This window comes from Hyalella azteca, unplaced genomic scaffold (genome assembly GCF_000764305.2).
Source record: "Hyalella azteca isolate HAZT.00-mixed unplaced genomic scaffold, Hazt_2.0.2 contig12222, whole genome shotgun sequence".
Classification (NCBI taxonomy): Eukaryota; Metazoa; Arthropoda; class Malacostraca; order Amphipoda; family Hyalellidae; genus Hyalella; species Hyalella azteca.
In genome coordinates this window covers 1,079-64,122 of record NW_025942185.1, presented here as the reverse complement: position 1 = coordinate 64,122, position 63,044 = coordinate 1,079, and the positions used below count along the sequence as shown (strand labels likewise).

Genomic DNA, 63,044 nt, shown 5'->3' with positions numbered 1-63,044 from the left:
TTATGGCTTGACGTCGAGCATAATCACCACTACCAACACCACCTCCCCCACCACCACCACCACCAACACCACCACCACCACTACCACCAACACCACCACCTCCCCCACCAACACCACCAACAACACCACCACCGCCACCAACAACACCCCCACCAACAACACCACCACCGCCAACACCACCAACACCACCACCACTACCACCAACACCACTACCTAATCGAGTACCCAGGCGATTATACTGAAAGGCTGCGACAGTGAGGCGTGTTGTTTTCACCACCACAACCGTCTTGCGTACCACAACCATCGTGTGCGGTTAAGGTTGTTGGGACAGAATGCCTATACAACTCATTGCCTGCTGCACCGCTTGCTTGCAGCACCACAAGCCTGTTGCACCACACGCCTGCTGCACCACACGCCTGCTGCACCACAAGCCTGCTGCACCACAAGCCTGCTGCACCACACGCCTGCTGCACCCCTCGCCTGTTGCACCACTTGCCTGCTGCACCACTTGCCTGCTGCACCACAAGCCTGCTGCACCACACGCCTGCTGCACCACACGCCTGCTGCACCCCTCGCCTGTTGCACCACTCGCTCGCGGCACCATCATTTTAAATGTATGAATGCGCGCGTTATATTGTCTGTACCGAAAGAATATCAGTCCAAAGAAGGGATGTACGTACTGCACAAGGGAATTCTTTTGTACACTTACTTGCAGTGCAGGATCCGTTAATTATTGTTGCAAATATTTTTGCTTCTATTCTGATATAAAAATGGTGATTAACATTCATGTTGCACGCGTACAAAGTATTGGGAATAAGTGTTTGCTGATACATGATATGTGCGATCTTTATGATACTTTGATCGAGTCAGAGTTGCAGGCTAACTGCTTGATTACGTTAGGTTAATCTGTTTGATTTCAATAGAAAAATTGTGTGCAAGCGCGGCATTTGTGCGTAATATATTGAATTTATAATAGAAAAATGCATATGGTCGTCAGAGCGAACGCAAAAATGCATGACATTTCAGGTGCAAAAATATTAGATCAGTGAATCTGTCTTGGAATAATTTCTTTAAATTGGTTTGGCTTGGTTAAATTTAAGTCCAACAAAGGCTGCTTCTCAAAATTTCCTGACGTTTTCCTTTTATTTTCTCTATAATGATAATATAATATAATGAAATAATGAAAATATTCCTTTTATTTTCTCTATAATGTTTTTACACGAGTGTGCTCGGTGGCCTAATTTTTAATGCACATTTCTACCTGAGTTTCAACCTTCCCCTTCCATCTGCTTTCCCCTTCCACTCGCCATAATTGCCTCATCATTCTCTATCGAGAAATTTGTGCCAATAACTTGACCTGAAGTTTTCCAGTTTGTTTGTTATCAAGCCAAAGAAATCTTCTGAAGCTTCTATTAGAAGTTAGGTGGAAAACAAGCTAAACTTTCATCAGCCCCGGAATTGCTGCGCGAGCTCAGGAATTCTGACCTTCGTGAACTCAAAGGCCCTTAAAGTGTTTTTTTTTTACATTTAACTTAAGAACAACTAGCGATTTTAAGAACACAAGTGTACTAAACAAACTGTTTGGTTCTTTCCCTAAACTAATAGTTTAGTTTCTAACTGATAAGAAAATTCATGATCATGCGAAATCATGTAATTTCCAGCACTCAACTTGCGACGCCAAGCTCTTAAACTTCACAAGTGAGCCTATATTATATATGCCGGAGCAATAATGGGAATAAATTATGAACATATATCCTAAAGTTCAAATATAGACCATATTAAGAAGCGTCCATCAACTTGGAAGCACCGCGTTTTGTTGTCTCAAGTCTTAATTGGCTTCGAAATTTTCCCTACAAATTTAAAGTTGTCAAGCATAGAATTGAATAGTACTGTGTAGCGGGTGCCACCTATAAATCAATTATACAAGATTGTTTTTTTTTCATCGAGTAGTAGTACAAGTTTATATAACCATTGAAATGTTTCACTGTTGTTTCACTTCTGTTCCAATGGTTTCGGTTTTGTCCGCAACATCGCAGTATTGCAACGCAAACCCAATTGACGACGAGGCGAAACTAACATCATTGATTTGGTGCTACCGTGCCTTCCTCGCAGCGACATGAGCGATACCGGCTGAGCAATGGACTCATAAGACCGGGGAAGTTTGTACGTAGAGCCTTGGGGTTCTGGGGTTCTAGGGAGCTGGGTACTGGGAAACCATTCTGCGAGTATGCTTGCAACAAAGGAAATTCCATTTCCAAACCATTCTGCGACGAAGGAAATTCCAGTTCCATGGCTATGTAGAGTCCCATGAAAAAAAATTAAAGAAAAATCATTAAATCAAAAACCGGTGGTAAGTAGTTTGGCAGCCACCAAAGTTCAATCGAAAACGAAATACTTCATGGGCATCGAAAATACGTTTCTATTTTTTTTCTTCCTTGGCTTCTGTATAACAAGAGGCAGTTGTTTTATTTCTTATGTAGGGTGCATTTTTAGGCTGTTTCTATCGAGAGTCTTTCACGGCCACTCTCACGGAGAAGGTGAGTCTTCTACAGGGCGCTCATTAGGAGTGGACACGCGATGCACGCGAGAAGACTTCAGCAACACGCGCCCATCAGCAACAAGATAATATCTTATCTGTATTAATGAGTTGCCTAAGTTATGACAGTTAGTGCACGCTTTGTTCTCATTATGTTGCGTGCATTCTATTTCTGAACGAGAGTTATCACTGGAATATTTATAATTCTATTGCGTGCGTAATATGGGCTCAACACAAGCGAACCTGCAACGCTTTACTGGGCATTTCATTAGCCCAAACTGCAACGCTTTATGAAACTGCAACGCTTTACTGGGCATTTCATTAGCTCAAAACTGCAACGCTTTATGAAACTGCAACGCTTTACTGGGCATTTCATTAGCTCAAACTGCAACGCTTTATGAAACTGCAACGCTTTACTGGGCATTTCATTAGCCCAAAACAATGTGCGTTTTAATCCATTACAGCCTGGCCGCTCACCTCGCTCGAGCCACATAAACAGGCAGGCTACAGGCGCTCAAGGTCGCTCTTTTAGTATCACATTCACAAGCCAATGAAAGCCGCCGCGAGCCTTTAAATATATATGCCTTATGTCATTAATGCCTAATGATTCCAATAGCCGAGCTGCGCTGATCCCTATAAGAACCATGAGGATACAAACTCACGTTCGGATAACTGCTACAAAACTTTAAATACTTTAAAATAAGAATTTTCAGAGACAAATCTGTCGCATTTGATCATATTCATTTATCAAATTCATTCCTTGGAATAAGGAAACTAAAAATTAAGGATGAAAGCTAAGTTATATTGGCTAGATTCTTGCTTATAATTCAAGCCCTTTAATGGCTGACTGAAAATGAAGTCTATAGAAGTTAATAGATATTCCGGTAAAAATCCACTATTATTGAAGAAAACTTTTAAGTGTCATCGAATTTCACGAGCTGAAGATGTTTTGAACAGAAATAAGTCTGCATTAATATAATAGAAGAGTCTCGTTGAAGACACGAGTGGGTTCATTTTGTCTCAATAAATGTGATAATACCGTTGTGCTTCAGCCTGGTGCTGGTACTGCAGCGTCGTGATGATCGATCTATATTCGCTATTGATTGTCGCCGCTGTAGTCACCATGCCATTGAAGGCAAGGGACAAAATATGGCAAAATGCACCATAAATTTCCAGGACCTAAAACTTCAATTTACCAGTTATGCGGTTTTGATGAAGTCATTCAGTGGCAGCATGACATTTTGGAACCAAACGAAGTAATAATCGGCAACGTGCGCCATGCTGTCTTGCATTGAACGCTGACTGCGTCGCAGCGTGACGAGCGCTGAGCTTAATTTGTAGCTGCAGCGTTGATGCACGAACGCTGCACTGCCTGTCTCTTATACACATCTAGATGTGTATAAGAGACAGCACGAGATGAGACCAACGACAGCATTGCTGTCTGAACTGTCAGCACGAGATGAGACCAATGACAGCATTGCTATTTTAAGTGAATGACAACCATTATTTCAAGTGCTATACTAAATTATTCGTTGATTTATAATGGACTAACTTTGCCAGGGATTGAAAGATAACTGATGAGTCTCAAGAAACAACAACAACATTAATCATAGCTCTTGTTTTGAGCCTATGCTTGTCAGTCACGTAAACGTGACGCTGAAATCTGTGTCTTATGCTCTACGGTCGGCAATAAAGGGGATTTTAATTCAGGAGCCATCAAAAAATCAGTCATAATTACAATGTTTTATAGTTTGTACGATGCCAGAACTCATCCTATAATCTATAAACGTTCAGGCGTTGCAAGTCTACCTCTAGCGGCAACATACACGAAACGCTTCATATTTCATGCCACATGTAATTCGACGCTAATTAAGCCTAATCTCATAGTTGATTGTGCGTCAAGTGGATGCAGAGTATACGGTTATTGTTCACTGTATGATGTGTAACTTGCTACTGTCCACTGTCTGATGTGTAGCTTGTTCCTATTCACTGTCTGAACAGCTTGCTACTGTTCACTGTATGGAGGGTAGTTTGTTACTGTCCATTGTATGTCCTGTTACTGTGGCTTACGTATGTGAAGAGTGACAGAAAGTGAAATTTGCTACTTATAGTACTCATTAGGCGAAAAAGTGTGAGGAATAAGGATACATTAAACCATCTATTGCCAAGTTGCCATATCCGTGCTTAAGCTGAGTGTTTTCGTCCAAGTTTTGTTTGTGAATCAAAGTTACCTTTGCAGTCGTAATAATGTGCAGTGCATTTCGTGTCCGGGAAAGTGCTATAACTAGCACAGGCTTACTCACTCGTCTCGATCAAGACCTCTACTTTTCTACATTTTATTTCCTACTTCCTTAACAGTGCTTGGTTGTTCGAAGTTACTGAGGACGAAGATGTGATTTAGATCTCTGCATTGATAAAGAGTAATGCATGTGTATACTCACAACAATACAGCTACACGAGAATTGTGCATAATGGAATTGTATTAAATGTAAATTTCGTATATCTCAATATAGTCTTTCAATATAATAAGGAACATGAAAAACTTACCAGAATTATATAGAGAATTAAATTCATGTAATTATGCGTTAATTTGTTTGAAGAGTTGTTTACAATATCTTAGTCCATCCCCTGACTACTGTTTGTAGGCAAGGTTCCCAGCTATACACGTGGAGCGTTCCCAGCTGTGCACGTGGAGCGTTCTCAGCTGTGCACGTGGAGCGTTCCCAGCTGTGCACGTGGAGCGTTCTCAGCTGTGCACTTGGAGCGTTCCCAGCTGTACACGTGGAGCGTTCCCAGCTGTGCACGTGGAGCGTTCCCAGCTGTGCACGTGGAGCGTTCCCAGCTGTGCACGTGGAGCATTCCCAGCTGTGTACGTGGAGCGTTCCCAGCTGTGCACGTGGAGCGTTCCCAGCTGTGCACGTGGAGCGTTCCCAGCTGTGCACGTGGAGCTACGTGAGACGTTCCCAGCTGTGCACGTGGAGCGTTCCCAGCTGCGTACTTGAGACGTTCTTCGCTCTCAATGAATGCATTCAAACTAGCAAAGGTCACACGCTGTGTGCTTCAGAAGTGCGACATGTTCATGTTCACACAAGCGAACCTTTTATCTGATCGTTTGAAAAATATTCATTGATACTTGTTAATCTTTCGTACATGTGACATTTAGCGTCCTTATGGACGTATGCGTTCACTGACAGTAGTAATGCATACAATATTCTACATATCCTTATTCAACGAATATAGCTGTGGCGTAAAAGTTTAATATTTTTTAACGAATTAAAATTTCTCAGTTTGAAGTAAAATTAAAATAAAGGCTTTAAGTCGCTTCGGTAGAGTTCTTTGTCAGCATGAAGAGGCCGCCTGAATGCTTCGTCCATATCATTTTTAACATAGATAATAAATTTATACTTCTCGTTCAGCTTACTATAAGTTCCTTAACTAAGTATCTCCTAAAAATATTACGAAGTAAGTATTTTCTTATCGTCTTATAAGCATTTATATCGATCATAGCCTGAGAGTTCTCTGCCATCCACCGCCGTTTGCTGAATTACTTATTCAATAATTTGTCGTGACATTTACTGATGCCTTCTTGCTTGCACCAATAATAGAACATACGTATTTTCCTTTCGTTATATTTCGTGTACGAAGATAGACGCAGTTGTCATTTCTAGAGTTCAGAATTCACTGTTTCTTATTTGTCAGAGGCGCTGAACCAAATCAAACTCATCGATTCATTTTGTGCTTCCGAAGCACGTGTACAAACTTAATTACAGTCGTACTCAAGTTTTGTGCTGCATTCGGATTCATTTCTGGTGCTTTGCACAGGGTTTATCTCTGTATTTTATATTACCTGTACAGTACTGAATTTATTGTATAAACTGTCCGTGTATATACAACTAAGCTGCGTGTTGTCCTTTTAATACATTATTCGAAGTTACTTTAAAGTTAATTCACCTAAAAATATTTTGAAATAGGAGAGGTACGGTTTGTTCTCTTGTCTTGTAAGCTATGACACTTAATGATCTTCCCGCTCGCTTCAAGGAACCTGGGTAGAAACGCCGCTAAAATGCAACTGAAGTTTACTGCGGCAAAAATTGCTTGATCATCTATAGTGCGAGTAGGTAATAACTAAGAGTAACCTCATAGCTTGCGGTAATTGAAACGAATGAATTATTAAAAACAAACCTGTAGCATGTATTACTATTACGGTAAATTAATAGAAATAAATTTTGTGTAACTCATCTGGACAATACGTCATTTTTAACGAATCTGTATAGAGAATGCAAAAGAGGCATCATTTATAACAAATCTCTGTAAGGAAATTAAAACGTATGTTAGTCGAAACAAATTATGTGTAAGTAAATTAAACATCGCATCATTTTTAACAAGTCATTGTATGGAATTTCCAAATGCAACATTCTTAACAAATCTCTTGAAAGAATCCAAACAATTCATAACTAGAAAAAATCTTGCTAAGGAGTGTAGACAACGGCTCATTCGGAAACAAATTTAAGCTCAGTAGGAAATGAAACAATGCCTCAAAAGAGGATGCTGACCAGGAAGCCAATGTATACAATTATCATCAAGTGAACTATACTCGGCCGCTATTTAGAGCTGCATTGTCCATGGTCTGCCTTTAGCAATCATCACCGTAAATATCATAAAAGCAAATTGAATGTCAAGAAATTCCGCCCTATTTTCTTGTAAATTGTGAATTTTCTCTCTACTAACTTGACTTTTTGGATTTTCAATAATTTCGTGCTTTTGAAACCATATCAATTCAAAATCGGAAAAATGTTACGCAACTATCAGGATTGATAATGAAATATAAAAAAGGACTGAAATTTGACTTGAAAGACTAATGCCAGAAGACGCTTCCACTTCTCTTAATAAGTCAACGAGCGTGATTATCTTTAAGCTGATCCCATAGGGAAATGTAGCAAAATTCATTCAGACATCATTATTTTTAAATAACTGCAGGAAATATTTAGAATATTTTTATTTCTGTCTCGCATTTTAGTTTGTGTATAAAATTCCTAAATATTGGCAAATAATTAATCGACGCTGTTCATGAAAATTTGACATGATAGGTCTTAACCAGCTTAGTCTAACTACGGCAAGGAAGGAGGGAACGATGAAAATATTTTAAATTATTTATTTGAATAAGGACGATCATTTCTACATAAAAAGCTAAAGTTAATACAAAGAATTTTTGAGTAGAGGTCAACCCTGGTATCGTCTCTCAGGAAGCTTAGTAATGAGTTAGAGAGCTACAGCGTAGGAGTAGGAAACATGTGAGTAAGAAACCGATTCAGACTTTTTCGCATATCTTAATTTCTTGATATGATCGTTACTGCATGAAGTAATATAAATGATCAATTACGAACAATATGATATAATATAAATTGCATATATTTTGTTCAATTTAATTAAATATAAATAGGACAATGCTTAAAAGTACAATAGAATTTCAAGGTTGGTCCCGTTCGAAGTCAATTTATAGCACCGGGTGCACTCGCTCACTTGCATCAAATATTTTACAATGAAGAAACTACTTATTGCATTTGGTCCCTTTATTCCTGTAAGATGAAGACAACATCTATAATTATTAGGGAAGTCTTAGTTGTGCGCGTATACTTTTGTTGCATACACTCAAAGTCATTTATGATGCTTAAAATGCTCATCTCATAATTGATTGTAGTAAAATGTTGCGCCCTTGTAATGAATCAAGAGGTTGTCATGATGAAAGATTCTGTAGATTTTTTCCCCACATGAAAAATAAAAATATTCACTGGCGACCCGATTCGTCTTGGTTTGCCGAACAAAAACTTGTAACATTTTGTTTGCCCAAAAAATTGCAAAAATTTCTCATAAAACTTTGATTTCCATGTGAATTAATAGGTTTTTCTTCTTCTACCAATGGCACTGATAGAAAAGATGGAAATCAATACATATGGTAAGGTTTTTATCGCTCAATAGAGGATATCTAACCCTCAGGTTTATAGCCACATTCAATGCAGGGCTCTAATGGTAGCCATGGTGACGGAGCTATATTGAACTGGTCGGCCTCAGCGATCAAGTCAGATTCACGCTATGAGAATGTTTAATTTACTATGTAATAATAATATAATAAAATTGATATGATTCGCAAAAACCTGCCGCGTAACCTCAGTTTATTTACACGAGAGTATTTTAAATATTTTTAGAGGTTTTTAGTAGATTCACAGGTCGATCTGTAACTCTGTTGATAAATTGTTTACCTTTTCCTTGGGAATCTTTACTCGAGAAAGTTGAGTCAAGCTCCTGTTAATTCGCAAAACAATGTAAATAAGAGAAAAACTTTCAATGTTGCTGCCTTTTTAGCAAGAATTAAAACATGAATCCAACGCAGGAAACTTTGAGACAGCACCGCTAGATAAAGTTCTTAGTGGAGAAAATATAACCTATAACAAGGAATGAATAACAGGTAAATTTATTCACTTATTCTAAAATTTACAAAGTTTCAACAGCAATCAACTAGAATTAAATGAATAATCGCGTCCCCGCGTTCATGAACTGGTTACTTTAATTCGAGTTAGTTCTCTGGTGGTTCAACTGGCTGTTGTTGCTGTTGCTGTTGCTCCTGTTGCTGTGCTTGACTGGCCCGCTTGTCGCTGTAGTAGCTGACGGAGGCCCGGGCGAGGGCCTTGATGCTCGGGTCGCTGTGCTTCGTCAGCTCCAGCATGCGGTTGGTTGCGAGCTGACGCTCCAAGGGCGCTACTGAAAAGCCCGCTTCCGAACACCGCTGCGATGGGGAAATTACTTCATCATTATTTAATTAAGCCTAAAAATGTTTACTTCTTATGAGTTATTTTAACAAGCACGTTTTTATTTGAATCGTATATTTAACGTAACTTCTAAAGTAGGAAATACTGACCTAATATAAATAATTAATACATCTAAATAAATCTTTTAATAAAGTCTTTTATAATACATAATAATTTACTAAAAACTACCTGAAAGGTTCACTAAAAATTAAAATAATAACTTTTGGCCACTAAACAGCGGCAATTGAAACCTAAATGTACACAATAATTTACTAAAAATTGCCTGAAAGGTTCATTAAAAATTGAAATAGCAACTTTTGGTCACTAAATAATGTCGAATTAAACCTGGATGGCCGTGAGCAGAGCCTCCAGTCCGTTCATGATGAGGACAGGATCGTCCTGCTGCAGCAGGAGGCTCAGCGCCACCACGTACGGCTTGTCCACGGCCACGGCAGGCAGGCGCTCGAGGACCGTGTCACGCGCCACTGCCACCGCTGCCACGCCCGCCACGCGCGTCACGGTCGGGTCGCCCTGTACGATGGGTGTCTAGTTAAAAATGATTAAAATAACTCCGGATGACGCATCATGAAAATTATTTAAATAATTCCGGAAGACGCATCATCCACGTGAAAATAGAATTATTTTTTAATGTAAACGCGGTTTTGTCGAATATTTCCTAAAAGTTCAAATCTCATGGAAAATTTTGAGGGAAAATGGCTAAATATTGGTGCTGAATGTTAGGAATTGCGCCTTCTGGTACATAATTACGATGTTGGAATAGTTACTCAGTTAGTCCACCCGTTTTTCACATTATGCCTTCTACCGTCTTATATCCATTTATATTAACTTCTACCATTCTATCCTAATATTTGAGAAACCTGACACTGAACGCAGTTCCATAGTATAACAGTCATATTTTCCATGCATAAACTAAACTATTCGATGAAAAACAGCAATACACTGAACGCAGTTCCATAGTATAACAGCCATATTTACCATTTATTTACTAAATTTTTCGATGAAATGAAACAATTTACCCTCTGCATCATGAGCGCCAGGCCCGTGGGGAGGTCGGCGTCGAGGGCAGCGTTGAGGAGCTCCTCGTCCCCGGAGTTGACGATGATGCCCAGTGCCTTGACCGCGTCCTTCCTGATCGCCGTCACGGAGCTCGTCGACAGCCGCACCACCGAGATCACGACGTTGCTGCGCAGCGCAACTGTCTTCTGTGCCACCAAGATGGCGGTGAATTGTATCAAAAGATGTAGTATTTACATATCAAATTGAGCAACGGTGTCATGTGCTTTCAAAAATACAAAAGCTTTAACATAACTTTAGTGAACACAATAATACCGCGTTAAAGACTGCTTATTTCCAAAAATTATACTTTACCAAACATAAAAGAATAGTCAAATAAACATCAATGTTTGTCATTTCGCTTTGCATCAATAAATAATAATTAGGTATTGCAACACACATTGTTGAACTCTCAAGGGAGCTAGGTAAAAGCATTAAGAGTATTTTAAAATTGCTATCTTTGTCCGTGTTGCCCGATTGCTTGATTGCTAGCATGAATGTATGATTGCATACTCTGTGATTTGGGTCTTTAAGGAGATTGGTGATGACGAGTAGGGCAGGCTTGATGAGGTTTGGGTCGCCGGACCGCAAGTTTTCTTCAATGCGCGGCACGAAACCAGAGTCCACAACCCAGTTGACGTGGTCTTCACCGGCGTCCGTCATGAAAGCTAAGGTCCAAAGGGCGTCTGCAACGAGAATTAAATAAAAAAAAGAAGTAAATAAAAAAATTTTGTAATTCTGTGTAAAAGTAAATATAAAAATTGTATAAAATTACCTTTTTAGTGGTAACAAAACTAATATGCCTCTACAGTATTATGATTAAAGGGGGTCGTATAAAATACTTTCTATGCAGCAAGAACGAAACAATATATTAATCAAAAAATTAATTTTTTTATTAGAAGAAAATATTTCGTCTCTAACAGCTACAATAATTTCAATTAAAAGGACTCAAATGAGAATACAAGGCACAAGAAACAACTTATTACTATGTTCGGTCTTTAATTAACGGTCTTCCTTTTTTGAACCTTCTAACTATATTCCCACAAACGCTGCCTTTTCGGTGTTTATTTGCGTTTAACATAAAATATACTCCATTATTACATATGTTTCATATGCTAAGGATGTTCAGTTCCTTGGAAAGTTTATGGCCCTCAGTTAGAGAACTGGGGCCATACTTTCAAAACTCGGTAAGTGAACGTAAGTACTTACGCTCTACTTTCTTGTCTATGATTGATGGATTTTGCTTGAAAGCCCCTCAATGATTGGCTGATGAACTTACGATCTCTTAACTTTTTTTGAAAGTATAAGCCCAGAGCAGTTGTCTTACCCTGCATGTCTTTCTTGTTGTCCCCGAAGAAGAAACCTGTGATGGCCTTCCTACACATCGCCAGCTCGCCGTCCTCTAACTTCCATGGCTTGTGTCTAAATATGTTCGTGAATGTCCAGCATAGATTCTCCAGACTCTTCTCCTGTGAGCGCCGGTTTAAAAATATGTTATAAAACTCAAATCATTCACTGTTTTTGTTATATATCCACCTTGTGGGATGTATTAACTCGAATATTTAATCAATCAGTTCAAATATTTGCGCGTAAATGAAAGCGACGCATTTTAGAATTTTTCATCTAATAAAATTTAAAATTTACTTGAAAAAAATATTGATACTTATCATTCAAATTGCATGACATTCGTGCATAATAGAATAATAATGATTATTCTATAATCATTATTATATGTTTTGTTATAATCATTATATGTTTATGTTTTTTCATAAATAATTTGGACATACAGCAAGAGACACGCAAATCTTACCTTTGAGTCTCTGAGGAAAAGATCGTACAGCCTGGGGATAGCCTGTTCCTCCACCACCTTATCCCTGAGCTCACGACTGTCACCCAGGATGTTGCCCACCACCCACACCGCCTGCTCCCGCACCTTCGAACTGCTGCTCGACAGTAGCCGCAGGAAAACAGGTACGAAATCTGCATCTGTGTGTGCAAACAATGGGAAGGATAGAGGCCACATTAACAATTTTTAACGTATCAGGTCAAAATGACCTCACACAGTGTTTGAAGGTGGCGTACGACTGCAGAGCTTCTAGTGTTAACAAAGTATTTGTATATCGTTGTCATATAAGAGTAGACTTCAGAATAGGATAACAATATTTATTCTTGAGCTCTCGAATCTTCAAACTATTGGATTCGTCATGACGTTTCAATAATTTTGGGGTCAAATTTTTAATTGTAATTTTAGAATACCACCGATTTGTCGATCTGCTGTACTGATATCGATTAAAATCTCATAATATAAATCTTCTTATAAATAGTTAATAAATTTCGTAGTATTCAAACGTCGATAATATATTAAAATGTCTCTCCTCCTTTTCCATGAACCGAAAGCAGCGATTAATTTCGTTCTGCGAGCGAGAAATTTAAAAACAAACAGGGGAATATTTAATAAAATCCACTCTCTGGTTTTCAATCGAACCTGCATATGATAGTTAAATGACAAAAGTATCGTCTTCTTCTCTTATGAACATCGATGCTTACCCACAACGGCCTTGGTTTGTTCTGAGGTGCCACTGGCGATGTTGGTGAGTGCCCACAGCGCCTCGAACTGAAGTTGTGGACTGAAAAGAAAATTAAGTATCATATGAAAAAATGTCATGATCTTAATGAGTCAACTAAGCCTCCGACTGTGAAAAAATATTTCACATTTTTCTTTACCAGAAATGTCTTGCTGCCTATTGTCGGGACAAACTATCTTGGAGGAAAATACCGGTAACATTTACCTCATCAAACTCAGGTATAAATTCATCAACGCCGTCATAAAACGGAATTATATTTATGAGTATTTTATGAAAGATATTTTACTTGTGTTGTTTCTCAAGGCAAGCTTTGAGGGGCGGCAAGACGCCCGCCTTGAGGAACTCGTCAATGGGCGTGCCATCGTTCCTGGAGAGGAGCTTCCTAGTGCGCTTCACGGCGGCGAACTGCTCCTCCTCGCTGCCGCTTCTGATCACCGCCACCATCTGCTCGTACGGCGCCAGCGTCTGCCAAGAAGTCTGGAAAATTATTATCAGTTACTTATTGATAGTGAAATGTTAAAAGCGAAAAAAATGTTAAAAAAAGCGAAGAATTCTTTGTCAAAAATGTTAAAATATGTAATTGTAGGGGGAAAAAAGCGAAGAAGCCTTCATCGTAAATTTAATTGTGAATTTTATTCTAACTTGCCGAAATTTTAGTACTTTTTTTTTCTTTTAAATTGAGAGTAGGGCAAAGAAAGAACCTCTGGATGTTTGTATTAGCTTATTTTTGTACTAACAGCAATGGTTGCACTACGGCAGCATAATCAGAGAGTAATAATTGATCATCATTCTACCAAAAACGATATTTATACCGGAATATTCTACGCTTTAATTGTAATCTGATGCCAATAACAATTTATCTCCAAAAGCTTATTAAATGCATGCTGTGAGGATAAATGCCCACAATGTGTAACAATGCTCACTCCAACTTAATGGTTAAATCTCATATGGAATCTGAAACTTGTACATGATCCCTTCTGAGAAGCAAATGAATCCATTATTAGGAATTTTACTTTCATGTTTTGACATCGAGCAAAAATTATAGTTGTCAGTTTTTTTGTCTCGACCCCTTAAAAAAGACGGCCTCGTCGTAAGACTTTGATGAAGTGACTTAATGCAAGAATCAGTTACGAGCAACAAATTAAATTACAAAAAATAACAACTAATTAATGTCTAACTCACCTCCTGCTGTGGAGCTGCCTCAGCCGCTTCGCTTTGCATTCCCTGTGGCCAAAAAATCGTTAAATATTAACTAAAATCATGAATGATATTGATGAACAATGTTAACGTTGCATGATTCCACACCTTAGTTATTTCGTAAACCACGTCGGCGAAAATAATTCAATTGTCATGCTACTGAGGCTGCTCGAAATTGACGTGTGAGAAATTTTTCGCAGATATTGTAGATCGTATGCATATATTTCATAATTTAAAGTCCACAAAAATTATTCAGCAAAAAGAACAACTTTCTTGTAATTTGACATGCTATGTCCATTCACATTACCTTATCTTCGACGTCGGGGTTCTCTTCTTCGTGTTGGCTAACCTGCGGATATGATCATTCTTATAAGCTTCGCGTATTTTTAAAATAATAATTAACTTTTACCATGAATGAATGAATTTATTTTTGCTCGGTGAATGAAGTCGATGAATTAATTAATTATAATACCAGCTTCAAGTTTGCGCGGATGGTTAAAAACAGTCAACTGTGTAAAAGCAACGAGCATGACCTTCAGCATTACCATTGCAACCATGTTCAAAGATTTTTTCATAAAAAGCATACGATTTTTTAACTCAATCGACGACTTCAAAAGGACTTTGATGAACAAAATTTTTCAAATAATAATTTATATTATACAATAATATTTATTTTTCGGAGTGATCTTTAAGATCGATTAAGGCGGGACCGTAAGATATTTCTTGAGTTGACAAATTGTCCTTCGTTGCATTTAACTATACACGCTCACCGGCTCAGCCTCCGCGTTGTGCTCCTCTTCGGGCTCTTCTTCCGAGAGCTCACCGTCGGGATTAATAATGAGTATGTCGTAATCCTGTAATAATATAACTCATTAACTCATAAGACTCGTCAAGATTGATGAAAATAAAGTCATCTTGTAATAATAGTAGTTAGCAAATCATATCGCAACGAAATGCACGCCTCGACACCAATATTCACATGTGAGTTGAAGTGAAAATCCTCATCTTTCACAACGACATTTCAAAAATGTAATCTGTATTCAATTTGTATTGAAATATTCCTAAATACTTAGTAAGCTCAGGAAGTAAAGCTCGGAATCCACAAGGACTGCTCGCATTAGACAATTCCATTCTCTCGGTAACAGTGGTTGGTTTAATTCTGCGAAAACTACAGCATTTTCGTGTATTTAACAATGTAGACACGAGTCCAAAGATTCAACATACCTGATTTTCCTCTTCATTATTGTCAATGGCGTTCTGTTCTGTTGTTTCTTCCTCCTTTTCTGAGCTGGCTTCAGCTTTATCTCCTTCCGGGCCAGCCTCTTCATTATTTGTTTCACCTTGCCCTTCATTTGTCTCTGTTATTTCAACGGGTTCGTCTGAAGGAGCTTCAAGAGCTGCTGCCTCAGCCTCCTCACTCTCAGCTTTGTCTGCTGTCGGAGAATCATCACCGTCAGCCGAAGCATCCCTCTCGACCATAGATTCTTCTGATAAGTTTCCTTCAGCTTGAGTATCATCCAAAAGTGCAATAGTTTCAGGAGCTTCTGCAGATGCTTCGTTTGAGTTTTCCTCAGCTGCTCCTGTATTGCCAGCTTCAGAGTTTTCGATTTCAGCATCACCGGCCTCATATTCTTTTAAAGATGGGGTACCTTCAGTTGCCGCTTCAGCTTCAGTTCCCGCTTCAGCATCAGTGGCCTCTTCAGCTCCAGTTGCAGCTTCTGCTTCAGTTTCCGCTTCAGCTACCGTTTCTGTTTCGGTTTCTGCTTCCGCTTCAGCTGCCGTTTCTGCTTCAGTTTCCGCTTCAGCTTCATTTTCCGTTGCAGCTTCAGCTTCAGTTTCTGTTTCCACTTCAGCTTCAGCTACTGGTGCCGTTTCAGCTTCAGTTGCCGCTTCAGCTTCAGTTTCCGGCTCAGCTTCAGCTGACGTTCCAGCTTCAGTTTCAACTTCAGCTTCAGTTGCCTCTTCAGCTTCGACTTTACCTTCAGCTTCAGTTGCTGCTTCAGCTTCAGTTGCTGCTTCAGCTTCAGTTTCAACTTCAGCTTCAATTGTCTCTTCAGCTTCAGTTGCTGCTTCAGCTTCAGTTACAGCTTCAGCTTCAGGTCCTTCATCATCGGCTGGAGCCACATCTGAACTATCATCTAACATTGCTGTTGCTTCAACTTCTGTTGAAGAAACTACGTCAGTTTCTGTCGCAGGTGCATCATTTTCTGCTGCTCCTTCTACAGCAACATCATCTCCTACTCCTCCAGCAACTTCTGCTTCTTCTGATTCGGCGGCATTCTCTTCTTCTGCTGTTGCATCTTTGTCTGTTACAAGTCTATCATCTTCTGCCTCAGTATCATTATCATTTGGTGCTGCAGCTTCATCATCTTCTGCTCCTGCTGCATTATTATTTGCTGCTGCGGCTTCATCATCTTCTGCCTCAGCTGCAATATCATTGGCTGCTGCAGCTTCATCATCTTCGGCAGTTGCAGTATCATTTTCTTCTGCAACTGCATTTTCTACTTCGCCTGCTGTACTTGCAGCTTCCGCTTCTGGCGTAATGACCTTCAATCCGTCATCGACTTCTGTAGCAGATCCTGGAAGCTTATTACTGGCTGAGGGTGAACCCGGTTGAGTTCCAGCAGCGTTTACAGACTCATTGTCGACTTCAGTGCCGTGTTGTGTCAAGCTACCTAAATTAATTAAATCTGTTCCTTCACTTTCTTCTACGGCGAGTAAACTTTCAGCTTCTGGGACTTCTCCGTTTTCGTTGAGTGCTGCAGCATTTATTGCGTGGAGCGACGCGCTGTTTAAAGATGCTTCCAAAAAATTTGCAGCAGCTTGTTCGCTCATGCCCTGAAAATAGTGTACTACAAGTCAGTTTATATAGTCTAAAACCTTGAACAACTTTCACAATAAATGCTTCCACTTTTACGTCTGGCACAATAAGCACGGAATAACGCACTCTAGTTCCTGTGTAGACCTTTGCCTATTGAGATTCTAGGATCTATTAACGACTGACGAGTAGTGATGAAATTTTCTAAGTCGGAATGATTAAAGGATCGATATATTGATGAGACCTATTCTTAAAGCCATCGAGTCCTCATCTCTGATTCTGAACGTTTTCCAGCTAGCGTTATCGACCAGTTCGGCAGTTTTTTGAGCAGTTTTAATGTCTTCTATGCCCCGAGTGATGTTGTTGTCTGTGCCATCATTTTATTTCTTTTATGAACCTTACGAATCATTTGATACGCACTGCGTATATCATGTATTCACTTATTTTTAGCGATACCTAAAATTCATAAACATTCATGTCTATTCTTAGCAGCGTTCATTGTCAAGTTCAGCGATTGGTGAACTCACTTAACAGTATTTCGAGTGTGTGTGGAAGATTTTATTTGTTCTAGAATATTTCCATGAGGCTATTTTTTAAAATATATTAAAATATTCCAACAAATTGCTCTCAGGCCAGAGACTGACGCCAAAGCCGACAGCTGAGGCTCTTGTCCAGTGTATACCTTGCGTCCAGTGCTGCGTCCTGAAAGGCTCCTACCGACACCCACGGCCTCTGGAGCGCCATTGATGGATCTGATGGATGCCGACCGTCTCACTCTAGGGTGACAAATTAGAAGACACTGTGAGTTAAAGTAAAGTGTGAGTTAAATTTATTAACATTGTCAGATAACGATTAAGTGATTGCATTTCAGGAAACCTTGGAACGTTCAGTGTGAATAACCAATCCCATGAAGAAATAATGGACAGCTGTAAGCAGACAGACTACTGACAGTGCACAGGCAGCTCTAAAAATTTGAAGAAAAAAATTTATCGAGCTGTTTGTAGCAAGAGATTATTTTAGAGTTTTATTTGTTGAAAACATACGCCGAGTTAACGATAGCGACGTCAGGCAGCGGCTCCGTGGTTGCTATGGAGGTCGAGGGCGGCGACTTTTTGCTGCCATCGCTGTGTGATGAAGACGAGGGTAGAGAGGGCAGCCAGCCTGCTGGACAACCCATAGAAAAGTTGAACACTGGATGCAGATTTGTTCAATATTTGCACTTAAACTATATTGTTGCGGATTGAATTTTTAGACACTTCAATAAGAAGAGGTTTGTAGCAACTTTAATCTCAAATAAAAAAGCGAACTACTGCACAAAAAGAAGTAGCATAATTAGCAGTAGCAAAGGCTTAACGATCTACCGTTGCAAATATTGCCTGAAATATAGATATACCAATTTCACCATAACCTATTCTAAATTAGTGGGCGGTATTAGTAGAAGTAAAAGTAAAAACATTGCACATACAAATATGTTCAGAAAACAAATACCAAGCAGTAAATCTTTACGAGTTATTTATATTGTTGATGCCATATATGCAGGATAGTTCACCTCTCTGGTGCGGGTGCGGAGAGCTGATGTCGCTGCCGGGCTGTGACCGCGACCGAGGGACTCGCAGCGTCTGAGCGAGGCGAGCGACGCGTTCCCTCTTCTCGCGTACGTCATCGCGCTGTTCATGTTAACGTGCATTATTTATACTTGTAATGGTAATTTAATAAATATAATACCATGTCATTTGAAGCTGATTAACGTGCATTATTTATACTTGTAATGGTAATGCAAAATATATAAAACCATATCATTTGAAGCTGAGTAACGTACATCATTTATACTTGTAATGGTGAAGCAACAAAATATATTATCTTATTATTTAAAGCTGAGTAACGTTCATCATTTATGCATGTAATGGTGAAGCAACAAAATATATTATCTTATTATTTAAAGCTGAGTAACGTACATCATTTATACTTGTAATGGTGAAGCAACAAAATATATTATCTCATTATTTAAAGCTGAGTAACGTACATCATTTAAACTTGTAATGGTAAAAGAACAAAATATAATACCTTATCATTTGAAGCTGATTAATGTGCATCATTTATACTTGTAATGGTAATGTAATAAAAATACAATACAACAAAATACAATTCCTTAAAAATAAAAATAGCAACAAAATATAATTCCTTAACGTTTAAAACTGATTAGCGTACATCATTTATGATTGTAATGGTAATGCAACATATATAATTCCTTATCATTTTAAGCTGATTAACGTGCATCATTTGTGATTGTAATGGCAGAACGGTACAATATAATACTTAATAACAAAAAGTTGACTTAAAGACGCGGATATTTATAAGTAAAGCATGGTTTTGTTACAATATTCAATTATGTTACAATATTGTGCTAAAAAAATACGATCTATTTAATTGAAACTATTTCGGAAGTTCTGAACATAAAAATAGGAAGAAAAAAGAAGAGACCTGTGACAGCAAAGCTAAGGTTGGTTCAATATCTTTCGACATATTAAAGAAGCAAACAAGCCACCATATCCCAGTAGTAGGTAAGCCCCCAGATTAAAGAAGTGAGCAAGCCCCATATTAGAGAAGCAAGCATGCTCTTATTAAAGGAGTTAGCAAACGCTCATTATAAAGTAGTAAGCGACGTAGTAAGTAGTAAGTAAATGTCTAACGAAGTCGCCCCCATTAAAAAAGTGAACAAGGCCCGAATTTCAAAGAAGTGAACAAGCCATCATTTTGAATAATTAAGTAATCCAGCATCAAGAACTATCACGTACGGTGACAGGGCGAGCAAGAGGTGAGGTAGAGTACGGGGATGACGGCCGACGGAGGCGTTTGTTAGATGGCGGCTGGTGAGGGTATGAGGGCACCTCCCCGGCCCGGCTGGGGCGCTTGGGGATCCTCCTGAGCACTCCCCCTGGGCCGCGGTCCGTGCGTGGAGTTGGGGCTAGGGACGTCATCGGGGGGATTGCGACCATCTCATGGCCTGTGCCGAGGATTGCAGGGTTGGAGACCTTGGGGTTATTGTTTACCTAGTTTTATTATTAATTTTTTGTATGAATGGGGGTTTACTTCGAAACTATTGCCTCTAATGTCTATTTGAGTTGAGACGCGTCATTTTCTCGATTGGGACTAAAATTCCCAAATATAATATTTCATATTTGATAATTAATTAATTTTAAAAATCTTGCTCTGAATCTTGAGAGTTCAAATGAGTTGATGCACTTCGATTAATATTCTGTGGATCTGAAAAAAATATTCAACAACAGGCGATAAGTAATTGAGAAGAAGAGTCGGTAAATACAGTACGTACTTTACGTAGAGGTCATCACTTCCGGCAACACCATCAGTCGGAATAGACCAACAGCTGCATTTATTCATCCTTAACTCGTCGTCAATCATCACTCTTTTCGTATTTACAAAACATTTCAAGTACACTGTATGTAGGTAGAATATATTTCCAGACGTCTCAAGAAAATCACCCAGCAGATATTAAATTGCAGGAATAACAGCCGAAGAACAATCGTTTAATGAAATATCATGCACAACTGTCAACGTCGCTGTCGGGTGATGTCGCCGCCATGCAGCGCATGGCACAGGTCAGGTAGCCATGACCACGGACCCTTCGTGTCACGCCACGCAGCAAACAAGACCAGCTCTAGTGGCTGTGAACAACTTACACGTAATAACGTAATTTCTTAATTTCTGTATGATCAGACATCGTAATGAAAAATTCATTAAAAATCTTAAAAAAATAAGTCAGGACAAAATTTCCGAACTATTTTTAAGGTTTGTGTTGTAGCAGGAATAGTTTATTTGCATTTTAGCGGGTAAAATAAATCAAGTATTTTAAATAAGTTTTAATTTTTGGTATCACTCTTTTGCAATAGCCGCAAATTTACTACAAATATAGAAGCAAACAAAATTTCACGAAAATTCTCCATATTTATAGGTACAGAAAATTTTTCGGAGTCCAGCTCAATCGTCAGTTTGGAAATTCTGCAATGCAGATACAATCCGTAGATTGAGAAAAAGAATCTATAATTCAAGAAGAAAACTCTTATTAATTATTTTTTTTCTTCTTCTGTAAGAAGAAGAATCTGTAATTAAATCTGTAATGCATTATGGCGGCGTGTCCAATCCGTAGATAGTACAGTCGAAATCACATCACCAGGAAATAAATGTCTAACGAAGTCGTGGTCGTCTTCCTGAGAAAATCACATTAATGTCACAAACAGCGGTAACTATCCTCGCCGCATTTTGATCGCATACAAGTATTGATGTATTTTTATTGACCTCAGAGTATGTGTATTTTGAAGATTTTAATTAAATTAAATAATTATATCCAGTTGTTAAAAAAATTTAGATAGTCACAACTAGTTTTAAAATATACAAGCTACTTGTGAACCTATAGCTGTCCATCACAACTGAACGACACATATTCACACCATTTCTATTTAACTTAAGTGCTTTACGGACTAAAGTATTTTGCTGAGTAAAACATTTTCGTGGCCACATTGCGCGTGCTCCGCAGATGCTGTACGTGCTCGGCAGGCGTCGCTGGAGCTCACGTTTCGAGGTCAGAGATCGATGGATTTGCATCATTGAATGAGGCCGCGTAGAATTTGCTGTTGCGCGATGCGCAACTGTAACATTCGTAATTCATTAAAAGCCAAATTTTAATAATCTTTATTGCATAGCAGTACCGTGTGCAGGGCGACAATATCTGCGTATAATACGTTACGGCAACAACTGTATTTCGTTAAGGTTGCGTGTTTGAAACGTTATTTTAATATCTGTATAACGTCACAATAAAATCTGTAATGCATTATGGCAGCGTGTCCAATCCGTCACAACAATATATCTATAATACGTTACGGCAGAATTTGCAATAGGCACAATCGTTAAGGCACAAACACAATCTGTAATACGTTACGGCACAATCTGCATTACATTCATATTTTCTCATTTGCCATAGAGCATCGTAACTATAGCTATCACAAGGCTCTATATATATACGGGTAATACGGCAGCGTACGTGATACATTACACTGTTATCTGTTACATCAGAGGCTACCTACAAACATGCCGCTGTAAAAGCTGTGTCCGCACTAAGCCTACCAACTTGAGCTCTAAATTTAGCTAATGCAATTAATAATTATAATTAGACGATTTTAGCATAATTTCTTTTTACTCCAAAATAATTTTCAACAAATGATCTCTTCAAATATCAGTTTCATTGCCCTGCTGTACGTTGTACAATTTCATAAGTGTTGCAGGCAGCTGCTCGAGAACGTGGCTACATTAGTGCAAGCGATTATTGTGAGACGCTCTACGGTGCGGAATTTTCCAGATATTAAAGAATTTTCCTATCTGATGTGTGAAACATGAAGTTATCGGCTAATGGATCTAAGGCATTTAAATAATTCATGAGTATTTTTTGCCAGATATTCTGAAAGTGTCAGAGAATTTTGCACATTATTAATATTGCACTCTTTTGATCTAATTCACTGTAGTTCAAAGCAATGTTGAGAGAAACCGACTTTTCGATCCACAATGTTCTGATTATTTAGTAATTTAGATTATTTTTAGATTTATTTATTTAGATTTAATAATTTTGATTTGAAAATTTCGATTTAAACACTTAGATTTAAAAAATTAGATTATTTTTTTTCGGAAAGAAAGGGACAAATTCATTAATTTCAAGGCTTAAGCAATTGCCTTTCTCTTTTTATGCATATTAGAGAAAACCTATGTTTTCCTCGGTGCCAATTTAGAGCTTATCTTGTGTGTCATGATGCAGACTAGCACTCGATCAGTTCTTTCGTGCGAAATACTTTTTGTTCGTTCGTGTTCTAGCCCACTGGCCGATCTTGCATGAAATGTAAGCATTCAGGCTTATTGTTTAGAAGCTCATCAATCGGAAGGAAGAATGGAGCATATTTTATTCTAATTGTAATTGCAAATAATTTAAAAAATAAATAACAAATCAAAATTTCAACGACAGATAATCGGGATAGCAGAACAAAACACCTGAAGAAAATGAGAAAATCGTGTAAGTATACCTATACTGTTAAAGGAACGTTGAGAAAATTATCCTTCCACTTCTATTAATATCGTTATACTGAGAATTATGTCTTTTAAATTATGTTAAAACAAATGAAAGTCGTGTGTTCAAGGGCGTAATCTTAACAATATACTCTGCCGTTTGATGAACGACAAAAACCTGTAAGTAAACTAAATCATTTTGCAGAGTCCGTAGACTTTTACAATACAATTTCAAAAATTTCCAAGGGAAACTGAATCGTAACCAAACCACTTCTGCACGAAACTCATACTACTCAAACATACATACATACATACATACAAATCTCATTGAAACTTAGAATATCACGTCAACTAATGACGATAATTAACATAATTACCTTTTGGTCAACACATACTTATATCCGATGATGTTATAAAAGACACAAAACTGTAATGCTGCATTTGCCTTGAGTACATTACCGGCTGATGGTTCATGTGAACGCCGCGGTCGATATGTTCCTATCGGGTCGTCCGTTCTGGTTTGCTTCAGTAGCTTTGCAAAGGTGGAGTTGAAAAAATCTTTATTCCGATTCACATTGAAAAACACGTTCAATAAGAGAGTAGGTTACAAGAGCAGCATGACGGGACGCTACAAGCTTCCCAGCTCTGCACGGGTGTATGTAACCCTTACGTACTGACTGCCGGTCATTCCGAAGCAGACAAATGATAACTCTTAGCCAGGGAGAAATCCGCTTACATGAAAGATCGTAAATCTGACGATACCGAGAAAATTTGGCATGACTGAATTATTTACATCACAAATCAAACAGTAAAAAAGAAATATTTATAAATCCTAGTGACGACTATAAATCCTAGTATATTTCGTCTGTCCCTAGCGTGAGACAGACGAAATATAATACGCAAAATGACAATATAATACGCAAAATACTATAATTCTACCCTACAATTACGTGTGCTCCGTACTTTACCTCAGCGCGGGCGGCTTGACATCAAGTCATCAGGCGATTGATTGCCATTAAGTTTTGCGTAACTCATTCTTGCAATAGTAAACAGCATTGAGGTGAACGAAGAAGCAAGAGCTCATGTCTAAGCTCAGTGGTGCGTCGATAGATTACAGTCAAAGTAACCTTGTAAAAAAGTTCCAAGTGACCAAGAAAAATAACATTTTTTTCTTATTTTTAGCGCCTTTCATGAATTTTTTTAGTATTTCGTACAAAAAGTGTATATATTCGAGACTGCAATGAAGATATTTCTTCATTGCAGTGCAGTGAAGAAGAAGTGCATAGCAGTGCGCACAGTGAGCACATGTCCGCGTGTCCAACGCGCATCGACCCTCAACAACACAAGGTCAGGCACTCAGGGTCACTTATTAGCTCCTCGCACAACTGTGTGACTGCTAACTGTGTTGTGTAAACTTAGAAACGTACAATTAATATCTCCTCCGGGTAAAAATAAAATTTAGGGTTTGAAAAGAACAATTATTGTAACTACGAAGTTTTCGTGGTATTTATAAGTAATTTTATAAATATTTGTCGAAGATTGTGAGTTTTTATACTGTTTTATAAGTGACGCGGGAAATTTTTTGGGTCTGATTGGGCGTTTACCGACAATCCTTCTCTCATCGTACTGATCGCAAATTGACTTTTATGTATAGAAGTTCTGTGCTGAATGTGTTTACACTCCCCACATGTTCGTCGACACTCACGACATGTTCGTCGACACTCACGACATGTTCCTCGACACTCACGACATGTTCGTCGACACTCACGACATGTTCGTCGACACTCACGACATGTTCGTCGACACTCACGACATGTTCGTCGACACTCACGACATGTTCCTCGACACTCACGACATGTTCGTCGACACTCACGACATGTTCGTCGACACTCCCCACATGTTCCTCTACACTCCCCACATGTTCCTCTACACTCCCCACATGTTCCTCTACACTCCCCACATGTTCCTCTACACTCCCCACATGTTCCTCGACACGCATCACATGTTCCTCGACATTCATCTCATGTTCCTCGACATTCATCTCATGTTCGTTGACACGCACCACACAGACGTCCGTGAAAAGTAGCTATACGTTCTAGTATTAACAGTAATCAATTATCAAGATCCTATAATTCCAAGAAATATTGCATCATTTTCTAAAGAAAGGTTGCCATTAATTTCAAAGTAATTGAGAATTAAGGCTGCCCCATAGTGAAAATAAACACTCCAAAATGTTTAATCTATTCAACATACTACATAATATGATGATAAAAAAATGTGCTAAGTTGTAATTACAAATTTATTAATTTAAATGTTTAATTCGGTACGGCTCTCAACAATCCAGTTATTTACAAGAAGCGTGCATTACTACATCTTAACCTTCAAACATTTATTCTCGGTTCTTGTTATGTGATTAATATGACAAACATAACTGGGGAAATTTAATCCAATAGAGTTTATTGTAAGACGCCCTATTTTTCAATAATATCATATTATTTACAGCCTCTAATAAGCCTGAAGTGCTGCTTGGCATAAATCGACTAAGGTTACATTAAACATAACATTTTATTATTAATTAGTGCATATATTATTCGCAAAGTTATAATTTCATACCCGTGCTCAACTTACTAAATTGAACGTTAAAGTAAAATTTACGATGAAATTTCATTAATTTCTTTTCATTTCGGGATTTATTTGGCAGGTGTTCAAGGTGTCGCTAAAATTAAATTTGTATAGTTTCTTAATAGTTTCAAAACTGTCATCAAGCTAATTCATTGGATTATTACATGTTAAATGACTAAGGTTTTTTCAAATTTTTTCGCCAGTACTTCTTTGCACACTTAATTACTTTGGAAACACATGTGACTGTCCGCATTTTTATTAGTAATGCGCATCTATTCCTGAACTTTATAGCCTGAAATTTCCTAAATATTGAACGTGATAATTACACTGGAATTCATCAGTACATTTGTGAATGTGTTAATAATTTGTCAGTGAATGTGCATTTGTAAATGCGCTAATTAATAATAGTCCGTGAATTTGTGAATATCAAGTTTGGTTTGTTTCGCTTTCCAGAGTCGACGATGAATCGAATCATTCGTTCACAGAATTTTATTTTAATTCGATGTATAAATTCAGTCAAAACTCTGATAAAGTTTCTGTTCATAGAACGCAGTTTGTCACGCAAGAAACGCGGCACTTACAGAGTTATGTACACCTTAAATGTAAGGGAATTGGAGATATTTATGAATATTTAATCGAACTACAACAGAATAAGATTAACGGAATCTTTTTCTTATCGATTGCGCCTCAAATATAGATAAAATATTGAATTTTAGTTTAAACAATATTTGTTTACAAAGCTACAAAGTGATAGCAGGTAAGGCCGGTTTTGCCCTTGATCGATGATCCTTGCAATTTTATAATCCCGTTATCCCAAGTCTCATTAATATAGAAATAATTAATGCTATTAAGGAAGGCCCTTTCAAACCTAAATTTTGCCTAAAACACTGAATTTACATTTGTTTCACGTTTCAAAATATGGAAAATAAGTAAATTATGGAAAAATAAGTGGATTTTTAATTATGGAAATAAGTAAATTAAATTAATTACAGTTCAGCACATTGCGTGTACATAGAAAATACGTGGGTATTTTAAGCATTTTTTTTAAATTGCGAACTCGCATAAATGATGAAGTTTTTTAATAATAATTCAGAACCCTATAAGCTTATTACAAATCATGACATCAATAGAAATAAGGGCAACTAAAGGAATAACTAAATGTGAGAGTTTCGTATTTTTTTCGATATTTATCACGTGATACGAACATTGTACTGGAATCTCATTGCGTTCAGAAATGATTTATTGGATTATGATAGCGGTACAATCACAATACAATCTCTGCGATCATTTGTTACACAGTCTCTGTCCCCTCGCAGTTATCTTTAACCAGGAGAACAAAATCTAATATAAGGTAGCTTTTTTTGCAATGAATGTGAATACTTCAAAACCAAGGCGCTTTTGAGTCGAGTTCAGCCTTGTTTAGCCTGCGAACACGACACGAGCACAGCGATATCGACGGCACACTACATCACCAGCACCGCTGTACCTGCTGGCTGGTGTAGCTGCTGGTGCAGCGAGTGACGTAGGTGATGGTGCTGCAAATGATGGAGTAGATGGCGCCGGTAGTGGAGCAGGTGGTTGCGTAGGTGGTGACCCAGGTGGTGGTGCTGACGGTGGTGCAGGTGGTGGTGTAGGTGGTGGCGCAGGTGGTGGTGCAGGTGGTGGCCCAGGTGGTGGTGCAGGTGGTGGTGCAGATGCTGCTGCAGTTGGTGGTGCAGGTGGTGGCCCAGGTGGTGGTGCAGGTGGTGGTGCAGATGCTGCTGCAGTTGGTGGTGCAGGTGGTGGCCCAGGTGGTGGTGCAGGTGGTGGTGTAGGTTGTGGTGTAGGTGGTAGTGCAAGCGGTGGTGCAGGTGGTGGTGCAGGTGGTGGTGCAGACGGTGGTGCAGGTGGTGGCCCAGGTGGTGGCCCAGGTGGTGGTGCAGACGGTGGTGCAGGTGGTGGTGCAGGTGGTGGTGTATGTGGTAGTGCAGGTGGTGGTGTGACGGTGGTGCAGGTGGTAGTGCAGGTGGTGGTGCAGATGATGAAGCAGAGTGTGCGTATTGATGATAGTGTTGCAAGCGATAGAGCAGGTAGGCAGGGTCCAGTCCGTGTACGTAGAAGGTCTTTATGTGTATGCTATAGTAGATGTTAGAGAAGATGTAAGAGATTGGGTGAGAGGTGAAAAAAGTTCTTTGTGAGTTATCAAGAAATAGAATAGATTAGAAGTGTCGGCGTTGAAGAAATAGGCCCATGGCCTATTATTACTTTCAAATTACTTATTCAAAAAATTACTTCATAAGGGGAAGCTAGGACTATTTGGATAGCAAGGAATATGTCTATGTTCCGCATCCCCCACACTGACAAAAAGGAATAAGATACAACTGATAATAATGGGAGAGAAGGGTATGAGTTGATACATGATGGAGGTGGTGCATGTGTTAATTAGCCACGCTGCTCTGTCAGTGTTGCTGTAAATTGACCAATAATAATAATAAATGAATAATAATTGTAATAATAAATAAATAATAAGTAATAAATTGTTGTAAATAATCCAGTAATGGATGATATCTTGTGACAATCATATATACATAATCGTCCATCATTACATCTCACGCTATCTGTTCATCTCTGTTAAAATTCTTTATTTTACCTTCAAATTACAAATAACGAACAATAATAATAAATTCAACAGCGTGGACAAGCTTTATTAAGCTCATTCCCTATAACCTGACAACCTACAGAAGTTGCCCTTTATCACTAGCCCAATGTATTTTTAAAACTAATCGTTGGTGCATTTGGTCATTTCAGACACTATATATATATATGCCCGTGTAGAAACGCCGAGGCTATTTTCTAATTTTTGATTATTTGGTCATTTTAGACACTATATGCCCATGTGGAAATGCCGAGGCTATTTTTCGATTTTCTGCACTTGTGAGCCAGTAAAAACGTCGCCCAACGTGGGGCTCGAACCCACGACCCCGAGATTAAGAGTCTCGTGCTCTACCGACTGAGCTAGCCGGGCTTAGTGTGAGCAATTTGCTATTCATAACACTATTATAAGCTATATATATTATCTAATTTGCCCCTGGTAATTTCAAACAGCTAAAGATATACAGTATATTGATCTATGAAAATGTCGAGATGCATGTTCCTCATAGATTTTTCATCCTCTTGGATACTCGCATTGATCTCCCTGATTCATCCAAGAATTATGAGTTTATTCTTCAAAAAGTGTGAACAAATAGAAATATTGCCACTTAAGATAATGTTATTCGTGGTATTTATAAATGATTGATATATAGATAAATGCTTGATTATGCGACAGTAGTTCATTTTCTGTATCGTGCTTTTCACTTCCATCTAGGATTTTCGATTGTAATAAATTTCATTTCATAAAATTTTAGAAGTTTGAAAATGATAAGTGTTTTCTAAGAAAGGTATATGGGAACAATTTACTGTCAAAAGTGTGATACCGAAAGAGATATTTGTTCTTATTATTCATGATGAGTATGTAAAAATATCATTGCCTTACCCATCGTATAGGCCTCTGTATGGGAATTTTTAATTTTTTTTTCAAGTATAAGTTCTATTCTTTATTATCCGAAAAATGTGCATTCTGAAACACTAAAAACTTAAATATTATGCACAGAGAATCATTATTATTAATCACATGACCGCGGCATTATCATTTTTCAATTCTGTTTCAACGGATTCACTTTAGAACAATGATATTTGAAAAATAGTACTAATTCCGTTTAATTAACAGGTCAGAAATAACAATTGAACATTGAACACTGAACATACAAGTTACAGGTTTTGCGTTACAAAAATTATTTCTACCACAGTGTGGCGTAACTGCAAGCTGTCAGCCGTAATTTGTTGAAATGATAAGAAAACAACATAAATGATAAGAAAACAACATAAATAACATAAATGATAAGAAAACAACATAAACAACAACATTACCTAGCTTCAAATGTATAGTAGAAGCTCAATACTCGTTACATTTTTTCTCTGAGCTTGAGAACGGAAAACATCGCCGACCAGCCCGCCGAGATTGTCACATGAAACTGCTGAACTTAATTGAATACTAATTTAAATTTCACTTGGTTTGTCATTTATAACAATCGTAATATTTCCTGCACGATTTTTTAATTGAAAAGTACATCATCATGTTGAATTCGTGAGTTTACTCAGACCAATTCTTACGTGATCTTCTCTAAAGATATCTACGTAATGGGATCATTTCAGTGTTTCTTATTTGAATGAATATTTAAAGGTTAAAAAAAAAGATATCAAATTTACGATGTCTTCAAAAAATCCAGACGTGACAAAATCAGTTATTTTTTGAGGATTTTAAATAATGTGAGATTTTGATTCTGAAACTAATTTAAATGAGTTCTAGCACGTGATTGAATGAATTTGTAATCAGGAAAAAAACAGTGGCATTGTTTCTCTTTTATAACAGAATAAAAAAATTTAGATTCGACTCGCCAATATTTTATAAAATTAACTAGGTACCTTCAGTAATTATATCATTAACCTGCTTAAATCACAAGTAAACCAAGAATTTAAAATCACTGAAAACCTAAGGCACATTCACTGTTTTAAATGATAACGGTTCCAATAATTATATGGCGAATTTACTTTCTTTGCTTTTAAACTCTAGGTGAACTTAATCAAGCACTTACAATGGTGTATAATTTCGAACCTTCGAAATGCATTTTTTCTTGGCTATCAGATTCTTTTTTTTTCTTGGCTATCGGATTTATCCATCGCACTTCATTAACTATCTTTTTCATCGCAATTGAGACAATCTGCAAGCATGGAACTCGCCCTTTGTATTGAATTCAATCTCAAAATTATTTAAATTGGCTTCTTCCTGTCTCTACTTCGTTTTTTTCACAACTAAATCAATTGCAAGCTACTAGCCGTCATCCCCCGCGGGAACAAAAACCGATTTATGGAAGAAAAATTATTTCAAGTTAATCAATTTATTTACACGTCATAACAAAGTATGTAGGAAGATGGGTATGACAAAATCGTAACAAAAATAAAGTTGATCCCGTCGCGAGTAAAAAAATTAAACAGGTGGAGGAAGTAATGACTTTTATTCGCTCTTCCAGTCCCAGTCGAAGAGCTCATCAAACTCAGTAGCAATGATGCGTCCATCGTTCTTCTCACTTGAAGTAAAAGCGTCAATTTGGTCGCTTATTTTCGAGCGTGCTGCCGAGAACGGCGGAAACTTATACAGGTCATCAATTGAGTTACCGGTGGAACGCTTGGAACTATAGGAGCTCGACTGGCCGATCGAGTTGGAGGACGGGAATGAATATCCATCGTCAAGAGGCAGAGGGTCACCAATAGGTGGTTTGTACGAGTTACTAGCCTGGCCAGAGAATAAACTACTAACATCACTGTGTGGAGAGTTGAATATTTCGCTAAACGTATCGTCGAAAGGGTTTGTTTGTAGGCTTGCAGAAGAGTCTCCATACGATCCTGCTGAATTGGGCGAGGCCGGTGGTGCTCCATATGATCCTGATGGAGAAGATGTAGGTCCTCCTGGATTTGAGGGTATTCCATATGAACCAGAAGGAGTAGAGGCAGGTCCTATTGAATTTTTATAAGATTCAGAGGGCGCGGTTGCGGATTGCGGTGGAGCACCATAAGAACCTGATGGTTTTGAAGGTCGAGTAGGAGCTTGGTACGATGCAGATGGAGATGATGATGGCTTGGAAGGGGATTGGTACAACCCTGATGGAGCAGGGGCAGGTCGAGCAGGTGTTTGGTATGATCCTGAAGGGCCGGGGGCTGGTCCAGAGGGCGCTTGATACGACCCTGAAGGAGCGGGGGCTGGTCGAGAGGGTGCTTGATACGACCCTGAAGGAGCGGGGGCTGTTCCAGATGGTGCTTGATACGACCCTGAAGGAGCGGGGGCTGGTCGAGAGGGTGCTTGATACGACCCTGGAGGAGCGGGGGCTGGTCGAGAGGGTGCTTGATACGACCCCGAAGGAGCGGGGGCTGGTCGAAAGGGTGCTTGATACGACCCTGAAGGAGCGGGGGCTGTTCCAGATGGTGCTTGATACGACCCTGAAGGAGCGGGAGCTGGTCGAGAGGGTGTTTGATACGAGCCTGAAGATGCAGGAGCAGGTCGAGAGGTCTGGTCGTTTTCGTAAGATTGAAATCCCGTTGAAGAAAAATCTTCAAAAATCGAGTTAAAATCCGGAAAAGACGGTTGATCGAAGGATGAAAACGAAAAACCTCCTCCTGCTTTAGTATTACTACTTTTCTCACTGCTGCCTGGATTGTATGGAGATCCCGAGTTGGTGATGGAGTTGTCTTTGGGCGGCCCATAGTCCTGGCCTGGAGCAGATGGAGCACTGTATGATGGGCTGGGACTAGGAGCAGACGGAGAGTCGTAAGTTAATGTAAGACTGGGAGCAGGATTGGAAGGTGTACCGTAAGATGGGCTTGGAGCAGCAGGAGGCGATCCATAATATGAACTTGTAGCAGCGGGAGGTGATCCATAAGATGGACTTGGAGCAGCAGGAGGTGACTCATAAGACGGGCTTGGAGTAGCAGGAGGCGACCCATAAGACGGACTTGGAGCAGCAGGAGGTGACCCATAAGACGGACTTGGAGAAGAAGGCGGTGACCCATAAGACGGACTTGGAGCAGCAGGAGGTGATCCATAAGACGGGCTTGGAGCAACAGGAGGCGACCCATAAGACGGGCTGGGAGCAGCAGGCGGTGACCCATAAGATGGACTTGGAGCAGTAGGCGGTGACCCATAAGACGGGCTTGGAGCAGCAGGAGGTGACACATAAGACGGGCTTGGAGCAACAGGCGGTGACCCATAAGATGGACTTGGAGCAGCAGGAGGTGACCCATAAGACGGGCTTGGAGCAGCAGGAGGCGACCCATAAGACGGGCTTGGAGCAGCAGGAGGTGACCCATAAGACGGGCTTGGAGCAGCAGGAGGCGATCCATAAGACGGGCTCGGAGCTTTAGGCGGTGCTCCATACGAAGGCTTTGGAGGCGCTCCATAAGATGGTTTTGGAGTAGCCGGTGGCGCTCCATATGAAGGCTTTGGAGGCGCTCCATAGGATGGTTTCGGAGCTTTAGGCGGTGCTCCGTACGAAGGCTTAGGTGGTGCTCCATAAGATGGTTTTGGAGCTTTAGGTGGTGCTCCATATGAAGGCTTTGGTGGTGCTCCATAAGATGGTTTCGGAGCTTTAGGCGGTGCTCCATATGAAGGCTTCGGAGGCGCTCCATAAGCTCCCTGAGGGCGTCGCTGAGGGCGGCTTGGCAACTTCTGGCGCGGTCTCGAGGTGCGCGTGAACGGCCACAGCGCCTCCTGCAGAGTCTGCTGCGCCAGCAGCGCCAGCACCAGAACCAGCGCTGCTGCCCTCTGCAATAGTGCCATGTATTAGTAGGAGCAAGTGTAGTGGAGTGTCATGTATTAGTAAGAGCAAGTGTAGTGGAGTGTCTTGTATTAGTAGGAGCAAGTGTAGTGGAGTGTCATGTATTAGTAGGAGCAAGTGTAGTGGAGTGTCATGTATTGTTAGAGGCAAGTACATGTAATTATTCGTCACGTATATGCAATGTTGCGAAATGTATTATTAGAATTCTATAGAATTATTAACGCCTACCGATGAGGATAGTTGGGAATATTGTGTTTCTGTGTTTCATTGCTGTGAACAATGGAGTCTCTAAATGGTAAAATGATCTAATTACCTGAAAACTGTTTACGTATATACTGAATGGAAGAAATGATGATGAAATAATGGACAGCCCATTGAGTTTTAATCCCTAAGCGTACAGCTGTACATATCTGTCGCATTTCATATGGACTATTTTTGTTTATATGTGAAGCTCATTCATCAAATTGAACAAATGTATTGCTTATAATTTCAGGCTGAGCTATGCAAAGTTAGAGGTTTTTCACAAATCAGGTTATTTTGAATGAATAAATTTCGGCAACGTGGCATTTAAATGGACACACAATTATTTCATAAGCACACCTTTCAATAAATTTATTTTTTATTTTTTGGGGTTTCTTGGCATCTATCAGAAGAAGTACCAAAGTCGAAATGATTCAAATCTTTTTTTATTGATAAGGTATAATTTAGAAATATGGCAGCACCGTTTATTGTAAACAAGTCTGCACACGACGCCGACTAAATATTACATTACTGATGAAGTTAAGGCGCTACTTTCGAACGCTGTTAGCCCGTTAGAACTCATCATTCCTTGGTTCACCTACATGGTTTCCCAAGTGGGCGGACGTCAATATGTTTTTAAGAGACTGCGCGGTTGAATTTAAAAAAAAAAAACTTGTTTAGCTTAAACCTCCCAAACATGCATGCATGGTTGAATTAATACATGTAATAATTCATTATACATGTATTAATTCATTCATTATACGTGTATGAATCAATACATATATTAATTCAACCATGCCTGAATGAACCTATACATGAGATCCTTGTAATAGGAAAGTTTGTGCTTCAAAATATTTTCTTTGTTGATGCAACTCTACTCTCAAAGAAAGTTTCTGTATGACATACTACTGTAAGTTTATTGATCAAGACCGAATTCAATGAAGCTTCCTAACTAATGAAGTATTACCTACTACAGAAATAAGATTATAAGAGCGATTGATTATACCATAGTTTTTTTTTAGTTTTCACATAACTAATGATATATTTTAGGTTCACCTTGTTAGATTCGTTTGTCGTATGATCCCGAAATAGCAAATGAAATTCAAGCAAATTTTGTTAGCCGTTCCCCGAATTAATGAAACGTGGCTATGCTGAACACCTGAACCTTATGAACAGTTTTTTACCTAATTTATTGATCTCGGAGAAATAAATGAATTTAGTATCACTTGTTCTGACGCCCAGGATTGTGCCCACAGTAAAATTTGAAACAGGTATCCAACGGGAATAAAAAAAATTTTACAGTAAATAATCTTAGTTTTGCATAATGAATGTTGAATGGATATATTTATCAAATATTTGTATCAGAGCGGGAACAGTAATGGGTGCAGAATACTAACTGTTCATTTAATATATTGGATCAATGTGCAGCCCTCAAATGGGATCTAATCTGAAGTTCTTTGAAATACTGAAGTGTAATTCTCGTTACCTAAATAAAATAACTTTATTTTAAGAAAAATATAATATTTGTTTGTTATGAATGAAAATTTACTGCTCCTCAATTATGGCTAAGGTATGAACAGTTTATTAATTCGAATAAAATCGTTATATTATTATTTAGCGCCGCCCATATAAATCGCTTCTTAATTTATTTCAAAACTAAATTTCGCAACAAATTTGGCGCGATTCATTTGCACTGGTGCTTCCCTTTGATAACCGGATATCTACAGAAAGAAATAATTGGATGCAATTGTCTGAGTACAAAAAGGTGTTGGAGTTTCAAGTAACTAGGTCAGTTATTTTCCAATACTGAGACTTATAATTACTAGGTGAGGCTCGTCATAGGCGTTGCGTGCCTGCGGTTGCCGCTACGCGAGCTTCCGCTGGCAGAAGATTCTCGGACACAATTGGCAAACATCGTCACGTGGAGACGTTCTAACGCCACGCTAATTGTTGAGAAGATATAGTCGTGCAACAGCTCTTGCAAATGAGCTCATGCACAATGACTTGCTGATCAGCGTATGAATATTCACGAGTCGTCATGATTGCCATAGAAACTTGCAGTCACGGCACTCTGATCGACCAGCACGCAAGTATCTTCGTCGTCTAGAGAAATGGTGATTGCAGAGCCTCGGCAATAAATCACATGATTAAGACTGTATGGCCTCTTATCAACAATGCTGATGAGCTCAAAACTGCCTGAGGAATAATGCTTCTCAGACGAGGTTCAAAATCATACAATGCTGGTGAAGTACTTCAATTCTGTTACACGTTATATACGACATCTCAAGGAGACAGAAAATTCGTTTCCTAGTGTTTCATGTTGAGGCCTAGTCAGCCCATAAGATTAATATCCATAACGTAGCCGTAGCCATAACGTAACGTACGTAGCCATAACTTTCCCAGCGAGTAAAAGCAAGGAGGGTCTATCTGAGGTAATGTCAGTGATGCAACAAAACATGTCCTTCATTCATGGCGATCATAGCGGAAGGAGTTTCTTTGAATGTGCTATTTACTGTCCATTTACTCTCGTTCACGTCATTTATCAACTCTTAGTTCATCTCCTATCAAAGCTAAGGTAATTACCACCATTGCAGTGTCGCTAAATTGTATCAGCTGTTGGAACTGAAGGTGCAAATAAATGTCGTCTGCACGTTGCATTCTTCGCACGGTCAATATTGCCCGAAAGTGTTATCAGTATAGGTATAAATTGTATAGGTAATTTTAAAAAAAATTAATTGTCGTTATAAATTAAATTTTAGCAGATATATATAAACTAAAATTGTTAAGTAATTTTAATGTCTTTAAAAATATGAAATAAATCACTGATATTATAATGATTAAAATTACTGATATATAAAAACTTCATCGATTATAATAACAATTGTCGTAAATCTCCAGTGACAAGTTTTATACCACGGACCATCGATGGAGTCATCCGATTTATGCATATTTTGTCGTATTCGTCTCACTTGACTGCTCCGCAGCTGCAAATTATTCAAATAATGACTGAATTGACAATTTTACTTCCAACTTCGTCCTCAATATTTTCTTACAGATTGCCGATTTCTGTTCAAAAAATGTGCCTGATTAAGAACAAATTTAATAACAAATGGCGCTTGATATTTTGTCCTATTCCTCTCCCTTGACCGCACCGCAGCTACAAATTATTTGAATAATGACTGAATTGACAATTTTACTTCCAACTTCATCATCAGTATTTTCATGGTAAGCGTCGACCATATAAGCTTCGGCAACGCGGACCACATGTGGAGGAAAGCGCTGTCATCTGTTCACTCACAGCCGTTTGCTCGACTTTCCTGGCAAAAACTCAACTCGCTCTCTTTTAAATAACGTGGGGATTAATGAGCGTCACCACGATTATACGAGGCATATGTCGCACGCAAAGATAACAGGAAACGAACTTTCTCGAGCATAGCTCATAGATGAAAGTAAACAGCAGATATTGCACAACCGTGACCATTAGGCCTGTCATGTTTCTTGCGCAATAAAAATGTTATTTATTCACTATTTAGAATTATCAATGTGAAAGGAATTGTATTATAATAAATGAACTGATATGCTCTCACGTGGCCTGGATTAGCACATACGTGGTTTTCTGGCAACAAAAAGTTCGAAAAATAATTAGGATCAAATGCCTTCCCTTGCACAAAAAAAAAAAAATATAACTCAGCACTCACTGCAGTGAGTGACAGAGAGCGCATTTTCTCCTCGACGAAAACGTGAAGTCATGGACGGACAGACAGACAGACGGACGGACTGACGGACGGACATGGCGAGCACAATAGTGCATTTTTTCCATAAATGAGAAAATGCGGTAAAAAGCTAAAATATGTTGCACTGCTGAATGAGCCTCAAAAACAATAATTTAGATTGCGCATTATAGTTAATGGAAGAATGGATGCATTAAAAACTGAAGTTGTACATTAGAAGTGAGAACGAAAGTTTTGCCTAATCCCCAATTAAACTGCAATCTCTTTCACTTACAAATGCGAAGAAGCTCAACAGAAGAAGCTCAACATTTCAGTCACGCTATATATACTGTGCAAGGCCTGTGATTATTTCCCGCCATCAGTGATCTGGGACCATACTTTCAAAAAAAGTTAAGAGATCGTAAGTTCATGAGCCAATCATTGACGGCCTTTCAAGCAAAATCCACCAATCATAGACAAGAAAATAGAGCGTAAGTACTTACGTTCACTTAGCGAGTTTTGAAAGTATGGCCCCTGAGCTTTGACTTATCAATTGAACGCATCGCGCTCGAGTGATGCCAGGTCATAATGTGCGTCAGGACGTGTCGAGAGCAGGAATGACATCGCCATCTTATAATCATCTCATGTTTGTAAGAGATTATCTGCATCATAGAAAAAATATAACTCAGTACTCACTGCAGTAAGTGACAGAGAGCGCATTTTCTCGTCCACGAAAACTTGAGGTCGCGGACGGACGGACAGACGGACATGGCGAGCACAATAGTGCATTTTTTCCATAAATGAGAAAATGCGCTAAAAAGCGGATGATTGCTCGAATATATTCTCCGAGTTAATGTCAATTCAAACGAATTTTACGTTCATTTATTGAACGAATTTTCAATAAAAGATAACTCGTGTAATACCATCTCTAAGATGAAAATTTAAGAGTTTTGAAAAGAAAAAGGGGAAAAGGTATTTGAATTTTATATTGTCAGATTATTTTTACGACTGAAGTAATAAAGATAAAAATTATACATGCCAAGTTATACGTTTTCCGAAAATGAAAGCCTATATCTTGACTCGTCACTTGAATATTTTCCCATTGCCGTAAAACTATTAAGAGTCAAACCCACAACGTTCGTTCGATGCAGCACGGTTAAGTTAAGTGAACATTTTTGTCTAACGAGCTTCTGGTTAAAGTCTCATTAAATTTACGCTAATGAGTGAGGCACAGAGCGAGTAATTTTACGGCCGAACAATCGGTTTGTAAGAGCACCCGTATTAGTAAAATCGAAATTAGAAATTTTTGGAGCTAAGGATTTTTTTATGCTTAAGTGTTCTTTCTTTGACTTTGGAATGATTGTCCTTCAAAAACCTCTTGAATATGCATTTCCTGATCACTATCGAAGCTACCTATTGACTATTGTCACCGGTGACTCAATGAATAGTATTCTTTGAAATTATTGACATTTACACAATTACGAAAAAATAACCTATTTCGCTCATGCAGGGGTTTCGTTGGCCCTTTGATGCACTTGAATTTTCATCTAATTTACAAAAGACCAAAAACTCTTGTTCACCACCATGCCCGTGTTTAGGAACGTCATCTATTGAAGTATGTAACTTGTAAGAGATTGTCACCGCGCTACACGTATTAGAAATGAAAATCTGACGCGACTGTAGTTGAATACGTAAAATTAGGGACATTTTAAATTACTGTAACTGGTGAGTGATGATATTACTACAGTGGTAATAAAATCATTACTCAGACAAATCCGGTTACTCTTATGGTAAAAAACAGAAAACGAATATTATGTACTAACCAGATTTTAATCCTATGGCAGCGAACTGAGAACACCTTCTGATGAGATTACTCCTATGACTATAAATATGATAATCTTCCTAATGACATTCATCCTATGGTAATTGACAGATCACGTCATTTGAAGAGATTACCATGGCGATAAAGAGAAGACGCTTATTGATGAAATCGCTCTTTGGTAATCAACGGAAAACTCCCATTGATGAAATTACTCCTAGAATTACAGCAAGGGCGTTACAATTTGTACATCCGAACCCAATTTGCCTGACCATGAATCAGATGACATAACAGTTAGTGCAACTGCGCATGCACGCATGAAGATCTCCACATGCAACGCTGGATTGCAACCTCTGGAGGAAGACGAGCGTGTGTATCAGCCTCAGGCCAGTGCGTGCATATGGAGTGGCCTTACTTGTGCAGCGTAGACATGCATCACGAGACTCGCACTGTACGGTACCTCCATAGTAATACTTAACTCATTAACTTATATCCCTCACTACAGTCAGGCATGACACTAACCATCACTTTAAAAGGTCATCCATATAATGATTTATTGGGGACTGTATGCATCAGACCAGCGCGTGCATATGGAGAGGCCTTACTTGTGCAGCGTAGACATGCATCACGAGACTCGCACTGTACGGACCTCTACGGTAACATTTAACTCGTTAACTTATCCCTCACTACAGTTAGGCATGACACTAACCGTCACTTTAAAAGGTCATCCATATAATGATTTATTGGGGACTGTAATGGTAGCACGATTATTTCATTAGTTCCGGAATGAATGATATTTTTTCGAAGAAAGAACGTGCCAGATAAATAATTGTTTGCAAATAATTCTACGTTGCGGGTAATAAAAAATATATTTATAGTTTGGTAAAATTGTGTCATCGGAAAATTTAACAGTTTTAGGGGAAATTATAAACATTTTTCTATTATAAATGTTTATCATGATCATATAAATGTTTTATGCCATTTATTCATAATAAATGTTTTAAATTAAACTTTGAATACATTCAGGGTAGATATCCCAAGTGAGCAAGCCTCGAAAATGACTGTTGACGATAATTGACAACTTAAGTTAATAATATAATGACATTATTAACTTAATAATATAATGATGAATAAATTTAAGGATAATCGGAACGTATTTGGGTTTATTGAAAACTTTTCACCAAATTAATTTACTCTTAAAAATGAGTACTATACGTCTTGATGAACGTGTCCTTGATGACAACTGAGTCTATAGCCTCTATTTCACTTCACAATCACTTGCGCATCACCTGAGACAAAATATTTATTCTGCGGAACTTTACTGAAATAGAACAAATCCAAATAGAAAATTGACGATGTCATTAGATATAACATCAATAACAAGGAAATTTCCTCAAAATTTGTCCATAAATTAGAGAGATATTATGGAGCTGCGGTTACTTATTATTTAGAAATAATTCTTAATTTTAACGCCGGCTATGTTCTCACCTTTTGATCAGGCCACTTCATACTGGCGCGGCAGACGACCGTTGAATTACCGGTTTCTTCTGCTACTAGACTTCAAATTTTTGAAAATATTGAATATGATTTAAACTGCCATGTTATAAACTAAACGCTTCCTGTACAGCTTAAGGTCTGCTTTCAAACTTTGAGGACAATAACGGAACTTTAATTTACCAGTCGGACTAAGAAGTCAAGTTACTTATCTTCGCGTATTTTGAATTGCTAGATTTACGATTTGTCAAATGTCGGGAATCCTGTTTGAGACATTAATGAGTTACAATTGCTTGAAATATATTCAAAACGTAATGAAAATTTAGGGGCAATATAGATTACCGTTAGCTTAAATAAATTCCTGCATGATCGAATTAGAACTCATGAGTTGCCTTTACTTCATATTCGTTGAAATTTATATCGAAAGCATGTGATAAAAATTCAATTTGATTGATATTTTTGATGTCAGAAAAGTTAAACCAGCTGGTTCTTATTTTTCTGGAATCACTAACTGAACCAATTTAAGCATACAAATTTCTTCTCGCGTATTTTTGCCTTCGAAGCATGAAACAGGGGATTGCACTGGCGCAAATTTCTTATTTTACTGCGAGTAAGAAACCTCCTCGGTAGCCTGTACTGTACTCTGACCACCTGGACAGACAGCGTACGTCTGAGTGACGTTCCTGCCAGGCGTCGCGCTTCTTATAGGCTCACGACGCAAGCGACTGCCGCAAGCACATGCCGTGTCCGTGAGCTGTATAAGCAGTGATAATATGCTTCGTGACAGCTCTGACGACTAGTCCTTGATAAAAAGTGCATTTTTTTTGCAATAATAATTTCAATATCACTTGAGAATGTGAGCAGAGACTCTTCATTTATGTTTGCATGAGCGCTATTACATGTCAGGCCTTTCGTGATTGTAATGTTAACAATTGTTGAGTTTATCGCAATTTCCGGATAGTATCATATACTTTCGGACGTCAATGCCGGGCTGTAATTTTTTTTTATTTCATCGGCACCTTATTTTTCTGACAACTGCGCAGTGTGCACTGTGCAGCCTCCAAAAGAAAGTAACTTTTGTATGTACTCGGTCATAAATATGGAGCACTCCTTATTGTAAAAGTTATTGACCTCTGATTTATATTGATTAACATTAATAACATAACATAACATATTGATCTCGGCGCTGAAGTGTAGGCCTGATGTGTCCTGTCGCCGATTCTATTCCTTTTCGCGCCTTGTTCACAGAATACCTAATATCGTTTCATTTGACCGGACCTCTTCATGACTGACGATTCATTATTTCTTCAGGAAAAGTCAAATTTATTGCAAGGTGAGGTTAGGTAATATTCATTACATTTTTTGATTGTTTGCAGTTTGAAGGATGAAGCTTTACCTACAACGGATGCCTGGATTTGATTGGGGTTTAAAGCTCAAGGCCCAACTAGCATTATTCATAAAAAAAATAAAACGTATTCGGGCAGGATGACCTAGTGGTTACCGTTCAGAGTTACAAGACTGGAGCAAAGAGTTGCGGTTCGATCCCAGCTAACTGCTACAGTTCTGGTCAAATAAGCGACGATGCCTTATGGTTAAGCACAGCAAAATTGAGGCAGTGAGTTGAGTGTTTGAGACTGCAACAAGCTGTAAATATTCTGCGATGTTAAGAATCGGCGACCGGGCTAACGCCTAATCAACGCTTACACAGCTATACTAGAGTAATCTCTTCAAAGCGAAAATTAATGATCTACAGTAATGATCTGAGCACAATCATTAGGAAATCTTCGTTATTGAAAGCGAAGCCTCAGGTTTGAGTGAGTCAGAAAGTCGAACAGTTCCAGTTGATAGACTTTTGAGGGAGTGAGAGTGATCGCAACTAGCATGTTTAAGTGAGATGTAACTCATTAAGTTTCCTAGAAACTCGCCTTGAATAGACTTGAGCTTGAATGTTTATCAAAAAAGTATTCGTTTTGTGTCCTCTGAACCTTAGTTCTGTTAAAGGTTTTCATGGCAGAGATATTGTAAATTTTGTAACTCTCATTATACTTTTTTTATTGGATTAAACTCTCATAATATGATTGCTCCATTAAATGTAATTTTTATTACGAAGTTTAATTTTTGCAAATTTGCGCGGTATACTATAAGATGAGATAAAATATTTACATGTGTTTTTTATTCTGGAATGATTTTTGTACTAATGGAGTTTCATTCTGATAATTCGATTGCAATGTAAAATCCAGTGTTTGATTCCAGAGAAGTACTCATTGAGTCATTGAATACACGAATCATAAATACAAATTTATTTTGAAAATTAAGTAATTATTCACGTGTCTGCATAAGTATATTTGTTCTTCAATCATTGAAAAGAGATTTAGTTTGAAGCTGTTTCTTACTAATAGTAAAGCGTATGCAGGCTAGTGGCCGATTCGCGCTACTAGGATGGAGGTATAAGTTGACGCTTCTTGATTATATGTATTGAAACCATGCATGAATACAGTATAGTTACAAGTTATACATATACATGAAATAAACAATTCAAATGGTCATATTAATCGGAATCAGATTATAAATAAGGAAAGTATATAAAAGCCTAATCGTGGCAGTACTTACTCTAATGAGAGGTTTCTGAGCAACCATGCATAAACACAGAAGGTCGGTACGAAGTAAACAAAATGCTGCGTTCCCGATTGAGACATTCACGTTTCTAGCGATAAATCTAATTTTTACATTTGGTTTTAACAGGAATTATTGCACAATTATTAATTACATGTAGACGCTACAATAGTTTAGTTGGCAATGTTCATAGTTCTTATATAATAGCGGTTTCAGCGTTTTATTAGGCCGTAGGCCTGTCGCCGATTCTGAACATCGCAGAACATTCACAGCATTTTGCAGGCTTGAACTCGCAACTCACTGCTACAATTCTGCTGTGCTTAACAAGTTAACCGCCCGGCCTCCTCGCCGATTCTGACCAGAAACTGGCGCACAGAGCTGGGATCGAACCCGCGCCTCTCTGCGCCAATCTTGGTACTCTGAACTTTAACCACTAGGCCACCCTAGTGGTTATAGAAAATATTTCAATATATTCATCCGCATGACATTGCCTTGACACCGTTATTTGCTGTTAGCAGCTCGATTTTGACTACTGAATTTGTTCTCTTATACTCATTGAAATCACGATCCATGGATACGAATTTACTTTGCAAATTTAAATAATTATTCATGTGGTGTATATGTTTCATTGTAACAATTTTTTTTTCTTTTCGAACGGAATTTGTATTTGATGATGATCCGCGTATGCACGAAGTGAGGTCGACGAGTTCACATCTTCTATATCTTAATGCGGATGAAGCACTAGAGGTGCATGTCCGCATGTAGTCGTAGTTCGTATAGCTGACGCCGCCTGGGTTGAACTGACCTCTCGTCTCAGTACCTACAAGGCTACACGACTTGTAGTTCCGGTGACCGGTAAGGGCCGAGAATTTATAAGCTTTGAAATCAATGATTATTTTATTTACACAACTGGGCAAGGTGGCCCAGTGGTGAGTGGTGGGCAAGGTGGCCCAGTGGAGCAGTGGTTACAGTTCAGAGTACCAGGATTGGTGCAGAGAGGCACGGGTTCGATCCCAGCTCTGTGCGCCAGTTTCTGGTCAGAATCGGCAAGGAGGCCGGGCAGTTAAGCACAGCAGAATTGAAGCAGTGAGTTGCGAGTTCGAGACCGCAAAATGCTGTGAATGTTCTGCGATGTTAAGAATCGGCGACAGGCCTACGGGCTACGGCCTAATAACGCTGAAACCGCTAATCCGCTATTATTATTATTATTTACTAATAGATTTATTGACATGATATTACTTACTCTTGGATTGGTTTCATTTTGAAAAGTAAAATTTTGAATGAAAAATATGCAGTTGATAACTTCATTAACTTGATAGCCTAGTGCTTAATCCAGATTAGGTATATTTTTGAGCATATTATCACAGATAGTCTGTAATAATGGCCTAATAGCATAATTTTTTAAGCATGGTGTGTTCAGGGCTGGAAAAGTCCTATTTTTTTCTGAAATATTGAGGCTCTAATATCGTATAGCAGTATAGCCCTACCTAATTACAGTAGGTATGAAATCTCGCAGCTCTAATTTCATGTATTCATGTTTGATTGAAAAAAATGCTGTTTGTACTCCGCAAACATGTCATTTCATAAAATTTTCAGCTTCCGCAATCTGCACTAATAAATCACTATTTCAACAATCCTGCCAAAATATCCTGCACAACAAAACAACAAGTCAACATAAAATATTTCCTCATAGATAATTGTGTAGTTGTGGCCATGTCAGAGCAGTCAGACTGCAATGCAGTCTGACTAATGACCATAAATACCTTTCAGGTGTTCAGTTGCTACCCATGGTCAGGAAGGTGCAGCGTGTACGCCGGAGGTTCGTTTTCGGATGTACGCCAGTACGCCAGGAAAGAAAGTTGCCAATATGCTTGCTAAAAACGGAAGTGTAACCCTCACCAATGCTGCATGATCGACACAGGCACATGTACTTTACGATTGATGCCTGGCGATCGTCACAAACACACTGGCAAGCCAGATGCGGACGTACGGTACGTCAGGACAAGCCAGATCACCCAGATGCAAACGTACACCAAGGCAAGCCAGATGCGGACGTACGGTACATCAGGACAAGCCAGATCGCCCAGATGCAGACGTACGTCGAGGTCGAGACAAGCCAGATGCGGACGTACGGTACGTCAGGACAAGCCAGATCGCCCAGATGCAGACGTACGTCGAGGTCGAGACAAGCCAGATGCGGACGTACGCCGGGCGTGTGCGCCAATAACGTTATTTTAGCTCTTTGTACGCCGCGTTGTACGCCAGTAGAAGGGCTTGGAGTCTCGTTTACGCCGGATTAATCCGCGGAAAACGGCACCATCCTGGGTATGGGTTGCTACTCAAGTGAAGGCAAATGTTCGTGTAATAGTGTTGACTGTTTTAAGGGTAAAATTAGAGATTAGGGTAACACATGCACGGGACTTTTTACACATGTAAAAAGTTAGTTGACGCCGGCTTGCAAATGGCTTTTAATGACTGAGATATGGAATTCAAGGCTGGAAGAAATTAAATATTGGGTGGCAAATCCAAAAATTCATTTGTGACTTGCCAAGCAGGGCTGGAAAAGTCCTATTTTTGTCTGAAATATCACGGCTCTAATTGACTAATATTGTATAATTTCGGTGGGTATGAAATCTCGCGGCTCAAATGTCATAAATTTTTGTTTGATTGAAAAATCAGGGTTTGCACTTTGCAAACATGTCATTTGATAAAATTTTCAACTTCTGCAATCCGCATTGCTTTACCATTCCCGCCAAAATATCCTGCAGAAAAAACATAAACATCGTAATGTAAACAAATCAACTAAAAGTTTTTTTAAAGATTTCGCAAAGTTGTGGTTATGTCAAGGCGGTCAGACTGCATTAACGCGTGCTCAACTTACAGTAAAGACAAATTTTATTGTTGTCGTTTGACTGTTCTAGGGTAAAATTAGAGATTTGGGGTAACACATGCATGGACTTTGTAAATAAATTTGCACCTCATAAATGGCTTTTCATGGCCGGGATATGGAATTCACGGCTCGAAAAAATGGAATCACGGCTGGCAAATCCATAGAACCATGGCTCATAAAATTCAGTCGAGGCTTGCCAAGTAGATATATTCCATGCCTGTCGCCAAGTAGATATATTCCATGCCTGGGTGCATTGGTGCCATAATTTGGGATTGGAATTTTCATGCTTGTTTCTGAAATTTTGTGGCTCCAATGTGACAAATTTTTAATACAATTGGAATCTTGTGGCCCAATCATGCACTTTCGTTGACAATTAGAAAGGTGATAATTATCCTGGCAGAAATCTCGCGGTTCTAGAAATGGCGGGAAAGCTCTAGTCTTTGTACACATATATTATTTGATTTAAATATTTAAACTAGAATTTATTTTTATTTTTAGTCAATATTTGAAACTGGATCAAAGGCTGGATCGATCTTGAATTTATGAACTGGTATTCCTAGCATGTCATCTTGTTTATGATCATGTGTATTTTTGTCTCAGTCAAGAGTCGCTTCTGCCCAATTTTCCAGTTTTGACTTCATTCCTCCCAACAAGCTGTCTGACATGACTAAAACTAAAAAATCAATCAGACCACTGATGGAAATGTTTTGGATAGATATTTGGCTGGAGGTGGGTGGCAGAAATGAAGTTATGCCACTACGCATAGTTGCAAAATTTTTCTTAGGAACCAGCTCATTTAAAAGCCCCTAATCTAGTTCGAAGTTTTATTTAATACCTACATATTGCTGGCATGCATGATACTTACTGGTCTACTCCAAGTCTGGGATTTTCCTACTTATAACTGAAAAAACATGGCCTGATCATGCACTTTTGTTAGCAATTTGTAGGAGATTTATAATTCATTTTATTGGAATCTTGCAGCTGGGAAAGCTTTAGGCACTACACAGAAGCTAAATATATTCTGTGCCTGGTCTACTTATAGGACTCATAAATGAAGAACTTTGCTTTGCCACCATGCAGTTATGAGACTTTTAATGAAAGCAGTTGTGATAAAGTTTTTTTGTTGTTTTTGACAAAGTTTTTTTGGAGCCAAGCCTTTTGAAAATACATGGCTTAGGAGCCACGAGATTTCCAATTCAATATAGAAGGTTCTAATCTATTAACAATGCCATGATTTTTAGTCACATTAACTTTCTTTATTCAAAAATATTTGCACTGAGTAGAAAGTTTGGCATGCTAGCTAATGTGTAGTAAGTACATATTTACTCCACTGTTATTATATGCTAATAAATTTGCTTATGTTTTTTCCCAACTTTCCTATGGTTATTTGTAACAAATTTAATTGAATTATTTGGTATACAGTTGCTGAAGATTCTGATCAATTTTTTCTTAACTATGTTATGTGCACATTGCTAATTAGAGCCTCTTGCCTGCTGTACAGGCATGAGGTCTAAACAATGCAGACAAAAACTCTGATGAACTTGAAAACAATGAATGAAGAATCTATTGAGTAGTACCATTTTTTGAATTTCTAAAGTTTTTGAAATGTAAGTGGAACCTCTAACTCTTCAACCTTTACCCTATCTTGCTAGAAACTACTAAGCTTTGTGAAACCTCCAGCAATTTCAATGAAAACACTGCTTGTAAAAATTTATGCTTTTTAGCGCATTTTCTCATTTATGGAAAAAATGCACTATTGTACTCGCCATGTCCGTCCGTCTGTCTGTCTGTCCGTGACCTCAAGTTTTCGTCGATGAGAAAATGTGCTCTCTGTCAGTCACTGCAGTGAGTACTGAGTTATATTTTTTCAGGTCTAAGTCCTTTATGAACTTCTTTTATACCTATTTATATATGAAGACAACTTCTGAGGGTACTCAGTTACAGTTTATCTCAGATTTTCCTTATATAATTCCTCAATTCTTCATAATTGGAACAAGGAAAAGTTTGAGTGAGTTACATTTTTTTGTGAATTCTAGTCACAACTGATGTTAAAAAAAAAAGTTGACAATTCAATGCACCAATAGTTTCTATCATTGCATTTCTCCATACCTCCTGGCTTTTTTTTATTGAAATTCCAATTTTTTTTTATTCTCACAATTAAATTTTATTATGTACCACCATTCATGAGCTCTTAGCTTGTGTTGACAGTTTCTTGTGTTGCAGGTGTTTGCATGCCATCATGCCTACCAGTGACAAAACATCAAGGGAAGTAGAACAAGGAGGCAACAATAACCCTGCGGAGTCAACGAGCAGAGGTTGCGTGAGCGTCGTCGTGGTCGGTGATGTCGGCCACTCCCCCCGCATGGCTTATCATGCGCTATCCTTTGCTCAAGAAAATTATGATGTAAATTTAGTGGGGTACATGGGCTCTCGACCTCAAGAAGAGTTGCTGAGCCATCCCAAAATTTCAATTGTTCCTTTGAGGAAAGTTCCTTCCTGCCTCAACAGTTTGCCAAATCTGATTAGGTTTGTTTTTCGTGTTTTATGGCAAGCTTTCTCGTTGTGGTTCACACTTTTATTATCAAAGCGTCCGCAATATCTGATGCTACAAAACCCTCCTTGTGTGCCTGCTCTGCCTGTATGCTGGCTCTACTGCCTCATTTTTCGTGTGCGTCTTATATTGGACTGGCATAATTATGGCTACAGTATCCTCGCTTTGACATTAGGACAAAGACATCCGCTTGTGCACGTTTATAAAACAATTGAGAAAGTTTTCGGCAGAATGGCGTCTGCCGGGCTGTGCGTGAGCCGTGCCATGAAGGACGATCTCAAGAGGAGCTGGGGCGTGGATCACATTACTGTTCACTACGATAGACCCCCATTGCGTTTCCAGCCAATATCTGTTGAGGCCAAACACGATCTCTTCCTTAAGCTATCATCTCAACTGCCGTGCTTTAGTGGCAGCGCTCCAGATAAAACAGTCTTCACTGAACGTTTCGCGGACGGTCGCGTTTCTCATAGTGAAGACCGACCGGCTCTGCTAGTTTCATCCACGAGCTGGACAGAAGATGAAGACTTTTCTGTTTTATTACGCGCCCTCACTGCTTATGAGGACCGCGCCTCACTCAAGCCTGAGCAATACCCGCGCCTCATTGTTGTTGTTACCGGAAAAGGGCCCTTAAAGGACTACTACTTAAACCTGGCACGGCGATGTGATTGGCAAACTGTGCAGTTGGAAACGGTGTGGCTTGAGCCCGAAGATTATCCACGACTGCTTGCAGCTGCTGACGTTGGCCTCAGTCTGCACACCTCAAGTTCGGGCTTTGATTTACCCATGAAGGTTGTGGATATGTTTGGTTGTGGCTTGCCAGTCATTGCTCAGTACTACCCTACCATCGAGGAGCTCGTCAAACCAAACATTAACGGTGTGACTTTCAAGAATGACGAAGAACTTGCTGATCGTCTTCTCTCTTGGTTTAGAGGATTCCCTCACAGTGAAAGTCACCAGAAACGACGTGCTGCCATGCTAGAAAACATCGAACACTTTAGGCGACTTCGCTGGCACGAGTGCTGGCAGTGCAACGTGATGCCGCTCTTCAGCGACCGCTGCTCCTTGCCTCCAGAGCGTCCTGAGTAGTTAGGCGATCATTGGAGGTTCTTCATCAAATATCTAACGGTAGCATAAACTTACCTTTCTTTGTATTGGATTTTTATCTACTTACAACTCTGATATATTCAAATTCTGCTGCTAATTTTGTATGAAAATTTAATATCGGAGCACTGGCCGAATTTTACTGGCGTTTCTTGGAGTAATTCTTGTGTCAGTCTATCGAAAAATTGAAATTATTTGTAACGAATTCAAGTCTGGATGTCATCACCACGGAATGTTTGCAGTGAAAAACGTAACGTGCTGTCTAAAGACATTCGAAGCTGAAGCCTTCTGAGGAGAGATTGTGGACGTGAATCATTTTTCCTTCACGACTTTATTTTGTGAACTAAACTCAATCTTGAGGGTTCGTTGATGACAGAATAAAGGAGGACTCTGTATTGGTGTCTTTATAGTCTGCGGTGTTTGTTATTTGTGTTGTTGAATTTTTTGTTTCACATCTCTTTATTTTTGCTTTGATTTTAAGGAGCACATAAGTAGATACGACAGAACTTCTGAAGGTCTGAGCTAATTTTTGTCTTTTAAACTTGACCGGTTATTGAATGTGATTTGTTGTTATCCTTCCTGTACACGACCTGACGAGTGGCGCTTGGTATCATAGTAATTTTTCTGCGTTTTCCATTGCGTGTTCTTTTTCTGTTCCTCTTGTGTGCTATAACCTTTATTTGTGCGTTTCCTGACAGTGTAAAGCATATATGTTTTTGTTACCTTTTTCCTGATGAACTTTTATCACTATCATTGAGGGCATTAGTTTCTCGATCAGCATGACTAAGAGAAATATATACAGTGGGGGGAAATAAATATTCGTACACTTGAAAAATCGTATTTTAATGTATGTAAGTACACAAACTTAACAGGAAAAGTGATTTATATTATGTATAGAGTAAATACGATTTTTCAAGTGTACGAATATTTATTTCCCCCCACTGTACATACATTTGTTCATGTGTTTGTTATAGTTCCATGTGTGTGGATTCGTTTTCTTGTTACTTAGACATCGATTTATGTTAATTTTATATAGAGCCTCGGTAATTAATCAATTTTTGCTCGGTTTGTTGCGTGTTTTGGAATCATTTAAAGTTTTTGTTGCTTACGTCCTTTTGTTAACTCTAATTCATCGTTGAGACACGTTGCCATGCATTATGTGCAATTTCTTGGTGATGTTCAGTTTTAAATTGTTAATGGTGCCTGAAGATCAGCAACTTAGACCGATATCTTCTTTGCTCGTAAGACTCATGTTACCGTTGATGCTTCTATCAAACTATGTGCTACTGTAGTTCATCTTTTTGTTTGTGTAGCGGTATTGCAGGCCAGTAATCTTCTTGCTTTACGGTGGTGTCATATCCTGAGAATGTAATGATGAGTATTTTGTATTGCTTTTCCTTTGTCATGTCCCTGTAGGGTGAGGAGAACTCATTCTTCATACCTGCTGTCAACGTCACTGTTGTACTTTGACCTCGTGCATCTGCTGCAGCTTGAGCTCACACATCCGGTTCAAATTTCTGCTACCAAACGGGAAAAAGTACGAGAAAAAAATCTTCTGTTTGTTCTCAATTTCGCATAGCCTGGTTTAAATAGATGGTTGGGTTCATATATTCCTCACCGTTAGCTTTCTTGGGATACGTGTTAACTAGGTAGGTTCTTACTGATGGCGCTTCCATTGCACTATGGTGATGTTTCAGGTCTATGATAATGTGCCTTGCAAGGCAATGCATCTCTACAGTATTAAGACGTTGAGTTCGACACGACTCACGACTCACCACTATTGTCATATCGCCTATGAACGGCCAAGTCTGCGGAAAAAATTCCTATTATTCAATATTTACTAGTAAATTTGTAGGTTCTGGTGCAAAAATTATATTTTCTTTTTTTCGTACATTTTAAAATTTAATAAGGAAGTGCGCCATCATGATTTTTTTCCGGCCAACGCAGTTGAAAAAAACTAAATGGCTTTATTAAATACCCTGCAACCCACCGTCGGGTCATGCCGCACTTAACGTCTTAATACACGACACCTTTCTATTAACTGCCTGTAATGTAGTGTCTGGAAAAAAGGGTAATGCTATATGATACGTGTTGAATGTTTGGCATAGCTTTATTTTATTACTACGTTAATAAATGTAATTGTTGCACGCGTTGTTTTAAATCCCTGATCCTGTCCCGCACATGTGTCGCACTTCAACGAATACTACAGTAGAATCGCCCCTTATTTAAATAAAACTATAATTTTGTTCAAAACCACGATTTATAGGGTTCGATTTCTGCATTATAACTATCAGAAAGGTTTTAATCGTGCTAGAAATGTGTGCTTCAGCTTTGTTTTAAAATAGATCGTTTCATATGAAGGTCGGCGAGTTAAGTGCGGGGTTGAATGAGTGGGACTAGCGTTGGAACGTTCAATTTCGTGAAGACTTAGCGGGACATCGCGGCAAGAAAACGTTTCAAGTGTGTAGTAATGAATCATACTTGTGTCATGTTCAACATTTAAAAATATAGTATAGGGACAACTGTGATCATGTATTTACTTGAGAAACATATTTACACATGTGTAAACAAGTAAATCCTGTCATCTAATAATAATTTGCGAAACATGTAAACTACTCTGTGTGATTGTATAAATTTATCTACGCCTTCCTAAAATTTGAAAATATCAAATGAAAGCGCTCTTAGTATGAGAGTTGTTGAGCGTGGTTAGCTCCCCTCGTCTCGAATTGCCGCTGGTGCGACAGCGCGACCCTCGGGCGACGAGGGCTTTTATGTGTTTTATCGCAGCGGCGTTGATGAGCCGATGCGTGGGAGGGATGCTGCCGCGTGCCACCCGCCATGATGGCTTCTGTGTCAGAAGAAGGTTTTACCGCGAGACCAACACGTGTATGTATTTGAGAGTAATCCTCGTACATAAAACATGGTAGTGATATTGGTTGCCGATTAGTTGAAGCAGCCATTCATGTAATACATACAAAGAACATGAAAGAAGAATACTTTATGTTCTTTTTGTAATACAAAAAATAACATAAAAGAAGTCTCTGCACATATTTTCATGCTAAACACATGATCCACCTTATTGCAGCAACCAAATGCAAATAGATTGCCATGTAAAAATTTTATGATGCGTTGAGAAATAGTGGAAATGGCCTTGAGACATCAATAGGAGATAAAATTGAGCTTATTCAAAGCTTTTATTTATAACATTACATTTCTCTAGTGTTATTTCCGATATTAATGAATTTCTACCTTAGAGTTTGAAACGGATGCAAAGCTTCATTTGCGCAATTAATCTTGGTCTAAATGGATGTAAATACCTTTAGTGCTATCAATTCATGAGTTTTAGATTAAGTAAGTAACAAAAGCATTATCCGATACCACCATTATACAGGCATTATATTGTACAGGCAATTTAGCATCAGCAACAGCAGTATCCAAGAGGGCACTCCACCAGCATCGATGGCGGTGGCCGAGCTCATAATTCAGGCGCCAGTCGGCGGCAGCAATAATGTCTTGCAATAAAAACAGTGTGCGGCTTTTTTTATGGAGCGTCCGCTTGCGACGGCGTGGGTGCGCGATCGTCTTTTGTTCGGCAGGACGCGTGCCGCAGCGCCGGCGTCATCGTGTTATGAGAAGCTCGTCAAATGATTCCGCAATTGCTATGCCGATCGCTCGTATCTCAAATGTATGTTTGCGGCGACATTGTTTTCTACTGCGGCCAAATAGTTACAAATTGTGGTAGGTTGAACAATGAAGTCTTGGGAATTGTCCCGCTCAGTTTGGACGAATTGGTTTCAATTGCAGTTTCAGTTTGGACGAATTAAAATTAGTTTCCTCTTTTGAAGAGCCATATTGGTTTTCTGTTGTTATATTAATTATTATGGTTATAAATGTTAAAAGAAACAACCAGAAACAAACCCGCTTCACTGGTATTCGATTGCGCTTAAAAAAAAATACCCACTAAAATGTTGCGTGTAAAAAAAATCGTCGGCAAATTTATGCTCGATATATTTTTATTTCAAATCTACGACGAATTTGACAGCACCTCAGCCAGGAAGTAAACCTCTTTCCGTGTACATCCAACCACTGATTTCATGCAGCACCATTTTACGGGACCATCGTACGGGACTGAGAGTTAATTTATGCTGATGGGTTCAGGCGTGTTGAACAACACTCGATAATGCAGAGCTGAGGGCTCGGTTACTGAAGGGATTGCATGGCCTGGCCGCCAGAATGTGTGTTGACTCAATACTTGATTAATGTGAATATTTACGCAATGTGTGCAGGGATTTCCACTGGCCAAGTTATGTACAAATATAATCGTCAATGTATCAATATCAGCATGATCAGAATAACGGGAAAATCACGAGTCCTGTATGTAATCATGAATTTCTAAGGGTTAACTAAATCTAAGACTGAAAGTTGCGCATACATGATCACCTGTCACAAATTTTACCCGTGAAGTTTCCATCGAAATTGATACTTACGAGGTGTAACCGACAAGTAAAACAAGAACGATATAAACTCTCTTCTTGACTTAGCCTGGTTTGGTTGAGTGCAAGTTTCGTTTACGACGGAAATACCAAACATGAGTCATTATTTAACAAAGTGGTGAATCATATCGATTCCTGTGACTACCTGCTTTTTGTTTGCAATGTTCTCTTAATTATCAGCGAGCAGATCGTTTCCGCTGCAGTCATAAACTCAAAGTGTTTAATGTTTTTTCTTCTAGTCTTCGTAAATTCTCGCAGTGTTTCGAGACAGCATTGTTTAGTCGGGGCTGCTTGCAAGCGCTGCACATTTGCTGAGCCTGCAAATGGAATAAGAAATGAAGTCATGAGGATAGTTGACAGTAGCAGACTGTATCACTGTAATCATGACATTTGCGAGGTGCGAATTGCCACCCAATGGCATCGATACCACTTGGGGTTGATTGCTTGACGCATAACTGTGTGATTGAAAGACTTCCAATGGCGATATTAATTGACAAAGGTCAAGGGCTGTCTGCAGTTCAACTGAAAAGTGGATGAGAAATGAATTTCTGCTTCATGAGATTTCAGGTTAGTAAAGACTAATAGGAATAAATTTGAGATGATATTCATCTCGTTTAATAAATGCCTAGAATTTTTTCGATTTAACAAAGATGTTACAATAAAGTTCAAGAAAATTAATATTCGCAGCTTTACAAATGTGGTCTATATTATTTGAATCCGCTAGGAATGTCAGTGCAGGCTGGAGTGGTCTTAATGATGAACCTAACGATCGTAACACTTAACGTATACAGTCCGACGTTGCTACCTGTTACGTATATGCACTCGTGACGCTGTCACTCACATACAAACGTCGCCACCAACAGATGGAAGACATCCACATGTCGGCACCGCGGTAATCAAACATAAAATAACGACGACTGATAAATCTGAATAAAATCTTCATGTTTTCTATAATAACTTCAATGTGGTATCGATCTAACTATTAGATGGTTGTTTGTTTAATTCAACATCCCGGTGCAGGAGGATCGGGTACTAGGAAAAATCAAACGCAAACTCAGCACAAGCTCGCTCGCTGCTGAAGATATCTAAGAAAACTTCTTTGCATACTGCTATTTTGTCTGCGACGTGCAAGCTAAAAATAATGAGGCTTCATTTCTAAACTAATACATTTCAATAATTTAACGCATTTCCCCTTTTTTCAGGAGCCCGCTACAGTTTAGTTAAGGAACGAGCATCATATGGTTATTTCTAAGAAAGATGTCCATGGTGTAACGGCGTGACGCATGTAACGTATGGCGAGGCATGACCAATGGAGTGTGAGGTGACCGCTGCTATGCAGATCAGAGTAGCCTTTGTGGCCGACGAATTTACGACAGGAACTTTAGGGCGGCATAACGGCGCCGGCCATGAAAATGATGGCTGAGTGGACTGCGATAGACACGCCGATGTAGCCTAAAAGACGATGATACGGCACCAAAAGAGCTACGGTGGCCCACGAGAAGCAAATATGGATGAGAAGCGGTGCGAAAGCAGATCGAAATTATGCAGTAACTCCAGAAGACAACGCAAAATACAACGAGAACAGCGGTAACTATGTGTCTAAAATTATAACATTTGTGTTATGCAGAATGTACTGTACGACAAAAGTTGAATTGAAGTTGCTCCTGTCGATAGGTTAATAAGCTTGGCGCGCTTGTAGTTGTTGTCAAAGGTAACAATAAAATTCCGTCAAATGAATATAGTTGTTTTAAACGAATATGTCATAATTCATTATATATCGTAATATTGGGATATAGCCTGACACCGTAAATTTACAGGGGCTGTTCGAGACCGTCTTCACGATACTGATCGTGTCGGTATATTACCCGGACCCGAAAATTTATTCCTGGCGGTAGGATAGTGAAGCATTGCAAAAAATGGGGAGACAGGATTTGATTTAAATTTGATTTTTTAATCAATAGTTATAAATGTAATTTTATTGATGCTATATAGTTTTTTTAATGTATTGAAATGTGAGTTAAATGAGAGTTCTATATTCAATTTAAAATGTGGGTAAGAACAGGCCTTTTTAATCAGCCTAAATAAATTTTATTGTTATTAACTAGATTGAGAACAACATAAATGACGGGATCCGGGAAAACGGGAATATAAAATTGCAAGGATAATCGAGTCCGATCAACGCCGGACTAAACTGCAAGTTATCAATAAAATTAACAATGTTCCTAGAATTGTCTTGCACTTAATCTATTCAATGAGACAACTCATTGACACTAGAAATAATCAATACACACAGAAACAGCTTGACAAATTGCTCTCAAATTCGTCATGAGCCTGAGCCCTGGCTCGCTTCAGAAGAAAATCAGATGCACTGAGCAATTTTTTCCACAGCTCATCCCCCGAGTAGGTTTTTCGTCATCTCATATATGCTTCTGCTCGAGCAAATCTAAACGAGTCTAATCTGCTTAAGGGAATTGTGGGAGACTCGCTTGTCAGCGCACGTGTTTTTATCCATCGGTTCTGTAGCCATCCGCGCAGCCACATTCCAGAATGCAAAGCGGATTGGGATTCCTTCCGTGCGACTGGAAAATAGAGAGAAAATCTGTCTCGCTGCCAGGTCGCGACCCGAATTGCGTCTTTTGCTTTGCGATGGTAATGTGTGTGGGGGAAGATGCTGCTTACGAGGCCATTTATTCTCACTCTTTTCACGAGTCCATTTGTGTACAGATGTATGACTATTTTTTTCAAGACTTTATTCGGTCAATGGAAAAATTAGCTGTTACGAAAATTGTGCTCCCGATTGAAAAAAACAGTTGTTTGTCCAGAATGAATTTTGGCCTCACGTCACAGAATAATTCAGCGTGGATTCAGATTATATGGATTTTTTGGGGATGATGTTTCTCGGTGGGAATCTTGATCCTGGGTGAAGTTCTTTTAAAGCGGCACTTAATTGTTCTAGAAAGGGCGTTAATATATCATTCATAATTTTGGAGCTCTCCTAACTTTTAATTACATGAACAATTAATTTTACAAAAATAAAATTAACGTATAACATATTATCATGCTGAAACCAGCTCAAAGTCCTAATAGACTTCGAGCCCCAGCCGCTTTAAAATACAATTCAGAACTGGAATATGGAACTGTGGGTAGTATTTTTATACACTCGAAAAGATACAAAGATAATTCGTTTTTTTTCTCGAATGGAGACCAATTGGTGAACAAATAAAAGGCCACGACGAAATCAAGCGATGTCCGTCGAATTGCAAAAAAACATCCAATAATAAAAACATTCAATCTGAACAACAAATTGACGAGAGATGCCTTGGCTACTAGCTACTTTCGCTCCATGGTTCGGAAGACTGTAGGTCACTGGAATTGACTCGTTTCTCAGGGCAGGCGCAGTAATATTTCGAGAAACTTTCTTGTCGAACGTAGACACGCAGGTCTAGAGGAGGTAAAAAAGAGTGGCTCAGAAGAAGAAGAAGAATGTGAAACTCTTAAGAAGTTCATGGAATTAATAGAGGAGAAGTAAAATTAAACGTAAAGAAATGAGGACTAATTCCAGAATATTAATCATAACATTTGACAATTCTCTTCATTTGTAGAAAAAATGCCAGCTTTCAGTCCAAGCAAGGACTCCAAAAAGCAAATAAATTCTAAATTGAATAATATAAAAATTCAAGAGTAATATATTATATATACGATGTATTTTGAAGGACGACTGAGTAATACTATATACGGTACTCATAAAGAGAACTCTCTAATAAAAAACGAACTTCAGTGAAGAAAACGAGATTGAATGCGAAAACTTGAGCGTGTTTCAAGTCGCGAGTAAAGTCTTGAAGGAAAGTATAACGCGGTTGATTGCAGAAAGTTCTCTGACTCGTGCCGCGGAGTGTCCGCCGCATCGGACCGCGCGGTCGAGCCTCTGTCCGGCGACGGCCACTTTGCCGTATAGGGCCCCAGGGCGACCCGTTAGCCGCTGCCGTGTATTGAGTCATTTAAGTGAAGTCGTAAAATCATTGAAGGGATCGCGCATAAAATGACCTGCGTCGAGAGAGCGAGGCTCGTGGCGGGGGAAGGGTGACATGAAATGAAAAAAAGAGTTCTGACAAAAGAGAGGCTCGGTAGTTTGAGGGACGCGGGGGGCAATGCTAGCCGTGTAAAACGAGTTCATCAAGAGCATAAGCTAATATCAGGCATTAATTAAGTTGTTCATCGGGAGAATATGTTCATTGGTATTGTGTCGTCAGCATTGCCCAAACTACCACTCATTGAATAAAGCAATAAAAATGAATAGGCCTTGGGATATTATGACCGAAGAATGTTCTTAAAAACAACTAAATATGGAAAAGTTAATTTAGATGTCAAATAACAATTGCTATTCCTTGATAAAAAAAATCGCTGCATTTAGGCGATATTGCTCTAGTCCCACTCAAAGTTGCATGATCAAGGCTTTATGAGCCATTTTTTGTATCAATTCGTTTGGTAAATGAGACGCAGCACTCTTACTTTCAGATCCCATCACGTACTTGTACTCTCGAGATGCCGCAGACTGTCTGGCGGTACTGCCATTGATTAGTGAACTGTCTGACGGTTTGCTAATCTCTGCCACAATTGTTCATTATTTCTCCAAAAAGATGTTAATTTTAAGACGAATCTGAATATTTTCTTTTATCATGTAACTTTTCTAATTCTTGTATGGGAATAATTTCTTTGTTGTAACAGTGCGTTGATTTGTACTGAATGCTCCTATAGCACCGCACGCTGCCGACGCCCCTGCAGGCCCAGACGAGTGGCTCAGATAGGAGGCCCGATGACGAACCAGACACGCCCGCACCCTCCTCTAGACGTCCTCTCGAAAATTTTACCCCAAAACTCATGTATGTTCGGCAGGCAGCTCTTGATGACTATCTTCTATCAGTTTCTTTTTGCGTATAAGTGTCATGGTATCTACAACGTGACCACAATCACACCCCACACCCCACACTACTACATACAGTGACGGATCTTTTCTTAGACTCAGTCTGGGGCATCTCGAGAGTACGCATGGGATCAGAAAGCATGAGTACTTTGTCTCATTCACCAGACGAACTGATAAAAAGAGCGTCTCATTAGCCGTGATCTTGCAACTCTATTGGGACCAGGAAAATGTAGCCGAGATGCAGTGATCTCTTTATCAGCTAATCGCAATTGTTGTTAAGCCCTGGCTTGTCTTGAGCTAGCGATACATCGGTTCTAAATTCTAGAAAATTCTGGTTTTACATTTCAACTTTCCTTAACGAGTTTATTTTCATTGAAGTCATTCGGTATGAAAATATTTGTTTTTGGTGTCGTTGCATTCATTTTGACCAGTACCACTGCTGGAGGGGAAAGCATTTGATGCAGATTCATCAGATATGAAGCAGGCTTTATTTAAACACATTTACACAATGCAGTTTCATGGAAAATCATTGTATTTGGTAATATTCATTGGTAGCTAATGTGTGATCAGAACACATCACTTAATACCTTATTTCGGAGGAAGATACGCGCTTTTCGTTTACACTTGTACCTTATATAGGTATAGGTCCTATAGAAAACAGCAGTGTGAACAATAAGAGAAAACTGCGATTCAACTAAAAAATCATTGCTAACTATTATAAACGCCCTTATATGTCTCCAAAATCGCAGTCCGGAGTGGCATGAAAAAAAATCAGCAATCTTGATTTTCTTCACGACAAATATGTTATGAAGATCACCGATGTCGTGCATCGAATTAGACTGATAAGAGAGCAAAGGCGTCAAATAACGGAGAGAAATTTTAAGTTATCCTTACTACACATCACATGAAAAATATTAGCCAGTGTGGGTGTGAAAGAAACGTTTCTCTGCGAGATAACAATACGTATGAGGTGACCTTGAGAAAAACTCTTCGTCCAAAAAGTGAAGACGTATTCACGTTCAATCACAGAAGATATAGCCTGCAAAGTTCCCATATCACAGTAGTATTTATTCCGTGAGTAGGCTTGAAGATTGAGGAGCCTACTAATTCATAACAGAATGCAGCAGATGTGTTCAAAGCGTCATCGTTCATTATTTTCAAATTAATGTAAATTGTTTGAAATTTTATTAGACATATCAGGGGCTAAGTAATAATCAAGTTCATTTGTGCAGAATACATTTATTTGGTTCTCGCCCACACTTCCGGAGACTATAATGGTCGAGAACCTTGTGCTGTACTGTGCTGTATATTCTATACTGCAGGTATAATCTCTTCTCTACCGAAGCTGGTAACGGCTTAGAGGCTCGAAAAAAAGTTCACACAACCTATAAAAATTATAGCTTTCGTTCATTTGAGCTTCAGCATTCAAATGAACGAAACTCATTCATCAATGTTTGTAATGTGGTATGTGCATTGATACAGCTCACAAATAATTCCTGAAATAATTAGTGAATAACTATTTCTTATTTAATATTACGCTACATTTCTAAAACCTTCCCCAGTGCGGGCGCAATACTGACGCTGACACCGAGTGTGAAATACGAGCGCTGGAGCGCACTCCAGCAGAGCGCGCGCATGTGGTGTGCTCGCGATGAGGAGTTCGACAACGATATGGAGTACAGCGGTCCTGGTGGCAACGAGCTCATACTTGTAGTTATTGTGACCGCGATAAATACGACTGCTGTCTTCTAAAAATAAAATATAAATGGTTAGTGACTTACTTATTGTGACTGCGATAAATACGGCAGCGCTCTGCTATGACGGTCTGCTATTTTATTGAAAGTTGTTAACAAGTCAAGTGTCATCACTTAGTTAACTAATAATGCGTCATCATTTAGTTAATTATTAGAGCGTCATCATTTTCTCATGCATTTCATTTATGCATTACATTCACTTCTCATGCATTTGATTTATACATTTCATTCATTTCTCATCGTTTCATCGTTTTTCTCATAAATTTTATTTCATTTATGTGTCATTGCAAAAATAGAGGCTTTGTTTTTGAGTCACTAGTGTCTTAACTGACCGTTATAAAGGCTGTGAATCCAATTTCTTATTGTAAGATGGGCACTGATTCTTCGAATATAGATAACTCTACCTAACCTAAATTTTCTTACTAAGTTTCAAACCTTATTTTAATTCCTTATTCATCGAGCGTTATTAATTCCCGACCTTGTACAAGTATACACTGTTGGAAAAAATTACAGTTAACGGTATAACCGGCGTTTCAGTGGCCGGTCGGCACGTGAAAAGAAACACCGTGTCGCCATTTTTGTTCTAATTTAACACTAGAAATCCGTAAAACATCTGATAAAAACAGCGAAAGAGTTTATTTTCACGGGGCGACCGGCCACTAGAACGCCAATGGGACCGTTTTTTCACCGTTTTTTCTAACAGTGTATGACGACACTCGACCAACAGGGTCACACACGACGTATCAACTCAAAAATCATCAGAAATCATCGCTGGTTGCATCACCGTCTGCTGTGCGGTTCCTGATCTACATCGGCGCGTTATCTCTCCACTCGACCCTGTCTCAGGCGGGACATCACGAAATACATGCAAGAAAGATCAATACTTACTATTTCTTCCCTCTTCTTTCGTGTACTGAACTTGAAATATTATATTTAATTGGATGAAAATTCTCAATTTACCGAATTTAACGTTTCATCGATTTTTTTTTAATCTAAACAAACATTTGAAGCAGTTTCTTAGTTATGTACTACCCGACCACACAAGACGGCCAGCATGCAAAGCCTTAATAATTGCTATTTCTTCCCTCTTCTTTCGTGTACTGAAGTTTAAATATTACATTTAATTGGACAAAAATACTCAATTTACCGAATTTAACGTTTCATCGATGTTTTTTTAGAATTTAAGTAAGCATTTGAAGCTGTTTCTCATGTACTACCCGACATAGGTCACACAAGACGGCCAGCCTGCAAAGCCTTAATAATTACTATCTCATCCCTCTTCTTTCGTGCACTGAAGTTGAAATATTACATTTAACTGGACAAAAATACTCAATTTACTGAATTTAACGTTTCATCGATGTTTTTTTTTAATCTAAACAAACATTTGAAGCAGTTTCTTAGTTATGTACTACCCGACATAGGTCACACAAGACGGTCAGCCAGCCAAGCCTTGCCTGCATGCAGTCTAGACGCTTGGTCAGCTGCTGCCGGGTTAAGAGAGTCACGCGCCCTTGGCTGCGCTCCGGCGGATGCTCATCAGATAGTTCTTTAATACCAGCGCCATTTTCTACACTTATATGTTGTGGAATCTATGTGAATTTCATCGCTGCACACTTATATATTGTAGGGATTGTGTGAATTCCATCGCTGCACACTTATATATTGTAGGGATTATGTGAATTTCATCGCTGAACACTTATATATTGTAGGAATTATGTGAATTTCATCGCTGCACAGTTATATATTGTAGGGATTCTGTGAATTTCATCGCTGCACACTTATATATTGTGGGGATTATGTGAACTTCATCGCTGCACACTTATATATTGTGGGAATTATGTGAACTTCATCGCTGCACACTTATATATTGTGGGAATTATGTGAACTTCATCGCTGCACACTTATATATTGTGGGAATTATGTGAATTTCATCGCTGCACACTTATATATTGTGGGAATTATGTGAATTTCATCGCTGCACACTTATATATTGTAGGGATTATGTGAATTTCATCGCTGCACACTTATATATTGTAGGGATTATGTGAATTTCATCGCTGCACACTTATATATTGTAGGGATTATGTGAATTTCATCGCTGCACACTTATATATTGTAGGGATTATGTGAATTTCATCGCTGNTACAATCCTTGCACTATCAACGTGAATTGAATGTTGCATTACTGGGAGAAATTCCTCATTCTTCACCGTCAATTTATATATAGACTAGTTTCACTTTATTAAATCCGCCTGTGATTATTCAATTCGCTTCACTAAATTCATTCGGCAAGTAAGTAAATGTTCAAATTACTAATTCAAGTGCTGGTTTTGAATTAGTTTTCAGTTGCTG

General features: G+C 38.9%; 3 protein-coding genes and 1 non-coding gene across 5 annotated transcripts; 1 reads left to right on the top strand and 3 right to left on the bottom strand.

Annotated features, from left to right (window-relative positions):
* Positions 1-8,649: 8,649 nt before the first annotated feature.
* LOC108679168 (rho GTPase-activating protein 30) lies at positions 8,650-19,991 on the bottom strand. Its single transcript, XM_018167756.2, has 16 exons — positions 19,809-19,991; positions 18,563-18,680; positions 18,057-18,174; positions 17,696-17,789; positions 15,420-17,033; positions 14,966-15,049; positions 14,503-14,544; positions 14,181-14,222; positions 13,285-13,475; positions 12,961-13,040; positions 12,224-12,399; positions 11,741-11,882; positions 10,927-11,099; positions 10,377-10,562; positions 9,685-9,870; positions 8,650-9,317 (listed from the first exon to the last, which is right to left on the bottom strand). Exons 1-16 carry the CDS (start codon positions 19,989-19,991, stop codon positions 9,108-9,110), a joined length of 3,639 nt encoding a protein of 1,212 aa, XP_018023245.1. The 3' UTR covers positions 8,650-9,107.
* An 8,641-nt stretch (positions 19,992-28,632) lies between these two features.
* On the bottom strand, positions 28,633-28,705 carry Trnak-cuu. Its single transcript has one exon. It is a non-coding gene; the product is annotated as a tRNA-Lys (tRNA).
* Positions 28,706-30,661: 1,956 nt separating this feature from the next.
* Positions 30,662-40,427, bottom strand: LOC108679167 (basic proline-rich protein-like). The gene is made up of 2 exons (XM_018167754.2): positions 40,365-40,427; positions 30,662-33,094 (listed from the first exon to the last, which is right to left on the bottom strand). The coding sequence occupies exons 1-2, from the start codon at positions 40,383-40,385 to the stop codon at positions 30,794-30,796; spliced, it is 2,322 nt and encodes a 773-aa protein (XP_018023243.1). The 5' UTR covers positions 40,386-40,427; the 3' UTR covers positions 30,662-30,793.
* A 3,244-nt stretch (positions 40,428-43,671) lies between these two features.
* On the top strand, positions 43,672-50,320 carry LOC108679175 (chitobiosyldiphosphodolichol beta-mannosyltransferase-like). Of its 2 annotated transcripts, none has more exons than XM_018167772.2 (2): positions 43,672-43,838; positions 48,097-50,320. In XM_018167772.2, exon 2 carries the CDS (start codon positions 48,113-48,115, stop codon positions 49,508-49,510), a length of 1,398 nt encoding a protein of 465 aa, XP_018023261.1. In that variant the 5' UTR covers positions 43,672-43,838; positions 48,097-48,112; the 3' UTR covers positions 49,511-50,320. The 2 variants fall into 2 exon arrangements, with proteins under 2 accessions (XP_018023261.1, XP_018023262.1); XM_018167773.1 differs by having other exon boundaries at positions 43,819-43,840; positions 48,105-50,320.
* The last annotated feature ends 12,724 nt before the right edge of the window (positions 50,321-63,044 follow it).

Excerpts from the sequence above, each read along its gene's own strand:
- LOC108679168 (XM_018167756.2), bottom strand. The coding sequence starts at position 19,991 with ATGACGTCCCTAGCCCCAACTCCACGCACGGACCGCGGCCCAGGGGGA. Across the intron at positions 11,100-11,740 it reads CAACAAGAAAGACATGCAGG|ACGCCCTTTGGACCTTAGCT; the intron begins GTAAGACAACTG and ends TTCTCGTTGCAG. Across the intron at positions 9,871-10,376 it reads TGGCGCTCATGATGCAGAGG|GGCGACCCGACCGTGACGCG; the intron begins GTAAATTGTTTC and ends CCCATCGTACAG.
- LOC108679175 (XM_018167772.2), top strand. The coding sequence starts at position 48,113 with ATGCCTACCAGTGACAAAACATCAAGGGAAGTAGAACAAGGAGGCAAC.
- LOC108679167 (XM_018167754.2), bottom strand. The coding sequence starts at position 40,385 with ATGAAGTGGCCTGATCAAAAG. Across the intron at positions 33,095-40,364 it reads TGAAGTGGCCTGATCAAAAG|AGGGCAGCAGCGCTGGTTCT; the intron begins GTGAGAACATAG and ends GCACTATTGCAG.